Source organism: Xenopus tropicalis, chromosome 2, assembly GCF_000004195.4.
Source record: "Xenopus tropicalis strain Nigerian chromosome 2, UCB_Xtro_10.0, whole genome shotgun sequence".
NCBI lineage: Eukaryota > Metazoa > Chordata > Amphibia > Anura > Pipidae > Xenopus > Xenopus tropicalis.
This window is the reverse complement of record NC_030678.2, coordinates 55119055-55191143: the sequence shown is the minus strand read 5'-3', so window position 1 is coordinate 55191143 and position 72089 is coordinate 55119055. Positions and strand designations below refer to the sequence as shown.

Genomic DNA, 72089 nt, shown 5'->3' with positions numbered 1-72089 from the left:
TTTTGGGCATGAGATAATTAACAAACACTTTTTAACACATAAAACTATGCATTGTGTTAACGACCTTTAGTGAATCAGCCCCTATATGTTTATACAAATGTTAAACATTATTACACATCCTGTATAAATGTATTTTAAAACCGTTCACTTCTGGCACTAGATAAAACAAATATACATAAATAGATACCCATTCACATATAAATGTACTCTTTGGTGAGGAAAAGTCTTCTGCCCAGTTCTGCCTTCAGTTGCAGTGGATGTGGCTACTTTTCTTTTATTGGCACTATAGACTCACATGCAACGACTCCTCCTCATACACGTTTGTTGTGTTAACATGTACCAGTTTTTCCATTTGTTTTCCTCCAGGAGCCAAAGGAACAACTCACTGGCCCTTTTGTCTACCCACATGGTAAGCCATGTTATTCAGTACATGTCTTAACCAAGCCTTTTGTCTCCTGAACAAAATAATGAGCATGGTCACCATTTGGCCAGTGTTCATATTTATGTGCCAGTTCTTTTTACTAAAATGCCCAAATATGAGTAGAGTATGAGTGAAAACCCAAACATAAACTGGCTAGTTTTTGAGAGTTAAGATGAGCCCTCACCAAGTACCAAATAGGGGTGTAATGATGGGTACACACTGCCTGGCTATGTTTGTATTGGCAAACTTACTGATTTCAATTGCTGTTTGTACCCATCTTTATACTGCCTCTTTGGTCCTATACTTGGTGAGGGTTTCACTTAACTCCCACAAAGAGTATAATTATTATTAACATTCACCCTGCTATAGTTCTCTGAATACTCTGGATAGAAAATAAGCATTTACAGCAATAGGCACCCTAGCTGGCCATCATGCTTGGACCCTAAATGCTGCATTGGTCTCCACTGCTGGGGGGGGGGGGGGGGGAGGGATGAACCACATATTGGGAAGCCCCATATTAGTTGCTATTGTGCTAAAAAAGGGTTAAAGTTAACACTATATTAGTGAAATGTTGCTACCATCAACATAATATCAATAAGTGTCATTCATACCATTTAATTAATTGCTCTAGGGCCAATCCTTCTGCAGATCCAAATTTTTCCTGTTTACCAATTTCTCTTTCATTTCTCCCACATTTCCTCAGCACTGTTTTTTTTATTAACAATTTCAGGAGCTCAGCCATGCCAAGATCCATTCAAACCAAGGGACACTTCATGATTTCTTTCCATGGAAAAAATTATCTCAATCTACTTGTTGATACTAGAGTTTTCTAGCTTCTTTATCATGAAAGTCTATGGGAACCTTGCTCAATGCCAGAAATGTTTTGTTCAGGTGTTTTCACGCTCCAGAAACTTTGTGCAACAAATGATAAATACTCGACAACAGATATCCATGTAGTAACGCCACACAACATTTCCCATGTAGAAGATTTGGTTAGAAAGATCAAGAAGAATTCCTGAGTTTTCATTAACCTCTCCCTTAATCTGGATTAGGCATGGGTTTGAAATATACCAGAAACAAAAAGTCTTAATATCTTGCAAGCCAGCATGTTAGTGCAAATACTACAGGTTTTGTAGCAAAAGCCAATAAGCTTTCTGCCTTAGGGTCTAGTTAAATATATAATTTAAAAGAAAAGAGAGATTATATCATAGGCTTTTGGTGCAAACACTGACTAAGCATTTCAACTAGAATGTGTTTACATCGTACATAAGAAATCAGTGCTCCCATTCTATATTCCAATCAATATTTTTTTAAGCTGGTCCAATATGAAAACATAATGGCTTTGCATTTGCATTCTGAAATGGAAAATTCTCCTAACGACAGGTTCTAAAAACAAGTAATGTGTAATTTGTGTGCACAATGAAGCCCTTGTTTGTTTAAGCAGGAGCATCTGGCGCCTTATGTATTATTTGTGTGCTGCAGCCACATGACTCGATCCCACAATGAACATATACAATGAAAAAGAAAACAGGTTTAGTCGCAGGAACAGCACATTCTTGCTCAGTGCTCAGTGGCTCAGACTGACTAAAGTCCTTTGAAAAGTGTTCCTTTAGCATCTCTTCCAGAGTCACATCAACATTTAAATAGGAAATCATTTGCTAGTTTGACCCATGTGCTCTTCTATTTTTAGCCTGCCTGACAGTAATTGGAGGAGATAGCCTTTTTTTATGAGGATCTGAAATAATTTAGATAATTAGTGCACAAGGTGATCACCCCAGAGGTTCCCTCCATTTGTTGCTCAGAACCTGTTGCTGAGATTCTATTTGTTAAGCTTCGTGTAAGGATTACAGCCATGATAATGCAAGGGTGCAATAAACTCTGCTTGGAAACTGATCTGCCATCCAGTATGTGTGTTATCTTTAAGCTTGACTTATGAGGGAACCTTCAAACAGCAGCTTTCACCAGGATGGTTCCACCTGGCCAGTATGTTACTGGTTCTCTGGTTAAAAATGACACTTGATGACAATGTTATTCATGGCTTGGAAGAATAACAGAGATAGGAAGGCTGAGATTTCTTCCAGAAACTATTCATCAGTGACTATTTCTCGTAAACATGAGCCTGTTGGATTCTGTATGGGACTCCCAGCTCTGCTGTCAGTCAGGTCTGTGTATCTTCAGTCTTCCCATGTCTGTGGATCCCAGTGCAAAGGGAAAAGCCAGGAGCTGTAATGGAAATTGGGCACAGGCGTAAGCAATGTTCATGGATTTAAAGATGTACAAAATTTTAGGACCCCCTCAGCATGACAATGTCATTGGTGAATACAAATTTATACTGCACTGTGTGAAAGGTTTTTGCTATATTTAGTGCATTTATTATTCATGGCAGGCAGGAATTTGCAACCTTGAACTGTTGCTGAAGGCTGCCGAGTGGCAGATAGAGGTTACAATTCAAGGACAACAGGTTGGGCATCCCTACCCTACTTACATTGTGTTTTTCTTTTACTTACTTTGGGGTCCCAAGCTTATACTCATAACCAGCCCCCTCCCCTGTGGCCCTGAGAAAGGACCTATCATTGGTTATGGTGGTCCCTTGTATAATGTGCATGTAAATCGTTCAGCTTTGCGTTACAGCTGACCTCTGTGTATCTTTGGGGCTATGTTGGACTTATTTTTAAATTAATGTTAAAGACAGGTATGCTTTATTTGTGCTTTTGATTTAATTTCTATATACATATAGCATTTGTGGGACTTTTTTGTTTCCTAACCTCATATTTTTAAATCCCCTTCCCTCACTGGATTCAGTGCAAAACTACCACAATTACACAATAATGTAGAATTTATTGTTGTGCTTTTGTGTGTGTGTTGTGTTTATTCTTCTGTTGGATTTCACTGATAACCATAAATCACTTAAAGTCTAGTGATAATAATTTGTGTTCTGTTCGTGTCATGAAGTTTAGCCTTATAATGAGAAAATTCACTTGTTTGTAATTTTTGCTTTGTTAGGGCACTGGCACACGGGAAGGTTTGTGTAGATAAATGCAGGCCGGAAATCTGCCCCATCACTCTAAAAATCTTACCGATGTGCCTGGAGCCACTGGGTGAATTGCAGAGCGAAACTGCATAATTTTGTGCTAAAATCCTTTCTGTGTGCCTGTACACAGGCCGACGCAAAGGCTCTAGGCTCAGGCAAATCATGTGTAACGACAGGAAGGAATGTGATCTGCCTTTCACTATTCACATGGGGGGGGGGGGGGATTATTGGCCAGATGTAAGATGTAAGAGGATTGTCCAATGAAAACCCCGCCTGTGCTATTTAAAGGACCAGATTTACAAAATGTGTGCCCCTATACCCAAGCCCTTGTTGCTGCCCATCGTCCAATGCTTTATTTAACATAGGAAAACATTAAACTACTATAAAATTTTGATTGCAGACTTTTTCTTATAAATCTGGACATACTACTGTTTGAACATGGCAGTGGGTGTACACAGAGCAGCCAGCATTTTCACTGAACGATTCACTAATGTCAAAGGATCCAATCTTGGGTTTATCGAGCATGATATAACCATTGATGATACAAGCACTTACAGGTGAATGCTATAGCAAGCAGCGGAGGCAATAGTTTAGCAACCTGACACACCACCTTCTGAGATACTAAAATTCACAGAAACCCAATATTGCCCCTGTGCCATTTCCTGTAGTTGAGACTTGTGAGCTAGAAAAATGTATGTGAGCCCATGTGTACCACAAAATATGCAGGCACATTTAAGACACAGTTGTATGTTTTTATTTTGTGAGACTGGTGAGAGAGGCTTAAGCTAGCCTACATTATAAGATCTGGTTGTTTAGTGATCTTAGGTGGGCAATATCGATATTGGCTGATCCGACCATTTAGCACAAGGGCCAAACAATAACATCAGAGCAAAAGGGATACAGGCTATAGGGGCAAAGACCACATCAATCCTGCCCAATTGGCATCAGCATGTGTATGGCCACCTTAACTCATAGGCATCGAGGCATATGACTAAATGCTGGGTGAGCATGAAAAGTGTTAGGCTGAAATCTAGGATATTAAATAAACTATATTCTTTTTAAGCTTAAACCTTGTTTAAGTTTAATAACTGAAATTTACTTGCTTGGTGAAACCTTCACTCTACTGAGGCGTAAAGGAGGTAAAACGATCATATTGATATTTTAAACAAGAGTGGTTAAGTATGTTAAGAATTTTAAAAATGGTTCCTTATACACTGTAAGTATGCTCTGCAATTGAAGTATATCTGTACTTGACGTTATAATGCAGTTTTCACATTTTTCAATATATTAATAACATATTTGAGAGCAGCCCCACTCTAAGGTTACTAGGATCATGTCTAATAAATGCAAATAACTGGGCTAGATGATATTTATATTAAATATAATCAGTGTAGCCCTTCTATCTGGAATTTTACAATCATCACCGTATCCTATTTAGCACATAATGATATGTATGTACACATAAATAGGATGATCAGTAGCTGTAGGGTTTCATAAACTTCAGCATCTTTATAATTCAAAGCTAAGGTCTATTTATTGCTTCTGTTTTATTTTTGTACAGTCGTTTCTGTAATGTATTATTTCGATGACAACTATTTTAACAAATTAGAACACACTCTAACATATTAAGCTTTTTGTATGATTTGAACATGTAGCCCTAGAGTTTACCTGATATTACCAGAGGTGCAGAGCCTTCTAAGCACAGCATGTAGTACATTTCCCCAATTGGCAATACCCTTAGATGTGGCAAAAGATTTTGCTGCAGATTTACACTTGTGAAACTTAGCTGGAAATGTTAACGGGCTTTACATCCTCAGGCGGTGGACAATTTGCGGTTTTCCCCACAGTGAGTTGCACCTAAAACCACTTTCGTTAAAGGTAGTTGCATCTAAAGGCACTCTGCGCAGTTCCGTATAGTTGCGCTCAGCTGTGATCTTTTGATGCACAGCCCTGTGCGAACATTGGAGCTAGACCCAGACTGTAGCTCCAGGGCTCCGTAGTGCCCTCAGTCAATAGACGCAGCAGACTTGCATCTAAACAATCACGTGCAAACATCATTTGCACACCGAACACTGACTGAGGTAAGCCAACACTTAAATTGATGCCAGGCAGGAAATGCATAGGAAAAGGCACACACAGTTGAGTCGCACTGGACGCATCGTTCAAAAATCAGGGGAAGAGCAATGGCAGCTTTAGAGTGTCTAGTGTCTGGTTTTATACCAGGGATCCCCAACTTTTTTTACTAGTGAGCCACACTCTTTCTTTCTTTCTTTTGGGATGACAAATAAAGGCTGTGATTGGCTATTTGGTAGCCCCATGTGGACTGTTAGGCTGATGCCACACCAGGCGTAGGGCTGAAATTTTCGGCAAGCGTTTTTCCGCTTGCCGAAAAAATCAGCCCTACGCCTGGTGTGGCATCAGCCTTAGCCAGCAGGAGGTTCTGCTTGGAGTAAAACTGTGTCTCTGTGCTTTCAAAACTTGCCTTCAAGCCAGAAATTTCAAAATACCTACTTTAAGGCCACTGGGAGCAACATCCAAGGGGTTGGTGAGCAGCATGTTGCCCACGAGCCACTGGTTGGGGATTACTGTTTTATATAGTAAAACTATATCAGAAATCCCTTTGTACAAAGCACAGTTTAGCTATACAATTTTACACACTGACTGTTTATATGTGTTTGACACATGAGTGTGCAAATGTAAGGCCTATATCTGCACGGACTGCTTAACCATTTGAAATCCGCCAAACATAAAACTTAGAGCACCCCAACTATATGACTATTTTGACTATATGTCCAAACTCTTTACACTAAAGTACAAATATATTCCAAAGATGGCGACTCAGTGGTTGCTAGGTATAGGTATAAGTAAGGCACGGGTGCTTAGGTCATGTCTCTTTACGCAATTGGTTCCACATACACAGAGCAATGGCTGAGAGTTTACTTGTTAGAGAACTCTGGTTAGACTGAATCTTGTGGAACCCGTCAAAAGCATGTTACCCTAGACAGTGTAAAATCATATGGTATATCTAGCTTCTTAATTATGGAGGAGGGTTATATATAACCTTCAACATGGGGAGAGTGGAGCAGTAATATTTAATGAGGATTACAGTAATGAGGATAATCTTCATGTAAAGGGCTGATCCCACCCATCACATAGCCAGCTAAGCCATTTATGCCATATCATAAGTCATTATTTATCTCTTGGAGCATACTCATTCTTCAATACAAGTCACTGATTGAAAAAAAAAAAAAAAAATACAGTGCCATGTTTAACCCCTTGGTATCACAAAATTGGTATCACAAAGACTCTCAAGTCTTTGTGATACCAAGGGGTTAAAGCATGGCAGTTTTTTAATCTAAATAGCAAAGGATAAATCACTTCCTTGTGGAATTCTCGGCAAAGTCGACAGTTTTTCCATTATGATGCAATATTGGCAGTAGTAAAAGCAAATAGCTATTCTTGCATACTTGGCACAATGCTTGTCTGTGCTCTGCTGCCAGTTTGTATAACTACATCTATTCAAAGGAGCCTGTTGTTGACTTAATCATAAAGGTTACAAGAATAAGCACACATTTTATTCTAATTTGTATTTAGTATAATTTCAGTCATTCAGTGGGTGTGAGTTTGGTCACATACAAGAAATTCCTTATTTAATAACATTCAGTAGTGTGGTGCTGTCCCATTCACAGTCAAAAGCCACTCAGAGAAGAGAAAAACAAAAGTTTATAATGTAATGTGATATTATTTTGGCTAAAAAAGTGTAGTAATAGGTATGGGATCTGGAACATAAGCAAGAGCCCACAATGCCCCAAACAAGCTGTGTGGACCTAAAATAAAGCAGTTAAAGAAGTTACTCTGCTCTTGTCCTTGATTCCCTTGATTCTGCATTCTTTGAATACTCAAGGATTCTTTGTTGGATGTTAGTGATGGAACATCCAGGGAACAGTAAAATAGGATGTTCTACTATCAATGCCATAGTGTATCTGCTACATGATATTATTATTATTATTTATTACCATCAAGTACAAGTTACATTATAACAAAGAAAAAGGAAACATAAAAAAAAAGATTTGCTTTAAATGGACTCTATAGGGAAATGGCCTTCCTGTAGTTTGGAACTTTCTGGATATTGGGATCCCATGCCTGCAACTGCAGTTAACTTAACACGGAACTTTGACTTTAGCATAAATTCTGAATTTAAAGGCTCAGGGTGAGCCATTTATAAAAGTGCATATTCTAACTGGAATGTATGACCAACCTTTACACTTCAGTGAACTTCGCAAGGTCCATTGAAGTCTATTGGAATAAAGCAGTGCAATTCTAGTAAACCAGTATGCAAACTGGCAAAGTAAAATTCTATTTAAAATGTACATGACTTTACTTTACCTGTAGTAGCTTTGCCAGACTTTATTGGACTTGCACATAATGCTACAAGGGGAGGCCCATTTATCAAAATTCTGATTTTAGTGGCTGTAGAGTTTTTTAAACCAGAAATAAACTCATTTCCACTAGTACAATGAATGTCTAGTTATTTCTTAAAAGATACAAATATAAAAAGCACAAACAAATTAAAATCTAAACCGAAAAAAGAGTATGAAAACCTCACATTTTTCAAGCTTTTAAAGTTTTCATAAGAATTTTCATCTGCTTACAAACAAAAAAAAAAACCTAGAACCTCAAAAACCACAAATTAAATAAAGATTGTTACAATTTACCTAGGACCCTTTGACTTCAACACAGTGCTGCTTCTGCCATGACGCAAGGTGAGAACTTTGCATCAGGTGGTAGAGAGTGGCTAGTTGGCTGTGCCGACAAAAAGCTGCCTCGGTTACTTTAAAAGGCAAATTTCCATTTTTTTAATGGAAATTCGGCTCTTCTAGTGCAAAAAGCGCAATACCACTAGTGATGACCCACTCCGATGTGGAAGAGGTAAGCGCGGAGTGGGTAAGGGGGCTGCTGAATTTTTATATTTGCATTTTTTGTGATTTTGACGTATAATAAATGGCAAATAATCATATTTTTACACAAAAAAACCACAAATCACTGGGAAAAATTGAACATTAATAAATGGGTTCCAGAATTTGCACTTTCTTTGCATTGTTTTACACAGACATGGGCTAAAAAAACTGTATTTTATATACTGCTTTTAACTGCTTCTAAAATGTGCCCCTTTGTGTGTGTCAGTGTACACACACTGCTTGTGTGCATCTGCCAGAGAGGACAGATTGGACACAAGTTTACATTAAAAAACACTTACACATCTGGCAGATCCACGAACGTCCGAAAAGCGTCCAAATGCGTTTTTTTCGTAATGATCGGTATTTTGCAATTTTTTCGTAAATTGTCGCGACTTTTTCGTAGCCGTTACAACTTGCACGAATTGTCGCGACTTTTTCGTAGCCGTCGTGCCGAGTACGAAAGTTTCGGATTCATTCAAGCTTCAGTATTGTGACTTTCCTTGGGCCAGGTTGGAGCTGCAGAGTGCCATTGAGTCCTATGGGAGGCTTCCAAAATCATGCAAAGTTTAAAAAGTTTGCCCGCCGTTTATGAGCACTCAATACGAAAAAGTCGCGACAATTCGCGCAAGTCGTAACAGCTACGAAAAAGTCATAATGGCGACGAAAAAAATGCAAAAAATACAAAAAGGTCGCAAAATGTTTGTTTCCAATCCGAACTTTTCGGATTCGTGGATTAGTAAATCAGCCCCTTAGTGTCCCAGGAGGAAATTTTGAAAAGAAAGACTTTGTAGTCAAAATAGTTAAGGGCACACGTATATCCGCAAGTGCAGTAAACAAAGTGCAATTTCAAACACAATCATTATGTTTTTTTTCCCACAAAGCAGCATTTTTTCCCCAGAATTGGCTGATGTCCAGCGGCACAACTGAGCTGCAGGGACTGACACAGTGTGCTGAGGGGACCTTGGAACTACCGTACGCAAGTACCTGTGATAAGGTAGATTTATATGCAACTGATTGTGGGGAAAGTACAGGCACTGACCCCATGTCCCGCTAGTCTTTAAATCTATAAGGGCTATGGCAACAGGTGTTTTATTCACGACTGCCATACACCCCTTGCTGCCTGTCGTTACTTCTACAACAATGGATGAAAAGCATTCTATTGGAAAAAGTACCATATTGGACACTTACTGAAACACCAAAACACTCAAGTGGTACCGTGGCCTCTGTCTACCTGTCACCCCTACATGTATAACAGCTGGTGCGCTTTCCTTTTAATATGAGTAGCAGTGATGTCAGGCGAACAGGGGCATTCTGTCTGCAGCTGTTTTCTGTTTGGCATCGGTGGCAGACCAATCCCCTTGTATGGCATAGCCCCAAAGATTTTATATGTGTACAGAGCCCACCAGGTACCCGACTCAAGGGCCCACTGCTGCTCCCCACTTTGGCACGCACGGCTAGTGATGAGCGAATCTTTCCCGTTTCACCGACAAATTTGCAAAACTACAGGCAACCGTGCCTATTTTGCTGCAACCGTGCCCATTTTTGATGCAACCTTTTTTTCCTGCACAACAAATTTTTTTGCGGTGAATTTTCACTGAGGTTTCACTAAACAATTCCCAAAATCCGAAATGCGGAGATTTGCTGCGAATCCAAGCCTGGCGAAAAAATTTGCACATCACTACGGCCATCTTTATTTTTTCACAGCAAGTAAGCAGTGGAGCAGTGGGCAGACAGGTGGCAGAGCCCAAAAGGGTTGGGGCCCAGTGGGTTTTTTTTCGGGTAGCCCAGTGGGCCAGTTCGACCCTGTATGTGTGCTTAAAAGAGACAGCTTTTTTCATAGAGTTTGGGGAATCAGTTGGCCAGAACAGAATGAAGTGAAAAAAAACATTATAGTAAATCATATGTAGAATTTAGAGGGGCCAGAATGGAGCTGCAATTCCTCTATGCCCCTTTTTCATTCCGAGATCTGTGTTTTATCATTTCTTTTTAAGTCTCCTGAGCTTTATAATATTATCATAAACCTGTAGGTAACATCAAATATTGATGGTGCATGTAATAAGATTTTTTAATGTCATTCTCTCTTCTGCCTCTTGGTAGGTGAGGATCAGGTTTACATTAAAGAAAAGGATTTTAATGAAAATGATCAGGGGAGAAAACTTGTTTACTAAGCATTGATTGGTATGGTATACCTAGATGATAAATTGCAATTTTGGATGCAATTCACCCAGTTTTTTTTACCCACAAGGCAGCATTTTGAACACAATTCCAATGTAATTGCCACTACGCTTGTTTGGATTTGCACTCGGCTCAGTTGTGTCCAATAAAACTGTTCTTGTGCATTTTCGTAACGCCATTTCTGGTGCTCAGTTGTGCCTATTGACACCGCCCACAGTGAGAAACTCTGAAAAAAATGCCACCTTCCCGGTGATGGTAGCTCCATGGTTCCTTGCATCAAAAGGCAAACTTACAAGCAATTTATCAGGATAGACTGGTAGGGGAGAAAGGCAATTGTTGGAAATTAAAGGAGCATGTTTATGCACAAGTACCTTTAATAAATACCATCGGTGTGCACAGCCATTGCATCCATTATTGCATGACCTTGGTTGCAACTGTATTCCTAAATAAGCCTTGATGTGGTTCTCCTCTGGGGGTTACATAGAGTAAATGGAAGCATTTGTGGTTTACTTAAATGGATGTGATTCCAATAGGTTTTCATTAACTTTGTCACTGCCCTTTGATAGGGAAGACAAATAATGGAGCCACACATTATGTCATACATTACAAGAATAGCAGGGCGTAGGGAAAGCCGAATCCACAGCTGTTCAGGGCCCACAAATGAGGGCTCAGTAGATCGCTGACTGATTTACTATTTCAGTATATTTTCATGAAGTCCATCTAGCTTAAAGGTTTGGGAGCTCTAATGGTTTTGTTGTGGGACCCACTCATTTCTAGGTGTGGTGAATGGACAAGTTCATCAAGGCTTATTTATTACAGTTGTTGCATGTGCTCCTGCAAGGATAGATGGAACTGCACTGGTATTAAAGGAGAAGTATGCCCATTACCATAAAAAATAGGCATTTTAGAGGTTTTCCAGCTAATTAAAATTGAAGGATCTACAAGGTGCAATTAATAGGAATTTCTTCATTAAGATGTTATGAAGATGATAGGATAGGTAGATGATTATAGGCCCTCCATTCTGGTTTTGACCTTTTAGTAAATCAGCTCTATTTGTTTCCCCTGTTTTGTTTTGATAAGCTATAACAATGCCACAATTATATGACATTATCAGTTGTAACATGCTCTACTATACACACCTACACAATTTCACATGAATTTACACCTGAAACAAGACTGTTCTGAAAATGAGATTATTCATCTTAACACAAGTATGAGCATGTCTCTTTTGTTATAAATTAAAAAAAAACACGACTTTCATTAAGTTTAGGTAATATTGTCATTTTTAGCAAGTTGAAACAGTGTTTTCTCCTATATTCCTGTTCATTCAGAGAAACAGCAAAGGGTACATGAAACAGTACTGTATGGATTTCACAAAATAATTTGTTCTATTATGTTCTGTGGGAAACCCAAAGGGCTAGCCATAACATACCATATGTACCAGTCATAGGGACATGTTAATAAAGCTCACACGATAACAATGTCCATACTTTGGCAGAACAGAACTTTTTAGACTTTTGGTTGATCGAGAGCCAGCATGTCTTCTAGCTCCTCAAAAGTTTATAGGTAACAGTATGTATGTTATCCTTCTGGCACATCTACATAGGTACATAAATAAGTTGGGCTTAAAAAAAATCCATAAAGTTTAACCCCTCCAAATAAACTCCAGTGCACACATATACACACCTATCTATACACTCACATATACAAACTGTATATACCAATATCTATACTACTTGTAGATTTTAGTATGACAATAGCCTTAGATATTATGCTTGTTCAAGAACTAATCCAAGCCCTGGCATTGGCCACAAAGCATTAACAGAATTTGCCATTACCACATCACTAGGAAGGGCATTCCATAACCTCACTGCCCTCACCATTAAAACCCACCTTCACGGCTTCAAATGAAATTTCTTTTTCCCCAGTGAAAAAACCTCAACCTTGACAGTCTCACCTCATAATGTAAATCTTCCATCCCCAGTTTAGTTGCACGTCTCTGCACTCTCTCCAGCTCATTAATATCCCTCTTAAGGACTGGAGCCCAAAACTGCACTGCATACTCAAGGTGAGGCCTTACCAGAGACCTATAAAGAGGTAAATTATGTTTTCATCCTTTGAGTCAATGCCCTTGTTATCTACAAAAATTCCCAGATCCTTCTCTATAAGGGCTGTGACAGACGGGGAGATTAGTCGGCATTGACAAATCTCCCTTGTCACGGGCGTCTAATCTCCCCAAAATGCATCCCACCGGCAAAAATGTAAATCGCCGGTGGGATGGCATACGCGGCGCCACGATTTACATTTTCGGCGGTGGGATGCATTTCTGGGAGATTTGTTGCGCGCCGACTGATCTCCCTGTGTACCACAGCCTTTAAGCATACCCAAACACACTACCATTTAGTGTACCCACTTGCATTTATATTATTTCTACCAAAGTGCATAACTGCCCAGTTCCCCAATTTTACCAACTCCTGCATGGAATAATTAATTTTGCACAATTTTTACTAACAACACTGGCCAAATTAGAAAATGTTCCATTTACCACCACTCTTTGTAATCTATCCTTCAGCCAGTTCTCTATCCAAGTACAAATATTATGTTCCACAAACTCATAGTAATTGTGATTTGCAATGTATTCAAGTATCCTTCCACGAGCTTTCCTACCACTGATGTCAGACTAACAGGCTAACAGACCAACAGGCATGATACAAGAAAAGGAACATCTACTTCTCCTGCTGATGAATTTGCCTTTTTATTAAAAATACTTGATTTTTATTGGTACACTGTACCAACATCACCAAATCATAAACATGTTGAGCCTGCAGGAATTTGGCTTTAATAAGTCAATAAATACCAGTGAAGCCATGGTCTCCTTGCTTCATGCAGGCTACTGTCGAAGGACATGGAAATATATTTTTCTAGGATTTTAGCACCTATGTTTAGTATTAGCCCTTTGGGTCTGTTACTAGAGGATTGTGTATCTTGTGGCAAATCTTATGCGATGGCAGCTTCTCTGACATATAAATGGAGAACTTCTTTTAAAGGTTTTTATGTATACCTTTTCATGAACAACACAAACACATTTACCACATTTTTAAAATAGATCTCACGAGTAGACAGTATAGCAATAAGTAAGTGAAAACAACAGTGCACAGTAACAGGTGTATTTATGCTAGAGGGGAAACAACCATGTGTGGCATGATAGCCTAAGGGATCTTTAATGAGAAATGCTTATATAAATAAAGGATAACAGATGCCATCCAAATATACCTCCAACATGCTATGCAGTGTATTACAGACTTTGTTTATTAATCACATCAGTCTCTGCACCACACAATCCCAGGTAGAGAGGAGAGCACCATAAAGCAGAACTCTGCTAAAAAAAAAAAAAACTCTGCTAAAAAATTGGAACAATGCATACCACCTATCTAGTATAACATTAATTCTACACATTATTAAAACACATTAATCATAGATTAATAAAATTGATAAAGGTAATATCGCCAGCAAAAATCATTACTCTTACCCTTATCCTTATGTAGCTAACACCCTGATGGAAGGGGTTCAAGGCCTGCAAAAAATGTACATATTTATGAGTACATACGGCTAATATAGTTCCAAAAATATTATAAAAATATTATAAAAAATATTATAGAAAAGGTTTCAAACTCCAAGCATCATTGAGGCCATCAGGCATTGGGCAAGCTTAATACTCTCTTGCCCGATGGCCTCATGTGTAGTATTAATGTTATACTAGATAGGTGGTATGCATTGTTCCAATTTTTAATATGTGATATGCAAGGTTGGCAACTATTTATGGTGTAAACATGTATTTATAAATTTTAAGTGTATGGGATTTTCCACAGATGCTCAATTGACACTAATGATGGAACACAGTATTAATTTGTGAAATGAATAGAATGAATAAAAGAGCAAGATATAAAGGAAACTTCGTTTTTTGATGGACACTATTGAACACCAATCAATGGACAAAGGGGGTGGAGTTAAGGTTTAAAATGTTCACTTGGCTAAGTAATGTTTTACACTTGATAAAGGGCGTTACATTGCCCCGAAACATGTTGTGTATTGTGGTTTAAAATAAAGGCTTTTTAGCAGAGTTTTGCTTTATGGTGCTCTCCTCTCTACCTGGCATCGTGTGGATGGGCTCAGCCTTGTGGGGATTGATGCATCAAGCCTGAATGCTAGGCTGTGCGATTGAATACCTATTTGCAGTCCCTGCACCAGTGGGGCTATCAAGCAATCACATACACATAAGACATTTGTGTAAGAATCTAGAATCAAGCAACCGTGGTCTATATTTTTGACGTGTGGCAGGAAGCAATATAAGGCTAAATACAGTAGGTACAATAATGCTGTTTGGCTGTACACATGGATATCCAAGACTATGCTGCATGGGGCTAGTATACATAGGGACCACAGCAGTCCTTTCTGTAAGGACATATTAGTAAGTCTGTTTTAAAACAATAAATTTCCATATTCTTCCAAAATATTTTTTTTACTGCAGATTCAAAAGAAATGTCCCATAAGCATCTTGTGATAAACATGTGGATAGTCCTGCACTTTGCTAAGTAAGAGCTCGGTTGGCTGTGCATCTCTGCACTGAATTGTAAATAGGACCATTTACTGACTTTTGAATGCTCAAGGCCTCATTTACGATAGCAAGTGCAGTGTGCAAAAAAGTGCTAAGTACCTGATGTATGCATTACTGCTATTCAGAAAGGTACTTGGGCCCATACATGCTCCTTTAAACTTCCCCTTTATCAGTGCCCATCTAAACTGCTCAAACTAAATTATGCAACAGTACAAGCCTAGTCCTGCAGGTAAGTCCAGGGTTCCAATAGCAGGTTGTTTCAGGAGCCACAAGTAAATTAACCATTAATGCATATGGAATTGACACCATTCCTACACAAAATCCGGGGAAATAGTGTGAGCTGCAACTTGTGCAAAAAATCTTGCTCATTTGTGTCCATATTATTGCATTATACACATGTTGTCATGCATGCACCTGAATTCAAGGGTAGAAATGCTGAATTGTGGGTAAAAAAACATGGCAATTTGCATTCCTAAATGAGCTCTTCAATAAAGAGCGAAAATGAGCATTATCAAAGCAACTGCATAGCTACATGAACCATAAGACCAATGTCCCACCTACATAAACAACAATTAGAAGCCATTGTGGCCATTGTTTTTATTCACACATTTAAATCTTGTTTCCTACTTCGCACTTTGTTTATCAAGGCTGTCTCTAAAGTCGAAAGTCTTGTGTTAGAAAATATTTTTCAGCAGTGAACTCAGTTAAGCTGCGTAATTCTGTCTCAGCAAATGCTCCTCTGTTCTGCATTACTTGAATAACTGGTTTGCCGAATAGCGTCTGGGTGGAGACACTGGAGTGGAACATGCCTTTACAGGAATTCAAAGTACAATACCTAAGGAACCAGGGAACTGCTGTATATTTAATCTGAATGAGATACTGTGATTTGGGAGTAAGTAAAATGCTGCTTTACCTGGGAGGTTTATTGAACCTGGTGCTCCCCAAACAGCCACACTTCATTGTTCTTTTTTTTTCCCAGACACAGTAGTAAATGTTTTGAATGTTGAAGGTGTGGCTGCCACCATAAGCTCCAGGCCCCACAATTAAATGGAAGAATTTTTATCAAGAATTCTAGCTTTGCTTTAAAGGTAAAGGTCACTTTCAGACTATGTTACTTTGTTTGAAAGGAATCCAATCCATTTCACAGTGGGCTTGATTTATTCTTTGTTTTGGCTTTTGATTTATTAAGCACTGTATCACCTTCTTGCTAGGGTTTGTGACCCCCTTCATGCAAAAGACAAATTCATTTTCAGTCTGAATTTGTTAACTACCCCTCCCCAAGACAGCGAGCTCCCACTTCCAACTTTCCCTTGCCTGCTTGCCCTCACTGTTCCTCTGGGTTGCATTGCTCCAGGGAGATCGTGTACTGATGAACTTGATATACCATCTCTTAACAAAGGTACAATAAGCAGTCTGGTGGAGAAAGTTGGGAGAGGGGGTACAGTAATATAATCTTAATGAAAATAACAGACGAACATGAGGAACTCAGGTAACATATAAACATTGGTTGCTACGTGGTTGCTAACCCAAGCTTCAAGTCTTTTAGCAGATGATGCCCCCTTTACTCCAGAGAGGAAATACAAAGCAAAATATAGCAAAAGCCAAAATAAAATAAACAAAGTATTTTGAAAGTGTTCTATAATTTGCAAAATCCTCCCAAAACTTGTCATATCCTTACAACTAGCACAATTGTTTCTACTTTCAAGTTGCCAGGTTTCTAACCATGAATCTTTTAAATAAGCCTTAGATGACCTACAGTTTGGCAAAAGTTTTTCTGAATATGGAAAATCAAGGAATCAGTTTTATTCCTTATTATTAGTCACTCTAACCTTTGTATGTACCTGCAGATTTATCACTAGTACAGGGCAATACCGGTACACTGCCCTAATACAGGTTTCTACTATTTTATCTGCCACATGTAGTTTCCCCTTGTTAGCCACAAGCTTCTGCTAGCCTCTTTAGTATATGCCTTAAATTTGGATTATTGGAATTTTTTATTTAGGTGCTGGAAGTATTACCCTTCTTTTAACATAAACTATACATATACATATATATATATATATACAGGTATAGGACCCATTATCCAGAATGCTCGGGACCAAGGGTACTCCGGATAAGGGGTCTTTCTGTAATTTGGATCTCAATACCTTAAGGGGCTGATTTACTAACCCACGAACGGGTCGAAATGAGTCCGATTGCGTTTTTTTCGTAAAGATCGGTATTTTGCGATTTTTTCGGCGTCTTTACGAATTTTTCGTTACCAATACGATTTTTGCGTAAAAACGCGAGTTTTTCGTAGCCATTACGAAAGTTGCGTAAAATCTTGCGATTTTTCGTAGCGTTAAAACTTGCGCAAAAAGTTGCGCTTTTTTCGTAGCGTTAAAACTTACGCGAAACTTCGCACCTTTTAAGTTTTAACGCTACGAAAAAGGCGCAACTTTTCGCGTAAGTTTTAACACTACGGAAAAATCGCAAGATTTTACGCAACTTTCGTAAAGGCTACGAAAAACTCGCGTTTTTACGCAAAAATCGTATTGGTAACGAAAAATTCGTAAAGACGCCGAAAAAATCGCAAAACATACGAAAAAGTCGCAAAATGTTCGTTTTCAAGTCGGAACTTTTCCAATTTGGGTCGGATTCGTGGGTTAGTAAATCAGCCCCTAAGTCTACTAAAAAATCAATAAAACATTAATTAAACCCAATAGGACTGTTTTGCATCCAATAAGAATTAATTATATCTTAGTTGGAATCAATTACAAGGTTCTGTTTTATTTCTACATAGAAAAAGGAAATCAGTTTTAAAATTCTGAATTATTTGATTAAAATGGAGTCTATGGGAGACAGGCATTCCGTAATTCGGAGCTTTCTGGATAATGGGTTTCCGGATAAGGGGTCCGATACCTGTATATATATATTTATAAAGCTGTTTGTTGGGTGATGGACTTGCCAATACCAGAGTTAACATGTGTCTCTCTTATCTTACCTTAGGACCAAGGAAGATGAGAAATATTTCTGTGGACCTGCAGCACTTCCCAATGGACTTCAGCTTTGCTATGGGCAGATGGGAGAGTGCTATCAATGATACCTATGGCCAGAAAATGCTGCAGGGAACTGATTGCAAACAATGAGCATATGCCAAAGAATATGACCTATGGCCAGTGCTGTACTCCAATCACATGGGTGAAATTTGGGGGGGGGGGGCCCTAATCTAAATCTTTGTACCAATATACTATTGGTGCAAGTCATCCTGTATCTTAAAAAAAAATAGCCCAAGTTACTTTATAATAATGGTGTTTTGAACATAAACTAAATGAGAAAGTTACATATTATGTTCTGAGCAATTACCCTTTATGTTGTGGGTAATGAGTAAAGGCACATGATTCACAGCTAAGGAACATACCTGCGTTCAGTGACCGAGTTCCTTCCTCCTTCATTCACCACTTAAAATAGTCATTTTTATTACGTTTATTAAAATACAAATGATGTTTCCTACAACATGTAAGAGATTTGACATTGCATTACATTTATTATGTATCTAAAGAGACATGTAAGGAATGTGTTCACAAGACTTTCAGCTGAATGCACCCGTCATTTATTCCTTGTCTTAATTTTCATTTATAAAACGCAAGCAAGCACAAAATGTTCTAATATACTATTCGAGACTTAATGTCCTGCTTAGAAGTACAATCTTTTGAGAAAGCAGACATATATCAGAATCCTGGCACAGGATACACATCAATGATGGTAGAAAGGACACTAAAACGAGGCAGGTGGATTAAGTGTGTCCTTGGTCCCGAACTATGCCCTCAAAGGGGGCCCTCTGGGCTGTCCCTGTCCCACCCATGCTTTGGACCTGTGCTGCCTCGTTCTAAAAGAATATTACATTCAGTTATTGGAATTTGGAGCTGAGCCACCTAGAAACTATAGAGCCTGCACAACCTACTGTATAGACCCTATAGCAATCCACCACTGGAAGGAGAAACAAGATCTGGATCTATAGCCTCACAGCCTCATGCTATTCTCTACTGCTTCTATTGCCCTTTGCTGCTGGGGGTGAAATCCTGCTGTTTCCTCCCATAACAAACCTGAAGTCCTCCAGGGCCAGCATACAAGTTGGTGGTAGAGGATACCCCAAGGAGCATCCTGCCTGCTCTGTTTTCTAGTGTTGGTTAGACAGGATCATTGTTGAAGACATTAACCATTTTCTAGCTCTGAGCAGCACCAAATAAACCCTTATGAAGTGTTTATTGAGCTCTGTTAATTTATGTATGGATTTTGTAAAAAAAGAAGAGGAGAAATATCTCCTTAACCCAGCTATTAATAGGTCACTCTTTAGGTGCCTCTTTAGTGAAAGTAGATGTTGATAAAAATAAAGGACTCTTTTTAGTGGGTCTGATTAGAGCAGTTTTAGCTTGATAGTAACCAACCCATCTAACCACTACCCTCAAGCTGTAGTTTAATGTGTTCTTTAATCACTAAAGAAATTACTTTTGATGAAAGCTTATATTAAAAGTCAGTACTGATTTGAAGTTTAGACAGCCATCTACAGTGTCACTAGTCAAAGAGGGACATTCCGCCTTCTCTTATTCTGACAGACACATTATACCCTCACAAGAAATCTGAGCCATCCCCTTGTCACCGGCGAAATTGTTAGCACATAATACTAAGCCTCTCCCTTGACAAGGCTCCGATTTCATATAAAAATAGTAATGTAAACAAGAAAAAAGGAAAATATTAAGTTTCTGGCCTAAAGCCATTGCTGCTGTGTAATTAAGGGTTGCATTTTATCTCATAACAATAATTACAATAAACTTAAAGCGGTGCCTACTGGCTGATACAGGTTAGTACTAACTTACAAACTAACAAGAGCATGTAATATGCAATACACTGATCTGAGTGCTTTAGGGACTTCACAGTGTTGGTCAAACACATACAGGTATGGGACACGTTATCCAGAATGCTTGGGACCTGGGGTTTTTCAGATAAGGGGTCTTTCTGTAATTTGGATCTCCTAACTTAAGTCTACTAAATTAATTATTTAAACAGTAAACCGAATAGGATTGTTTCGCCTGCAGTAAGGGTTAATTATATCTTAGTTGGGATCAAGTACATGGTACTGTTTTATTATTACAGAGAAAAAGGAAATCATTTTTAAAAATGTGAATTATTTAATTACAAAGGAGTGTATGGGAGATGGCCTTTCCGTAATTCGGAGCTTTCCGCATAATGGGTTTCCAGATAAGGAGTCCGATACCTGTATTACTCAAATCTTGCTGAATTACAACTTCTAGCCTAGTCCCACATACTATCAGAAAGATTTAAAGCAAGCTGAGAACTGTAAAGTTGGACATAATCATACAAAACATAGATTCATACAATTTTCAGTGTGTGGGCTTAGAATTACTGTCCTGATAATTTTCGTACCATGGCGATCGGTTGTTTAGTCGATCAGACAGGTTAAAAAAATTATATCGAATAACGATAAAATCTGCGCATGTATTGTGTATCTGACGATATCCTTGGGGGACCTACAATGGAAATCACTTTCGCACAATTGATGTCTGCCAACTATTTCATGTTCAGAACATCCTCTGCTTTATCCTACAATTTCACTCTGAATGTTAGTTTTAGATCATTGCATTTAAACGTACGATCAGTATCTGAACGTTTGTCAGAAGAAGACTAAAGGTGGCCATACACGCACCGATATTATCGTACAAAACCTCATTTCGTACGATAATCGGTGCGTGTATGGTATGTCAGCGAGTCGACCGATATCGCAGGAAGCTGCTGATATCGGCCGACTCGCCGATCGGACCAGTTGGAAAATTTTGATCGGGCGCCATAGAAGGCGCCTGACCAAAATTCTCCCTTCAGCGCTGAATCGGCAGAAGGAGGTTGGAATTCTATTGTTTCTACCTCCTTATCTGCCGATTCAGCCCTGAATGGTGTGTGGCGGATCTGACGATGTTTCGTGTGACCGATGGTTGTACGAAACATCGTCAGATCGCCACGTGTATGGCCAGCTTAAATCTGAGTGTGTGTGGCCACCTTATTCCTGCAAGATGATCAGGAAGGGCTCCTAAAGCAACACTGCTTGATAAATCTTTTTTTTTTCTGGTGAGAATCCTGCTTGCCCCGCATACACCTGGATCTATTGTGTTTAATATATAATACTCTTATTAATTTAGGAGAAACACATTTTCACCTTTAAAAAGATCATATTTCTGCAAGCTCCGCCAAATGCAAGGCCAATGTATTGGGTTCACACACACACTGTTTGAAAATTACTTTACTGGCCTGGCTGTGGTGTGTGGGCCCTCTGGGAACCACTATTGTGAAAAATAGTAACCCACGGCATGCTGGAAACTGTAGTTTTCTCAGGTTATTTTTGATATTTTGTCTCAGACAGGTGTCTTGGAAATTGGCACACCTCACAATTTTTGCATTCATTTCTCCATAATCCTAATACTTTTGTAATACCAAGCTACAGAGAAGTTTTTTCTTTTGTTAAAGGACAGGGAAAAAGTCACAGGGGGGTGTATTAATTGTTATGCACCCCCAAGTGATCCAGTCACTTACCCCAAGCTGGAGCTTCTCTTTCCTTCTCAAAAAATGCAACAGACCAATATACTGTTTGAGAAGAACTTGACACAATTTAAACTTTTGCCCAGGCCAATGATAGGATAATAATGAAGGCTATGCAGACCATTCAGGAAAGTATAGTATCAAAGTGGCATTTTCTTACTTGCTTGGTAGACATCTGACCAATTTTGAGGCAGATATTGATCAGACAGGCCACGAGGAAGGCCAGATCAAGTGAGCTTGGTCTTTAGGTGCCATGTCTGCTACTCTTATTGTTCCACGTATGGCCAGCTTTACTTTAAAAAGTTTGGAAAACAAGCTTTCTACACAGTGTGGAAAGCTTCACAGAAATCCACACATTGTAAGGTATCTTATTTCCAAAACAAATCTGAAGCCATAGCCAGAAGTACTTAACCTAGGGATACCCCCATACACAAAGCTTACAGTGTTAAGGAAGCTTAAAATGCAGTTAATTTCTAGTACAATATTCAACACCCGCACTATACAACACAAGATGAAAGCAAATCTAGTTAGCAACCATATACATCATATAGAACATGGAAACAGCTTCAACTTTTACTAAAACAGCCCATCTACTTTGCATATCCTCCTTCCCAAGGCTATTGCTTTACATTTCAAGTTTCAAGTTTTATTGTCATATACAAATAACATTGAAGCATCATTACCGTAATGAAATTCTTTTGGCCCATGTTCCCCCCAACTTTACATAGACAAAAAAGAAAAAAAAATAAATTAAATATAATAAAAGTGTGCAATAAAGGTACAAGTATTTACAATAAAAAATGCAATGAAGTATTTGAGATTATGCAGTGAGGATTTAAAGAATTTAAAGTGGCTTTGCTTAAAGGAGAAGGAAAGGCAAAGTCACTTGGGGGTGCCAAAATGTTAGGTACCCCCAAGTGACTTAAATCGCCTACCTTGTACCCCGGGCTGGTGTCCCTGTTAGGAGAGAACAGTACCAGCCCGGGGTAGCTGTAGTGAGCGCTTCCTTCTTCCTACTCGCGCTGCAGCCAATTGTCCCGGACAATCGCATGCGCAGTAGAGTGAAACGCCGACTTCTCTGTTAAAGTTCGGCTTTTCACTCTACTGCGCAGACAGGAAGAAGGAAGCGCTGCAGCTACGCCGGGCTGGTACTGTTCTCTCCTAACAGGAGCACCAGCCCGGGGTAAAAGGTAGGCGATTGAAGTCACTTGGGGGTGCCTAACATTTTGGCACCCCCAAGTGACTTTGCCTTTCCTTCTCCTTTAAAGTGACATTGTGAAGAATCCAGTAGTTGTGGTGAGTGTGTGTTGGTGTGTGCAGAAGGTCAGCAGTTCAGAAGCCTGATGGCTTGTGGGTAGAAACTGTCTCTGTATCTGCTGGTGCGGGATTGGATGCTCCTGTACCGCCTGCCTGATGGTAGGAGCGTGAAAAGTCTGTGGCTGGGGTGGCTGGGGTCAGAGAGGATCCGCTGCATCTTCCTCCTACAGCGCTGTCTGTACAGGTCCTGCATGGCTGGCAGTTCAGTTCTGGTGATGCGCTGTGCTGATCTCACCACCCTCTGCAGAGCTTTGTGGTCCAAAGTATTAAATATACAAAGTCAGTAGAGAGGTTTGTGCTCTTCCATGTTTTTTGTGTAATGTTTCCCTCAACTTGCCCTACACATTCTAAATAGAAATGTTGTGCTACGTTAAAGGGGTGTGTGGAAGATGGGTGGACAAACAATAATAAAAAATGGTCCCATGATACTGGCATGTTTAAACTTTATAACGTTTATTAAAAACAAACAATAAACAGATTGGTGCTCATTAACATGGCAAGGGGAGGGTGGTAAATAGTGCTCAGCTATGGCTTAACCAAATGTTTCTGGATCACAAGTATTTATTGTTTCAGAACACTACTAAACATTATATATTTGTGGCAGTATCCCTTTAAAACACAGAAGGACTATAACATTAAGCATGCCAGACATGGTGGCTATCTTGCCCTCCAAGAATCCTCATAAGGCACACTGAGTCAGCGGCAAAGTGCTCCTGGTATTTTCTTTTGAACGCTGCCAACTATGATGCTGTATCTGTAACACAGGACACTGACACTTCTACAGCAGTGAGAAAAGGATTATATTGAAATGAATTGTGCATTAAGGCTTATGGCACAAATGGCAGTTTGGGGTAAGATTTGGTGGTAAGCTGCATCTGTGTTTCCTCTTTTCCTTTAAAGACCAGTTAATCATGTGCACACCCCCTTACATTCTATTTTGCCATTTTGTAGCAATGATTTTTCAAACATCAACATGAAACATCCACTACATTTAATAGATTTGTAATCACAGTAACAGTTCAGCAATGGTTGGAACATTTTGAGTGGCTTCTCCTTCTTCTGCAACTTTAGCTCCTATCTCATGTAACGTGGCTAAACAAACTGCTGCATGCAAATGATAAACAAAATGTATTATCTGATTGCATATACATGAGCAGAGACTTAAACTGGCCATACACATTAGAATTTTCTCTCCCTAACGACCAATTTCAGTGCTTTTTCATACTTTTTTTCAAACAGTCGTTCCAGGATAAGCTTGGTCCTCTGATAATGAAAAGATCTTTTAAAAATCTTAACGTGCATAGCCAGCTTTATTTCAGTTCCCCAGACACACAGAATACTGGTGCTAATGCAGAACTTACCAGCCCCTTGTGAGCAATTATTAATTGGCACTAAGAACTGCTTTACCTCTCTCAAAAGGAGACTAAAATATTTTGTGTATAAATATGTATATAGACCCAATCAATATCAAGCAAAATAAACTCATTTAGCAACCATATGGTACGTTCTTGTGAGTCCCCCATTTACCTTAAGCAGGGGGTGCTAATTAAACGTTGTCTGTACTTTGCAATGGAAAGTAATCTTTCATTTATGAGGAAACAATCCCAATGATTTTCAGATGATAGCTAGAATCTCCATTTGCCTAAAGCAGGGGGTGCAAGCTTGGTTCCGGAGTCAGACCTGTGTGACCTTACACTGTCCTACAACAAACAGAAAGCCATTTTACAATGCGCAAAGTCATTTTAAGTGATAAATTAATATTGGAAGATGGATAGATTACTTTCAGCAGAATTTCATTTGTGCTCAGCAAGTGCTGATAAATCCTCCATCCCTCCCCTCTCTCTCTTTCCCTCTTATCAGTACTGGTTCACTGATAACAAGTGGATGGGCAGAGACAATAACAACTTGTCTAAAGGCAACATTCTCACAATAACTCCAGCATGGCCCATGGGTAAATAGTACTCTGGGCTAACAAAGAACATTTAAAAAAAAAAGGCGATAAGTTCATGGTAAACACTGGTCTTAGCTGGCAAACAAGATTCCCTCAAGGAATCTGTGTGCTTTTGTCTATCCACTTAGAGCCATGTGTAAGTGACATGTGTATCAGTGTTGCTGCTAGCAACCTCCCTTAGTTCACGTCAGTGCTTTACTGGAAAATATCTAGTAGAATTATCAGTCTAAAAATAGGCAATGGATGGCCCATTCATAAAATACAAACATTAATTTCTGACAAGCAGAAGATGTGTGGAACAAACCCAGTTTTAAAATGAAAAAAAAACAAAAAAACTCAGAAATGTATTAAATAAGGGAAATCCAACAAGAGAGGGAGGGATCCCAATAAGTGTGTATTTGCTACTGCACATGAGCCAAAAGTGTGTCTAGGCCGATGGGCCTATGGAATGTGTTGATAATAAATGTAAGAATAACTATTTAGAGAGAAAAGCACTTGATGCCAGATTTATTAAACCTGCATCAGCTGCTACTTTGTGTAGTAGAAAGGAAAATTAAAACAACAGTAACTGTTCACTTTATGTTCCAGGGATGGTTTAGTCAGTATAGCATTTATTGCACCATCTCTGTGTCTGAAGCTGCTTTTTATCTAAAGTACTTTGTGTTTAAAGTTCCCTGTATTAGGAAGGAGCAAATAGAAAGCTTTGCCATCCCATATATTGCCCATTACCTGCCCTATGTGCAGTGAAGCAAGTCATGCAAAGCACAGGAAAAAAGCCCTTTGTTCCCAGTCAATGTGTGTCTCTGTTCCATTGACTTTGTTTTAAACTTTATAATGCCTAAGTCAATACTGCATCTCCAGTCTAATCCAGTACAAGCTACAAAAGACACTGCTACAAAGATTGATTATACTGGTTCTTGGTTCAACACCAATTTGATACTTTCTTTTTTTTTATATGTCTTCTATATAATATTTCCCAGTACATGCAGCTGGGATGCAGAAAAGCAGAAAAGATAAGAGAATAATTGTTGCAGACATTGTTTCATTTGAAATATTATGCACTTTTTTCATTTATCTCTGTTGGATCCCAGTTGATTTGTCCAGACTGAATATATTACCTTGTTGGTGGGCGCATGGTGCATTGCCAGATGAGGAGGCAAAAGGAACCACAGCTCCTCTTTATTTCCTGCAGATACAATGGATTGGACCAGCCACCTAAAAAAAGCACCAGAACAAAGGGACAATAGAATGTGGTGATCCATATGTATGGCTGGTTGTACATTATCCATCTGTTCAGCCAATAGTTCATTATGTAACCCTTAATACATAATACACAAAAGCCATGAATATCCTGTAAATTATATCCTTAAATAAAGCTTAGTGATGTCATCAGTTATAATTGGTGCTTAGTGATGTCATCAGATATTCAGTGCTCAGTAATGTAATTTTTGTCTCATAACTCATTGAAATTGTGTATTATAATAAAGTACCCCCAGCTGTAAAATATGAGGATATTAGAAGTCACCTTGGAGTTCCATGTTCCTGTATAAAAGCACTCACCCTTTAGCCTCGTGCCTTTTCATGGTCATGGAACTCCTTGATGACTTAGTCCATGACCATATAAAGGCACAAGGCTGAAGGGTGAGTGCTTTTATACAGGTCATGGAACTCCAAGGTGACTTCTAATATCCTCATATTTTATAACAGTGGGTACATTATTCAGTATATATTATTGGCCCTTTAAGTGACGGATCATGTGGCAATGATCAGTTTCAGAAACACTTCACAGTTAATGAAAATGAAGACAATGCTGTGATTATAATGTACAGGCATATATATATACGTGTGTGTGTGTATATATAAAGACAGTCAGTACTGCTGCCTTTTGCAACCTGTACTGAAAGGAAATACAATACGGATGCTGAAACGGCTATCTCTGTGTTCAAGGAGGCAATTTTCAACAAGGCTGCCATAGAGAAAAAGAACAGAAGCCTGCATTGTTTCTTTCCAAGAGCCATAGTTATGGTAAGCATTCCATTTTAGTTTGGCACATTAGCAATTCTATTTGATCAGTATAATCACTACATTTCTGTAATAAAGGAAGCACAGAATCTGTGATTGGTTTATGAGTAGCCTAATGTAAGTCACAAAACAACCCAAAATATGCATTTTGGGCATTCCCACTAAATGTGTCCAGGTATCACAGTTATGTGGGTCTCTACACATAACTTTACTAACCCCAAGAAATTATTTTGCTAAGCTATAAACCTGTCACATATTCAGGGCACTACAAACTCATGGAAAGCAGAGATATTCTGCATTATTCATACCTGGTGGGGCTAAAGGTGCCACAGAGGAACATTGGACTGCAAGAGTGTTAACAATTAACCCACCATAAATGGCAAGTAGAAGTTAAAAATTAACAAAGCATGCTAGTACTTACAAATTTAATTATTTCCCAGGTAAGTGACAGTGAAAATCTCACTGCTGTATGGTTCCCATTGACTAAACTTGAAGGACACTATTTGGAGCAAGGGTATCTCTACGCACATGGGATGTAGGCTCACTGAGGAGAGAGAGTTTTTTCCCATATGCTTTAAAAAGTACCCAACCCTAGAAGGTGCATAAATAGCAACATGCTGAGCGCTTTACTCCTTAGTAAAGGTCTGCCCTTCACAGTAGGATTTTAATCTATTCCCCTAAATCTGAGAATAGTCATTTAAATAGTAATTTAAAGCTGGCCATACACGTGGCGATCTCACGATGTTTCGTACGACCGTCGGTCGCACGAAACATCGTCAGATCCGCCACACACCATTCAGGGCTGAATCGGCAGGTAAGGAGGTAGAAACAATAGGATTTCTACCTCCTTCTGCCGATTCAGCTCTGAAGGGAGAATTTTGGTCAGGCGCCTTCTATGGCGCCCGATCAAAATTTTCTAACCTGGCCGATCGGCGAGTCGACCGATATCAGCAGCTTCCTGCGATATCGGTCGGCTCGCTGACATGCCATACACGCACCGATTATCGTACGAAACGAGGTTTCGTACGATAATATCGGTGCGTGTATGGCCACCTTAACTCCCAAATTTTACGGTGACTCTCTTTACTCTACTCAAGTAGCAGAATGACTAGGTTCACTCCTGGAACTGGCAAGCTGTGAATTCTGAGGGACTCCTGTAAGGTGCCATAAATAGTCACTATTTAGTGTGCTGGTGGGGGTCTCCTTGGGCCTCTGTGTACTTGTAATGCCAGGGCCTACTCTGAATTCCTGGACTTATATAAGACATATTAAAGACTAAGAAGAACCCGACATATGCTGCTGTATAGTAATGATTCCATGGAATAAGCTGACTGAAATCATCATATTTTAAATAACACACAATGACCTCTATGGAGTTCTTAGACAGTCTGGGGTCATAAAAGTACTTGTCAAATCTGACTAGCAGGTACCCAGCTTCATAGCCCTGACCTATGACAGCAACAATGCGAGATTTGTACAAGGCATTGCAGGGGTAATGTAATAAATGTTCTTCTGTGTCAGACTGGCCCACCAGGATACCAGGAAAACTCCCAGTGTGCCCAGGGGTCACTGGGCCCTCCTGCTTCATTGTCATTCCCTATTTCTGAATGGGAAGAAAAAGAAATAAATGGAAGGATAGATGCTAGCATGTAAATAAAAGAGACTAGGAGAATAAAGAGGTCAAGTGAGGAAAGGAGGAAAAATAGTTTGGAAAGCAGGGCCTAGGGTCTAAGGTTTTCTGGTGGGCCCCTGGGTTCCCAGTCTGACACCGATGTTCTTTGCTTCTTCTCTGGTAACCCATAGCAACCAATTAGCAGTTAGCATTTCTGGGATCAGCTTTTTAAATACTTGAGACTTTTTATTACTTTAGCACATAACTGCTTTTACTCAATGAAAAAGATAGGGTGGATATGGCGCTGTTGCTCATCTCTGCTTGCTTGCCCAATCACCCTTATTTTAGTGCAGCTGTGGCTGCATTGTACATTTCCAGGATTTACAGCAAAACATACTGCATTCTTTTGTAACTCAACAACACAATGTCACTTCCTGCCCACTGCCGGTACACTCAGAAAGAGTAAGTACCGGTAGGGGATCCCTTATACCGGAAACCCGATATCCAGAAAGCTTCGAAATTACGGAAATCCTGTCTCCCATAGACTCCATTTTAATCAAATAATTTAGATTTTGAAAATTGATTTCTTTTTTCTCTGTAGAAAATAAAACAGTGCTTTGTATTTGATCCCAACTAAGATATAATTAATCCTTACTGGATGTAAAATAATCCTATTGGGTTTAATTAATGATTTATTGATTTCTAAGTAGACTTAAGGTACGAAGATTCAAAAAACGGAAAGACCCCTTATCCGGAATACCGTTGGTCCCGAGCATTCTGGATAACAGGTCCTATACCTGTACCTGAAAACTTGTATGTGCAGTATGTTGCAGAGTGGCACAGGGCTCCTACAAGTTGGCACTCCAAGTCTGTGTGACAGGCCTTTGGACTTCTGGGACATCTAAATGTTATGAGGCAGAAGGCCTAAAGTGTATTTGGGTGAACTACAAAAATGCAGGTCTGTAAACACCACATTTTATCTTATAAAGAAATGTGTTCAGACCCACACACATGAACAAGTGTCTGGGCAAACAAATACACACATTTTCAATGAAAATAATGCCTAAACAACTTAGCTTCCCCTACAATGCAGAGCTAAATAAGTTAACCGATGAGAGCACATCTAGTCCCACAGGTCTCTATCTCCCTCTACCTGTAATAGCAGTGCAGGCAAGGGCTTTGATTAATTATTGTAATGTGTCAGCATGTTTCACATTATTGTACCAAGGACAACATGTCAAAGTGAATATTAAAGACTGTAAAGCTTTGGCACGTGGAGTGCTCTGTCCCTTCTGCATTTCCTGGGAAAAGTAGCAGTGAAGGTCACACAATTGACACTGAACATTCCCTATTGACTACAATGAACTGACTACAATTAAGGGTGGCGCGAGGCTAACATAACATTTATTACCCTAAAATGCAGATAAGAGAATATATCATTCTATGCAACTTTTAAGGACAATATATGTTAATTTTAAAAGGCTTTCAAACGTATTTGCTGATGTTATTGCTGTTGCAGTATCTTTGTTCCTTTGTATTCTCTGCACTGCTGAAACCATGAAACAATAGCAGAAGCCAAGTGATAGATCTGTGTAGTAGTGAAAGATCTGTATAGAAGTACACAAGGCATTTTCACTGTTGCCATCATTGAGGTGCTATACAACTAAATTGTTGCCCCCCCCACCTTTGTGACCATAACATCAGGTCTATTTATAAATGCTATTAAAACCTAGACATGTCCTTGTCTGTCTAGGAGCAGAAGCCCCTGTTGCCATGTGGTGGGCCAGTATCAATAGCCTCACTCTGGAGTGTGGACCCTATATAATGCTGTATAGGATTTATAATTCGGATTGCTTGAAACATGGGGGTTTTCTGGATAAGGAATTTTCTGTAAAATGGATCTTCATACCTTAAATCTGCTAAAAAACATTTCCACATTAAATAATCCCAATCCAAACAGAATGTCATTGTATGCGGTAGTTATAACCAAGGGCCCTAGCTCAATACTGCTTCAGGCAAATATGCCTCCTCTGCCAACTTTATACTCAGCAGAGTTATAGTGGCATCTGTGAAACTCAGACTTGTCTGTCAAACTTCCAGTTGGCAAGTCAAATTTTATCACTTTAGAGAATGTATTTTCACTGGTCAAGTCCCACAAAAGTGACCTTTACATTACTCCAGCCAACACTTGGAATTGCAGGCTTGTGTGTGGCCATTGACCATAAAGAATACCCATGCTCCTGTCAGATACAGTGGGAAACTCTGCAGTAATTGTTCCAATGTACATGTTCAAAGGACATGCTACCTTAAAAAGCCAATAGTTCAATTTGTTTGGTCTATTCATGCAGTGTCTTTACTAATATTATAGGATTTTCATGGATGTAATAGCACTACTAGGCCTCATCCTTGTTCAAGGATAAAAAGGTATTGTATTGTATTAATTTATTACACAGTGTTTTAGAAGGCTTAAACACAAATGCGGTATAGTTATTATATAACAGACATGAAAATAATATACTTACTTTTTCCTTAATATGTCCACCTTGAGGTGGGTGAGATTTGACTTATTTGACAGACCACTAGAGCAAGATCCACATCAACGAGCTGATGTGGCCATTGCTCCGATTTTTAAACCTGTCCAAGCAATATCTCCCCAATTTTCACCCAGATATCAGTTGGGTAGGCCCATTGGAGTGCCCCATACACAAGCAGATAAGATGCTGCCTCCAACTAAAGGAGCTGAATTGGCAGCTAGAATCTGGCCATGTATGGCCACCTTTACAATATATTAGGGAAAAGAAAACACAAACAAAATGGGGAGGGGCCAGTGCATTGGTCAAGGGATGGTTAATCATTGCCACCACCTTCTTTACTAAATGTATAAAACCTTATGTGGGTGCAATTTGAGGTAACAGCACAAGTCATTTCCATGGGCAAGCTCATTTTTAGGGTTTCAAGGTGAGCATCAGAAAAGGAAATAGATATTCTTACATGTGTGTTCTGTAACTCAACAGAAATGTGTTATACTGTGAAATGAATGTTAATAACTAAAAGAAGGTAGACATCATATATTACAGATAAATGGCTTTATTTATGTATTTCTGTAAGGTTTTCTCCAGCTATGATTTTCTATTAATGAATTAGGTCAGCTAAGCAACACTCCTTACATAAACACATTTATCTCTCGTAGACAAGTTGATTAGTCAAATGAAGTAGGACAGCCTTATCTGTTGACATTTTTAGCTTCCTCTCCATTAAAAATATGTCCAGTAGATTGGCAATAGGTATCCAGGGTCTGTAACTGCTCTACTAAACCACACCGCATTATTATGCTTATATAACTCTGACATATTCCCCAGTACTTTACAGAAATGAATCATAATTGGCATCAGTCCTTGTCCCAATATAGCTTACAATCTAAGGTCCCACATAATGGTCATTTTTATCACTACCTAATTAACCAGCCCTTATGTTTTTGGTATGATGAAAGAAATCGCCATACCCAGAGGAAACCCACAAAAGAATGGGGAGAGCATGCAATCAAAGCTAAAATTGATTATATAAATTGCTTTAATAAATATACATTAAACCTTGTAAAGATGGGTTGGTCTGCCTGGGTATTAGTAAAATAGTGCTCCTAGTGCCCACACACAGAACACATTTTACTTACTATGTTTATTATACTGCAATATAGCTATGGACTGTAGCTGTGATGCTGAAGATGCAGTGGCTATGTCTCAGCAATTCTGTGTTCTGTTCTGTTCATCACTGATCCCTCTTAAGTCAGCAGAAGAATAAACCCTGTGTGGCAGGTCACCCTAACTTTTATTATGACCTAGATGTTGATATTGTAAGGCCTTTTGCTGCTGGTCTCCATTTTTGTGCTTTCTGATTAGTTCACCTTTTTACACTCCCTCTCTCCAGTATGGGATTTAAAATGCCTGTTTGTCGTTGCCATTTATATATGGTGACAGATACTGAAACTAAATGTTTAATGTTATTCATATCTTTCTATCCAGTACTTTGTCTTTCAGACTTTAAATCAAACAATTGGCTGGTTGCTAGGGTGGACAGCTACCAGCATTTTAGCAAGTAAAAAATCCACAGCATGTGGCCCTTACTGCCATTTCAGACAGGGACTCCTTAATATTATAAGTGGGGGGAAGTGCCTTAGGGCTCTGGCACACGGGGAGATTAGTCGCCTGCGACAAAACTCCCTATTCGCGGGCGACTAATCTCCCCGGATTGCCATCCCACCGGCGAAAATGTAAATCGCCAGTGGGATGGCAAACGCGGCGGTGCGGTTTCACAGAAATCGCGCAAGTTGCCTCGAGAGGAAACTTGCACGATTTCACTGTGGAATTCCCTCCCAGTATCAGTCATACTGGCTGATACATTAGATAGCTTCAAGAAAGGGGTTGGAAATACTGGGTTATGAGAGATAGCTCTTAGTACAAGTGAGGGAATACAGGGTTATGGGAGATAGCTCTTACTACAAGTTAATCCAGGGACTGGTCCGATTGCCATCTTGGTGTCAGGAAGGAATTTTTCCCCTCTGCACCAAATTAGAGAGGCTTCAGATGGTTTTTTTTGCCTTCCTCTGGATCAACTAGCAGTTATACAGATTATATATAGGCATTATGGTTGAACTTGATGGACATATGTCTTTTTTCAAACTAACTTACTATGTTACTATGTACAGTCATAAGGCTACAAGCCTAGGAAACCTTTTTGCCAAGTACAGGACATTGAAACATTTTTTCCATGTTTCCAATAAAGCTTGCATTTTTTCCAGCAGCTTATTTCCAGTAAGAATTTCTCTCCAGTAAATTGGGGCTGTATCATGAACTAATCTGCATTTAAGGTAGTACAATCACTAACCATACATGCAGCCCTGCTGAGCCACATCCCAAGAGACATCTTGGGACCCTAGAGACAGTTTTACAGACAGTATTTTGACATGAAGAAGACAAAGGCTGAACCCAATATTTAAAAATTGCTGGCCTTGGTTTTCCAGCTGAATCACATCCAAACAAAACTTCCCACCAAACTGTTTCAGCTTTGTTTGCATACACTTGAGACATTATACATCAGCACTGCCGTGCATTGGATCTTAAGATTGTTTACATTTCACATTGTGGCCAAAAATGTAATATGTACACAGGCCACATGTCTGTGGATTAAAGTATTGTGGGTAAATTCCTAAAGCCTGAGGGGCTGATGTGTAATGCAAGTGCTAGTGCCCCTGCGCAGTGGCATTATAGCACCCAATCAGCAATTAAGTTAAATAAATGAAAGCATAGCTCTAATTGGTTGCTACAAGCAACTGCACTTTAGCACCTTGCTGGTAAATCAGCCCTACTGATTATTTCTCATATTTGCACAAAAAAACATGATTTCTAACAGGGGCTTAGCAACAGCAGACACATCAGTCTGGATTATAAACTCTCACTGTTCTGTAGTGAACTAAAGAAAGAAATGTTTGCTGTTTTGTCTGAATATATACCTAGTATGATATCTTATATAAATCTGTAAATATATGTTATCCTTGTGCTATCAAGCTCTCCCCTAATATTATCGCTATTTTTGTTAGACTAAATCTACTACACATTCAAGAGATATTAAAGATATTGTACTGTATCCCAAACAAAACTGAAAGTGACAGGTAAGCTAAATGGTATAATTTAGCACTTTGTATCTCTATCACTGGGAGGGAGAGAAGAAATGCAAGCTATTATCAGCATTGTGTCTAGAACAAGAACACTGCATAGAACACTGGATCAGCAAGAAAAGACGAGAATAACAGGCAGTCACATTACAGACAAATCGCTAGCTTCAATGCTATTTAGGGCATTTTTTTCTGATTTGTCAAGCTTCCAGTGGTTTGTGTTTTGCTTTGAGTGTATTCTATGGAGTGCCAGAATCTGCTCCAGGCTCAAAGTGACTTGAAAAATACACAAAAACCAGATTAACAAACAAAATCATAACTATTTTTTGTAGTTTTTATAGGATTGCTGTTTCATACAGAAGTTCTTTTAATTCAGTTACACAAAACCAGTGATAGTAGAGTACAGGGATCACATGTAACAGAGGAGGCACTCTTATACTTCATAATACAGTGAAGACACATGGAGCTACTAGTCGTGGCTACTAAAGGTGGCCATACACGTGGCGATCCGACGATGTTTCGTGCGACCATCGGTCGCACGAAACATCGTAAGATCCGCCACACACCATTCAGGACTGAATCGGCAGGTAAGGAGGTAGAAACAATAGGATTTCTACCTCCTTCTGCCGATTCAGCTCTGAAGGGAGAATTTTGGTCAGGCGCCTTCTATGGCGCCCGATCAAAATTTTCAAACTTGTCCGATCGGCGAGTCGTCCGATATCGGCAGCTTCCTGCGATATCGGTCGACTCGCCGACATGCCATACACGCACCGATTATTGTACGAAACGAGGTTTCGTACGATAATATCGGTGCGTGTATGGCCACCTTAAAACAGACAATGCTGATCATTTACTGATAACTGTCTGTATGTGTGTTTTAGCAGAAGCAATTTTCAGAACTGTATATGGAAAGGTGCCTCTCAAGGAAACATTGGGCGACTTTGGAAAACCAAAACAGCGCTTATGTCATCCCACTGGCGATTTACATTCTTGCCAGGATGGCATTTTGGGGGACTAATCTCCCCGTGTGCCACTGCTCTTATACCTCAGTCAGGCCCAGACTGACAATCTGTAGATTCTGGCAAATGCCAGATGGGCTGATGAAACATGCTAAAGTAGACACTGAGTATTGGACCTCTGTGGGACTGTTTGGCCCTTTGTGTTCTTAAAATACCAGGGTCAGTTTTGAATCTCAGTCCAGACCTAATATCAGTCACAGTAAAAGGGGCCAATAAAAATAGGCAGTAGCAAGTTATGTATGGCATTTTAGCCTCAATAACAGTGAATACGGTCCAGCATAGAAACATTTATAGCTTTGTGTGTAACTTTATATAGAATCTTCAGGAAGTGTATAATAGTTTCTGTTGCTGTTGGATAAAGCTGTGTGCGTGTGGTATTCTACAACTCTTCTTGCATTAGTCTCTAGCTTCTAGCAATCATAAAGCAGACTAAGTGCCATAATTATTATAGTGTGTAAGCCTACATCACCGGTTGCCCACAGGAACCAATAAGCAATTAGATTAGAAAACAAAAACAAAGATCTGATTGGTTGCTATGGCCAACATCACTGGTGATGTTGGCTTACACACTATAATAAATATGCCCCTATGTGTGAGGCTAGGTTGTTATTGCTATAACTTTCACTATTCCATCCATCATTTATCCTTTTTATCTTCCTATCTGTCAAAATGTAGAGCTGTAGAACAAAGAGTTACATACAAAATAAATATAAAAAACCTGATCCCAGAATATCAGTACCTACATTGTGCTAAAAGTTTAAACTTTCCCATCACTCATTCATGTAATTTGCTCCCAAAGCATAAGATAGAGTTACATTGGCTGTCCCTGCCCCTAAAGTGACAAATAAAATTGGGTGGTGCTGGAATATTACATTTCCCTGGCATTCAAACAGAGAGTGCTTCCAGTCATTAAAATATGTGGGGCATACTTTAACATGCCTTAACTGCTTTAATGAATTGGCTATTTCCATTCCACTCATTGCAAAGCCATAAAAAATACACATAGTGAGAATTTTCCAGAAGCTTTACATAGCTACAATGCATTTACCCAATGAGTTTTCAACACACTGTTCTTTGTTTATGTAGGGCAACACATTTCCTTGGGGACTTATTCTTTATTTGTAGTGCTGATAAATATTATGGTTCAGACTGAACTGTATGGAAGACTGACAGAGGTCAGTGAAATTGGGTGCAACCTAAAATAGGTGCTGCCTGACTTGCATATCCCGTTTTTGAACTATATAAGTAAAAGTAAATGTAATATTAAAAAAAACATCTTACCCTAGGAAAGTTATACATTGATTACAATGTATTAATTTTAGAGATTTAATTGTTTTAAAGTTATTAGTAACTGTCACTACTACTAACAACAGAATCTGTTTGTCCTTGCTATTCTTTATTCTGCCAGTTCTCACTACTGAACCGATGTAGCAAAAGCCATCTCATTAACAGACCTATGGCATATAAGGCATTATAGGAAGGTAAGTATTAGCTGAGGCTAAAACTTCAGTAAGTCCGAATATAGCAAGGGATAGATAGACATTGATTTTAATAGCAATTACATTTACAACACATGATTGAAAATTTGTAATAAATACATTTTTAAAGTTACCTTTTACCGTTGTACCTAGATCCTATTAAGAACCCCATGCAGGGTTAAAATTCATGCGACATGATGCTGGAAACATATAGCTAGGTTAAGAACAAAGGACGTCATTTATCAATAGTCACTATTTTTGAAAGCACTGCACTTTCAAGGCACTGCTGAAATCCCAGCAGTAATTCTCAGAACAGGTGCATGTTAATATTTTTCTTAGCTAATAGCCAGGTTGCATCAGAGTAATATATGTGTTGGCAAACAAACTTCCTATTATGAAAATAAAATGCATATGGATACATTTTGACTGATGATCCGATATTAAATGTTCTGCCGTATGGGTCTGACTTCTAACTTAACAAAAGCTTATTTTATGGTTTCTCAAGAACATTTGGTTAATGCATGCTATTACTGTTTGAATATTATTGAATATCCCATCACAGAGAGGGCTTTCTAGCTATGGGATGGAAGTTTAGAGTCTACATTTATCAAAGAGAGAAAAAAAACCCTCCTCAAAAATCTCCAAAGCTGACTCACATACAAACATATAACACATGACAAACATATAGCAATGAACAGGGATTTGGAGTGGAATTTAGATAATTGAACGCAGAATTCTTTACCCTCTTTTTCATAACTATACGTATTAAAACTAAAGAAAAATGAGTACAGATAGACTGCCACATTGAAATAAACAAATGCATTCCTGGCTATTTGTTGGGAGTATTGGGTGCAGCTCTTTCATGATTTATCTTGGGATCCCATGGTGGGTGTACAAGTAACCACTGAGGGTACAAAAGAATTCTGGATGCTTTTTCTAATTTGTTATCTATAGTTTTGGGTCTATATCCCTGGTTAATAAAATTTTGCATACGTTTGTTGGATGTTTCTTTGTGTTGTTTCAGAAAGTGACAGCTAAATCTTATGTCCTGACTAGAAACTATGGATTTCGTGTGTGTTTGGGGTGGAAGCCAACCTTCCTGAGGTACGAGAGATGGTCAGTTGGTTTGGAAGTTTGTCTAGAATTGTTTTTATTGTAGACAGCTGTGCTGATCTGTGTCTCAGAATAGCAGGGCTTCAGTTTTATGAAATAGTAGAATTTTAGCCTCAACAGTAGCCCATATTATTACTATATCATAGATAATTATTTTGATTATTACCTTAAACTGTTATAGTTGACTCTGGGGTCCTCATGCAGTTACATGTAGTGTAACAGATTTGATCATTCTCTGTGTGCTTCCTGTACATAGTCAACAGGATAGATGCAATTACATTTTAATTGCATTATATGTATTTCAGTGGCATTGTCAATACTAATATTATTACCAATCAATAGCTTTGTGCACGCTTGCAATAATTATATATATATATAGCAAGCACGCATGCGATTTTTCATACGAAGAGTAAAGCCCCAACCTAGAAAATGTTGAAATATGTATGGGTTAAGGAAACCACATAGAGCAAATAGTAAAAAAAGAAATCATTAGTGGACAATATAACCACATAGAAATATTCTTCTCATTCCAAACTGAAGACCAAAAAAAAATTTGTTCAAGTTGAGCCACGATTGTGGGTAATAAATAAAATTCAATGCAACAGTAACATTGTGAAAAGTTGTACCTCTCTAAAGTTAAATAAATGAGAGAGAGATGTCAATAATCATGTATGGTTTTATGCATAACAGATCTTGCCAGACTAATTTAGTCGCCTTTTATGAGGAGGTGAGTAGGAACCTCGATGCTGGAATGGCAGTTGATGTCATCTACTTGGACTTTGCTAAAGCGTTTGATACAGTACCTCACAGAAGGTTAATGATCAAATTGAGGAATATTGGCCTAGAACATAATATTTGTAATTGGATAGAGAACTGGCTGAAGGATAGAGTACAAAGAGTGGTGGTAAATGGAACATTTTCTAATTGGACCAGTGTGGTTAGTGGAGTACCGCAGGGGTCAGTCCTTGGTCCTTTGCTTTTTAACTTGTTTATTAATGACCTGGAGGTGGGCATAGAGAGTACTGTTTCTATTTTTGCTGATGACACTAAATTGTGCAAAACTATAAGTTCCATGCAGGATGCTGCCGCTTTGCAGAGCGATTTGACAAAATTGGAAAACTGGGCAGCAAACTGGAAAATGAGGTTCAATGTTGATAAGTGCAAAGTTATGCATTTTGGTAGAAATAATATAAACGCGAACTATCTACTGAATGGTAGTGTGTTGGGGGCATCCTTAATGGAGAAGGATCTAGGGGTTTTTGTAGATAACAAGTTGTCTAATTCCAGGCAGTGTCAAGCAAATAAAGTGCTGTCTTGTATAAAAAAGGGCATTGACTCAAGGGATGAGAACATAATTTTGCCCCTTTATAGGTCCCTGGTAAGGCCTCACCTTGAGTATGCAGTGCAGTTTTGGGCTCCAGTCCTTAAGAAGGATATTAATGAGCTGGAGAGAGTGCAGAGACAGGCAACTAAACTGGTTAAGGGGATGGAAGATTTAAACTATGAGGTGAGACTGTCGAGGTTGGGGTTGTTTTCTCTGGAAAAGAGGCGCTTGCGAGGGGACATGATTACTCTGTACAAGTACGTTAGAGGGGATTATAGGCAGATAGGGGATGTTCTTTTTTCCCATAAAAACAATCAATGCACCAGAGGTCACCCCTTTAGATTAGAGGAACAGAGCTTCCATTTGAAGCAGCGTAGGTGGTTTTTCACGGTGAGGGCAGTGAGGTTGTGGAATGCCCTTCCTAGTGATGTGGTAATGGCAGATTCTGTTAATGCCTTTAAGAGGGGCCTAGATGAGTTCTTGAACAATCAGAATATCCAAGGCTATTGTGATACTAATATCTACAGTTAGTACTAGTGGTTGTATTTATAGTTTATGTATGTGAGTGTATAGATTGGTAGGTGTGGGTTGTGTGTGCTGGGTTTACTTGGATGGGTTGAACTTGATGGACTCTGGTCTTTTTTCAACCCTATGTAACTATGTACTCAACTGAAATGGTTTTCTTAATACATTGAGCATAAGGAGTAGATGAAGTTTTACTACAGAATAAAATAAGAGAGGAAAGTGAATGTGAGCACACACTGTATTGGCTGTTGACCCAAATGAATGTTATCTGAATGTTTGGCCTACTGGTCAGTTTTTGGGATACCAATATCAGTGTATGGCAACCTTTAGGGCAATGACACAAGTGGCGTTTATTCTCCCTCTTTTGCTTGTGGCTACAAAACACCAGTTTATTCCTTCTAGTTTATAACAATATATCAAGTCTGTGCCTATGAGGCAAAAACATGGTACAGTTTCTACCCATGTCTGTACTTTGGACCCTGCACTAAATCAGCTCTGAAGAGTTAATTCCACTGCCCTTAAACCCAGTTCTAGAATAGGCACAGATTAATAATATCCATTAGGGTTTAGATTGTACGCATGAGAGATTGAACACCGTGCACCTAAGGACCTTTATTCTGATTTAGTAACATATGCAAAGGTAACTAGACTACAGCGTGTTACAGTGCCATGGGGTAATGTAATAAAATTTATTAATGGAAAAATGTTAAATGCAAAAAATGATTCCTGTTAAATGTGAAGAGTTTATCATTATATATTTATAGCTTGTACTAGTGTGCAATGTATTAAATATGCCACATTTAAGCAGGTCCTAAAATATACTCAAAGAAAATTGCCAAAGTAGTCATTGTCTTATTAAGAATATTACAGTGCAAAATAATTGTTGTTCTAATTTGTTCAAAATAAATGTCTTTTTTTTTTAAATCTCCCTTTTTTTCCCAGACGGTTTGTCAGTCAAAACTTAATTGACAAGCTCTGAGTCACATACAAAGATCAACTATCTAGTGCATTGATGCATACTTTATTTATCATTTGTTTATGAATTCCATCCACAGCTATAGAAATATCAGAAAATGAAGCTGGGCAGGGATTGATGTATAATCTCTCTAAAGAGCTGCAGAATATGTGGCTGCTCTATGAATAATAACAATCCTTTCTTGCCTTTATGAATACATTATAAGATGCAACACCCTGTTCTCACAGTCTGTATTATGGTGCTATGAGTTATAATGATAAGAAATGTCATTTGTAGAGTTGGCATCAGATGATGTGATTTTGCAATTTTTAAGCTTTTTCTTAAAGTGGACCTGTCACCCAGGCATAAAAAACTGTATAATAAAAGCCCATTTCAAATTAAAAAGTACACCCAAACTCATTTTTTTATTAACACATCCAAACCGATTATAAAAGCATTTAAAAATCCCAACTGTCAATCATATATTGCCTGCCCCACCTTTATGCCTCAGGCATAGGGGTGGGGCAGACAGTTACTTTCACTTTCAATTCAGAACTTCTTAGATATCACTGCACTCCTCACATCCCCCCTCCCTCCTCACCATCCTATTTTGTAACCAGTGCAGGTACATGGGTATCAGGTCCCCCCATACTGGCACATTAACAAGATTTTGGCAGGATTCAAAGCTTGCCTTAATAACAGTGTCCACAAAATGGCCCCTGCCTGCTTGTTGCAATTGTGAATTCCATGGCTGAAGAAAATAAGATAAAAATAATTTATATAGTGTAAGTAAAGTTTATTTTGCTTGAAAAACACAATAGAAAATAATCTGGAATTGTTTCTTAAGGTGACAGGTCCCCTTTAAAATGTATGTATGACAGATTCAAACAGCTGGCAAGAAGAGCTGTGCTTAGGATATTATATATACTGAACACTGTAAAAAATATGTCACTATAGGCTATAGCAGGGATCCCCAACCTTTTATGACCGTGAGCCACATTTAAATGGAAAAAGTGTTTTAAAGGACAAGGAAAGTCAAAATCTATTAAGCACACTATGAAATAGTACTACTATTGCTATTTAAAAACGCTATATTTTTGGCTTCCCTAATGAAAGATTTACAAAGATACACCTGCTACATTTGACATACTTGTTTCAGTGTTTCAGTTTCATCTTTTTCTCTCACTGTCTCTACTGCGCATGCGCCCCCAACATCCTTATACTTATGTGTATCCAACTCATCAGCACCCCCCTCGTGTCACACACCGCCCACTCCAATCCGCTCCTTTTGTCAGCACCACCCCCCGCTCCGCTTGTCTGCACAACTCACCCCGCCCCACTGCGTCCTCTTGTCAGCATCCCACGCACGCGGCTTGCCTCTCCCCCCACCAGCACCTGCCTGCCGGCTGTCTCATTTTGTTATGTGTATCTGTATCTTTACCAGCCGCCCCCCCTGTTACACACCGCCCGCTCCGGTCTGCTCCTTTTGTCAGCAACCCCCCCCCGCTCGATCGCGTCCTCTCTCCCCCCCCCCCGGCGCTCCGCTCGCTCGCGTCCTCTCGTCTGCACAACTCCAACCACCCCCGCATCCTCTTGCCAGCATCCCACGTTCCCCGCTTGCCTCTCCCCCCACCAGCACCTCTTGTGCTGTTGTCAGCATCCCACGCTGTCCGCTTGCCTCTCCCCCCACCAGCACCTGCCGACGAATGTCTCGTCTTGTTCTGTCCCAAGCTGCCGCTGCATACACTATTTATAAGGGCTGCAGTCGACATGGCAACCGGACACTGGGGGGAGTGCTCCTGCTGGTGCGCATGCGCCACCTACAGTCCTGGTCCCATGGTCAGTGCAGGAGTGAGGCATTATGGGCATCTTCTCTACCCAGCTCAGCATTTTTTCTACCTGTTTGGCTTCAGATCTTCTGAACAGGAGAAATATGGGGAGACTTAAGGGCACTATTGAGACAACTGAAGGTATGCCTGCAGCTTGAGATTAACTCTTTACTTGACTTTCCTTCTCCTTTAAGAGCTTTAATTGGCTACTTAATATCCCATATGTGGACTGGCAGCCACAGAAGGCTCTATTTGGCATTATACTTGGTTTTTATGCAACCAAAACTTGCCTCCTTGCCAGAAATTCAAAAATGAGGACCTACTTTGGGGCCACTGGGAGCAACATCCAAGGGGTTGGGGAGCAACATGTTGCTCATGAGCCATTGGTTGGAGATCACTGGGCTACAGAGTCATATGTAAGACTTTTGCTCCCAGTGGGGCCCTATGATTCCCATGAGGAGCAAGCAGTTGCTGGAGTTGGACAGAGGGTAGGCTGCTAGGCACACAAACACACTGATTAATCTGGCTACACATAGGCAACCCACAGCTAACCAATGTGATTAATACAGATTAAACTGGGACAACATTTGTACATGTGTGACTCTGAAATCAAAACATATTATCAGGTAAATCCATTTGTCTGATGATCCTATAGACACCTATAAGCAATACAATGGCTGAATTATCCCCACCCACTGTGTGATTCTGTAATTCAGATGGTAAAAGACCTGATTTACAGGGCACTTACCCATAGCAAACAATTTATTTCATTTTCCAAACCTGTAGTAGACCAAGCTACATGCTGAGTAGTTATTACTGGCACCTAACACGTATATTTCTGTGTTCAGCTCTGCTAGATTATTTTTATATTTACCTTAAATGTGCCACCTGTACTGTTTTTCAGCAGGCACTGGGTTCTTTTCCATTTTTCCAATTTCACTTGAAAAAACAGGAAGCAAATACACATTTGACTGCCAAATGTTGCAGTAATTCATTCTGTAGAATTTAAAAAGGATGACTTGGCCAAGACGGCAGAAAATTGCAGAGTATAAAAATGAAATCCACAATACTTGTGAAATATTTATGTCTTTCATATAAGTGCTGGCAGTGTCCTCACTAGAACTCTCTATCACTATTTAGAATGTGGATGTAATTATACATACACACATGCACCCTGTGACTAGAAACAGTGGCTTTGTCCTGCAAATCAAAAAAAAACAAACTGTAAAAGACATTTAAAAAAATGCACTCAAGCTTCCATTCAAGACACTATCTTAAAATAAATGTACATATCATAGTGTCTCTACCTTAAAATTCAAACAAAGGATATAATTTCAGCTTTTTCCCTAAGCCGTGACACAACATACTTGGCACCATCTATGGAACATCTGGAAAACAGATGTTAAAATGAATAAAAAAGACAGCGCAGCAGCATTGTTGTGCAGAGAGCCCCAGACTAAAGACAACATGATGTTGCTGCTTGCTTTATTGCTGCACTTAGTGGCTCTAACCTGGGCACAACATGATTACTATTACTCTCAGCACGATTATTCCCAGGATGATGGGTGGGTGAATCTTTTTAGACAGGGATTTAATTTCCAGTGCCCACATGGGCAGGTAGTAGTCGCTATACGCAGTGCATTTAGCAAAAAAGAAGGCTCGGACAGGCAGTGGAACTACGGATGTATGCCAACGCCTCATGAGCTTGGGGAACCAACTGAATGCTGGTGGGAAGAAATTAACAGAGCTGGAATGGAATGGTAAGAAATCATCTACATTTTATGTATAATTACACAACTGTTTTGTATTTGCATTTCAAAAAACATCCACAGAAAAGAAATACAGGTATGGGATCCATTATCCAGAAACCTATTATCCAGAAAGCTCAGAACTATGGGAACACCATCTCCCATAGAGTCCATAAGCAAATTATTCTAATTTTTGTAACAATTTCCTTTTTCTCTGTAATAATAAAACAACACCTTGTACTTGATTCCAACTAAAATATAATTAATCCTTAATGGAGGCAAAACGATCCTATTGGGTTTATTTAACGTTGAAATTAGTTTTTTAAGTATGGTGATCAAAATTACAGAAAGGCCCAAGGTCCCAAGCATTATGTTCATATACCTGTATTAACATTATTATAAAAGTCGCTAACACAGTATATTTAGTAAAAATATATATATATACAATGAAAGGGAAGCTGCCCCCTAAGAAATTTTAAATCCTTTCAAATCCTCTATCATATTAGTTGAGCAAAATAAACTTTATTTAGACTGTATAAATAATTTACATTTTTGTTTCCTTCAGTCTTGGAATTCAGAGCAAGCAGGCAGGCAGGCACTATTTTGTTTTGTATCACCCCAAAATCTTGCACCATATGGGTTACATCTAGGAAGTGCTGACTGGCAAATGAAAGTAATTGCAATTACAAATCTGAGCTGTCAATCATTTATTGCCTGTCCTGCCTCTATGCCTAGAGGCGGGGCAGGCAACATGGTTGACAGCTCAGATTCGTAAGTACATTTATTACTGGTATGGATGATTTAATAAAAAAAAAAAAAAAAGAAAAGAATTTTAGTTTTATGCTTAATTTACAAAGGACTTTTATTACACAGCTTTTTATGTGCGGGTGGCAGGTCCCCTTTAATCTAGATATGGTTAGTTTTAAAAATAAAGAACATATTGATACTTACAAGTTATGTAAACAGATGGCACAGAAATAAACCAGCGCCAGGAAAAACTCTGCATCTAGTTTCTAGACTAACTTTCCTTCGAATGAAGGGAGAGTGGATGCTATTATGAAGCAGCTTTAGATTTAGTCACTTGGCTTCTATTTTTATGCTTTGTTCCTAGCAATACAAGGCTGATTTACTGTAATAATAATACCCTCCCCCATATAGTCTCAATAGCAGGGCCTGAAAAATCAGAGATCTTTCCTTTTGATTTAAAAACACTGATTAATGGCATAGCCAGCATGATAATTGTCATTAAATCTCTATAAATCAAATTACTTGAGAGTGTTAATTACAATATAGCACCACATATGTTTTTATCGCTGATTTTGATGTTTTCCTGCTCTGAGATAAAGAACATCTCTGCAAACAATTGCAGTCACTGTTTATTTAATCCTAGGTTACACAAGCTGTGTCCTCTGTTACAAATGACAGTTCTAATTTGTATTAATCCCTACTTGATTGCAGCTGGATCAATCACTGGCTTGGTATTTTCTATTGATCAACATGTGCTCAGGCTGTGTAATGAGATCAGCCAGCAACTCTACTCCTAATATAATTAAAGAAGGGAATTATTTTGTGGAACATGTGCAATAAATGTTACCTGATAACTGATTTAGATTGGGGATATCCCTTCACTTCCTGTTGTCAATATACAGAAAATTGTTATAGCCATTTAAACCGAGGAAAATACGTAAATACACTTGACATTCTGTTACAAAAGAAAATATGCTACAAAACTTCATTTAATAATTAATTACTTAAAAATATCTACTGCTAATGTGGTTTTAACCAATTACAAATAGTTCTCATTGGTGTTATATTATATTATATTGTCACTATACATATCTGTTTCAGTTTTTGTAGAATATAGGCCTGTTTCACTGGTTCACTGGACAAAAAAAAAAAAGATTTTTGACCTTTCAGCCCAACAATAAGCAAACATGTCTGGGAGTGTAGATGTAATTACTGGAATATATTTTGACCCATCAAACCAATTTTTTGGAAGACACCTTGCAAAATGGAAAAACTCTGCTGATTGTTGTTCAAAACAAATGTACACCCACATTGTTTGTTTAAGTTCCAGGAGTGTTTCTGCCCGTCAATCAGCAGATCGAAGCAGAAGAGGGGGATGATTGTGACATTAGCTTCATATATTATGATGGGAATTTTCCTTAGAAAGCCCAACCGGAAATAGAATTGTTTTGAAATGACTGTGTGGATGTGTATGCACAGTCCCTTTGTTGTCGTTTGATACAAAAAGAAATCTGAATCAAAATCTAAAGTTCAAATGTATGCCACAACTAATACACATCCACATGCCCACTCCATGCACACACTTTACTTGTGTATCACGCATCACTTACTTCTGCAGTCTCAGCGTTCTTTTGGGCCACTGAGTGAGCTCTTGGCAGGAACGAGCAGTTTGCACAGCACAAGGACTATCCCTTTTTATATAAACCATTAAAAGCAAAACAAATATTTTTAATATCCACTATTTTAATGATGTCAGTGGTGTCAAGGCACACAATGACAATGTCTAATTTTGTGAGACTGCAACCATGGTTGAAGTCACAAATAAGCCCTTTAGTCTGTTTCAGCACCTCTTTCCCTGTTTTTATTGTTAAACTTTGCCTACTTCACAAGGGGCCAAGACATTTGGCTAATTTTTCCATCAAATCCATGATATTAATATTTGGGGACATTTTACTGACAAAAAAATCCACTAAATGTTATTAAAAATGATTAATAGAATGAACAGAAATGGCAGAAGTGCTCGGAAGAGCACTCTAAGCAAGTTACTATTCACCATTGACTAATAGATTAGTTTAGTAAATGTTTGATAAAAAGTACACTGTTCTTTTTGGCAGTAAAATACATACATTGCACATTTTGTTACACAGGCTTCTAAATTTGACTTTTAACACAGTACATTATTACTTATAAACTGCATATCAGATTTAAGTACTTAATTTCAAATCTTCTGCTGATGTGTGAAACTGAATTCTTCTTCATATTTTCCCATTTTCTTCAGACCAGTAAGCAGGACACTGTATTGTTTGACTTTTCTGGCCAGTATGTTAAATCATTTTTATGCTTCCCTGCATCTGCCTGTCTGGTATCTACACAGATTTGATGACTAAACTCCTTACAAAGAAAACATAATAAAAGTATGTACAGGAGACCAAAACTTAAAGTTTTTAGTCTAAAACAATGAAATTGTAAAAAACAGAACTAAAAAAAAACTATTAAACTAACAAAAGAAATAATAACCAGCAACCTTATTCTGATTTTTTTAGCACTGAAAGTAGCAGAAAAACCCCCACCAATTTTTCAACATTTACTATGCATAAAAATGGCTAAAAATCCCAACTCACCAGCTAAAATTTGCAGAAATCATGTAGAAGTCAATGGCAGGTTTCCCTTCCCTGGAAGATCCTACTTTTGCTTCAAAACTTTAGAAAGATTCTGCAACTTTTTTTAATTCAGTAAATTTAAGACATTTGTGAAAACAAGTTTATTTGAAAATGTTTTATTAAAAATTAGAAATGTTAGCATTTTAGTAAATCTGCTAAAAACTGTCTGCAATCTTCCTACTAACAATACTGACTGCATAAATTAGATAAAGATTATGAGCTGGATTTACTAAGTGCTTGAATACATTTTTACTTTAACAGAAAATTAGTTTTTTTTATACAGATATAGGATCAGTTATCCAGAATGTCCAGGAACTGTTTTTTTAGGACAGTGATCCCCAACCAGTGGCTCGTGAGCAACATGTTGCTCCCCAACCCCTTAGATGTTGCTCCCAGTGGCCTCAAAACAGGTGCTCATTTTTAAATTTCTGGTAAGGGGGCAAGTTTTGGTTGCATAAAAACCAAGTATAATGCCTAACAGAGCCTCCTGTAGGCTGCCAGTCCACATAGGGGCTATTAAGTAACCAATTATAGCTCTTATTTGCACCCCCAGGAACATTTTTTCATGCTTGTGTTGCTCCCCAACACTTTTTCCATTTGAATGTGGCTCACGGGTATAAAAGGTTGGGGATCCCTGTTTTAGGATAAGGGATTTTTCTGAAATTTGGGTTAAAAATCATTTAAGCATTAAAAAATAAAAATATTGGGATTACCCAATAATACAGGTATTGGCTTTCTAATTAGTTCTTGAGCAGTCAGCTGACTTGTGGCTGGGCCAGGACTAATACTGTACCTGCATACTTACAAATCATTTTATTGCAAACTCTATGGGAGATGGCCATGCCATAATGTGGAGGTTTCCAGCTAAGGGATGCCATAACTGTACACATTATCTTCCTTTATGTGTTTATCTAAACACACAGAAAGAACAGATACTCTGTATGCATCTTCTGCATGTCTCTTTGTCCTTGCCAAATCTAAATAACAAGGCAGACAAAAGCTGGCCATACACGGGCAGATCCCCTCGCTTGGCGATGCCACCTACGGGTGGCAATATCGGGGAGGCATGTAGGCGAATTCGATCGTTTGGCACGCGGCAATGGGGCAGTCGGTTTGGGGACCGCATCAACGAGCCGATGCGGTCCCCGATCCAACTGGATTTTCTAACCTGGCCGATCGATATCTGGCCAATTTCAGGCCAGATATCGGTCGGCCAGGCCCCTCGGTTCTGCCCCTACAAGGCCGATAAGCTGCCGATATCGGCCCATGCACCAAGGTCCTACCAGAGATCAAAAATTGTGGTAATGTCCCTTAAAGTATTCAAAGAGTAGACATGCTCAGCCAACTGTTTTTTTCTGACATCAAATTCTGTTTCTACATGTGGAGTTTCTCACAGACAGCAGAAATATGCTCTTCTTGATCTAAAGAAAGACAAACCATAACAGTGCTTCCAAACCATGGATGTAATTATTCTGTTTAGAAAGTTTCAAATCCTATTGTAGACATGATTTAATGAAACATAGGCTCTCAGGAATTTACAAACTGCTCCTTTCAACTATAACTGGCAATCTTCCATGTTACAAAAAATATTTAAACGAGGACCACAGGGATTAAATGGAGAATCTCCATACAACACTCTAGAAAATCAAAGCTAACATATCTGATCTAATAAGTGTCTTTTCAAACTACATCATCTTGCACAGTATGGATCTAAATCATAACAGAACTGTTATCATACAAATGAATGCCATTAAACTTTAGCCAAGTGTTGGATGTGGCTAGGCTTTACCAAGAAATGCAACTGGACAACGGCAATAACGTGGAGGCCATCTGTGAAGTTGCACACAGATGTTTTACAGCAGTGCAATGAAGAAGAATCAGGGAACCAAAATTAAGAGAGACTTTCCATTCCCACAATTGTCCTTAAAGAAATTAGGCACTTGGTTTGGGACTACCTGGATTGAGATGGACTGGGGTTTCGATCAATTTGAATTACTAAAAGCATGGTAGAAATATAACAAAGAATGGGAATAACAGAAGGCCTGCAATATGTAAAAACTTTTTCAGCAATAACCTTATAGGTCTCATTCCCAATACCCCACACAGTGTGAAAAGAGCTCTTGCACTTTGTGCCCCCCAGGGTCATACAAGGTAGTAAATCAGACTGGAAAAAAAAAAATAACAGTGAGGAGTTGCACACAGGCTAGTACAACCCACTGCGCTCTAACCAAGATCTTAGCATTCCTTTATATAACGCTCTTTATATAAAGAGACCTTATCTTTGACAATGCACCTTTAGCTTCTAAAAATATATGATATTATATGATGGTTAGTGGTATTAATACCCACAATGGTATAAAATAAATGTAACGGGCATGCTTCGCAAGCACTTATTTTCATGAAATTCTATGTTCACTAGCTTTGAGTACCTCACAAATATATGCGACAATATAATAAAAAACCCTAAAAGAAATAATATGCAATGACACAAGTATGTTTTTTGTAGTACATTTTATGTAATGTTGCAAACTTGTGGAATTAATTTGCCAGTAGAAAAAAATTGTGTGTTTTGTAGTTTGTAGCAGTAAGAGCAGGAAATACGATTACATTATCTTAACTGAATTTTTCCATTGCTATTGCTCAGAGAAAGAAATAATAAATGTTTCAAATATTTAGTATTTGGATGATCAGCTTGACTACCCTAAGCTTGATATTTTTTACATTTGCTCATGGAACTCTAATCCCTTAAATGCATTCAGTATTGACAAAAATAGTACATAAATAGGCTACATCCTCCAGGGCCTTTGCTACCCATAATGGATACAAACTAGCATGTTAATATAGGATGTAATTACTTTACCAGGCAGTAAAATGTCCTGTAGTAGAAAAACAGAACACAATTCAGGTAAACAGCTCTGCTTAGTCAGGCATAAAACACAACATGATGTAAAATACAGTTTAATTTCTATGCCATAATAGTGAAAAACTAATATTTAATATTCATATTCTTAATTATAATATTATTATAGACCTAATATAGGGTAGCAGTAGGCTGAAAGCCTATTTGCAGCTTTGAAGTTTAATATTTCCTCCAGGTATAGAAATCCATGGCAACCAATTAAAAATGAGCATTTTGGGGTCTACTGTTTTAATAATTAATGTGGACATTGTTGTTATAATTTACTATACCTGAAGCAAACCTTTAACTTGTTATTGTATAAATCTCCCCTATATGCCTCTACATGACCGGTTTCATTTGTTTGGCAAGGTCTCCAAACAAGCAGATCTGGGCCCAGTTTGACCACCCCCATTTGGGCCAAATCAGGCTGATCCACTGGGGCTTATACAGGCCCATCAGATGAGGATCACGTCAAGGTGCCAATGTACTCTGAAGGAACTTCATACTTCAAACTTGCCAGACTGATATCTGCCCAACTTTCAGGCAAATAATCTAGAAGCCAGAAGTAGCTTTGTGATAATAACAAAGGTAGCCAGAGAAACTAATTGTGGATATAGACTACAATAATTAGTGCCATTTTCACTAGTTACTGCAGCTGAAAAGTATATTTTCATAATAATAAGCTAGCTAGCTAGCTGGGAATGATGTGTGATGGGGTTGGGTGTTTGCCACTTAAAGCCTAATGGGATGTAGGAACTGTTGATGTTGGCTTGAACTGGACAAAATGTTTAGTGGACCTTGTCCAGAATTCAGCCTTTTGGTCTATGGGACACTAGTTAGCTCACTGGCGTGCTCCCTAAATAAAGTTACATATCTGCTTATATATTTTATTCACTTTATTGTTTCATCTTAGCATTTGCAATGACAAACCTATTTACTATTTAATGTGATTGAATGTATTTATCTCATTCTTTAAAGTATGTTTCTCTATCAGTTTTCAGATAAAGAGTTATGTTGGGTTATTATATTATTTAAAAAATCCATAAAGAATTATCTGGGAGATAATTTAGGGGTCAGAAAGTAATCCAACTAATAAAGCACTTAAACCAAGGCTGTACATTTAGTGGCATGTGGGCCGGAAGTGGCTCTTCTGTGGTCCCTGCAATAAAAGTGTTTTATGTTGCTGTTTTGAGATTTTCTCCTGCTTCAGTAAGACACTTACCCCCAAATATAATGTAAATAGATATCCACAGATTTCATGTATCACTAATGAGGGTGCAGCACAACAGGGGTTTTGTTTGTATGCATGAATACAAAAGGACCAAGGGATGTTTCATTGTTCCAAAGCTAATACACACAGCTTGATGCACATTCCTATTAACATAACACATTCAGAAGCCAGATTGTTTTCTGACCTGCTTTCTATGGTTTAGTTAAACTATGTGGCAAAAAGTATAAACACTCTTATTCTTGGAACTTACCACTCGAACCACAGTCTTTATTTATTTACACAGGCACCAATACATCATACAGTGATATTTTTGACATTCCCATGCTTCCTACTTTATGGCAACAGTTTGGGGAAGGCTCTTTCCTGTGTTAGCATGATTATTCCCCTATGCACAAAGCGAGGTCTGTACAAATGGCTTTGGTGAGATCGGAGTGGGTGAAATTGGTCTGCCCCCAGCCTTGACATCAACACAAGTGAACACTGGTGAGCCAGGTTTGACTGCCCAACATCTGTGTCCAACCTTAACAATGCTCTTGAGTTTGACTGGAAGCAAAGCCAACCAAGAAAGTTACAAAATATAGTGGAAAGCCTAGCACCAAAGGGTGTGCCAAAATCACATTAAAGGAACAGTAACACCAAAAAAATGAAAGTGTATAAAAGTAATTACAATATAATGTACTGTTGCCCTGCATTGCTACAACTGGCATGTTTGCCTCAGAAAGACTACTATAGTTTATATAAGTAAGCTGCTATGTAGCCATGGGGGCAGCCATTCAAAGGAGAAAAGGCACAGGTTACATAGCAGATAACTAGTAGATAAGCCCCATATCTGCTATGTAACCTGTGCCTTTTCTCCTTTTTTTCCAGCTTGAATGGCTGCCCCGTTGCTACACAGCAGCTTATTTATATAGTAGCTTTTCTGTAGCAAAAACACCAGTTTTTTGCAGAGCAACAGCACATTATATTTTAATTACTTTAAAACACTTTAATGTTTTGATGTTACTGTTCCTTTAATACCCTTCCTCTTGGAATAAGACGTTGGAGAGACAGAATCACATACTGGGCATATAGTAAATGCTGCACTGATGTATATCTTATTTGTACTGATGGTTTAACATACAGTATACAGAAAAGTTTATTGATAGCTAAGGGGTCCGTTTACTAGTGCGTAAAAATTAGTCGCACAATTTATAGACAGAATAAACGCCAAATATGTTATCGCCAGTTTACTAAATGGCGACAAATATAATATTCCGATTATTCTGGTGCAAAAATATATCATGGCCAGTTATTGCACTCGCCAGAAAATACGCTACGTACTAATTAACGCAAAGTTACCATTCAGCAAAATGGCCTAAAGACAAAATTGTCACCAGAATATTCGCAACACGCTAAAATTAATGCCAATGTAAATTGGAACATTTGCGTAATAAACGCGAATGAACGCAGTGATTTTCCCACACATTACTGCTTAATAAACTTTGAAGCAACGAATATTCTGGCGCAAGAATATTTGCCACGATAACCGGCGGAAACTCAAGACAATTTTAACGCACTTTAGTAAACGGACCCCTAAGTGTGTAAGCAAGAAATGTATTGCACATTAACACAGACCATGAATGTGACTGAACTTTTTATACACTGAAATATAATAAATTATAATAGTAAATTTTGCATTTGTATGGTTCGTTTATGTGCTCTGAAAGTGAGAGAAAGCAGTCATATGGGAGGAACAATGCTAGAGAAACATACTATTAGCATAAGAGTGATCACCAAAATAGGGGACATGTGAAAAGATCTTTTTTGGTGTACTTTTTAGAATTCATGGCTCATCCACATTTATTACTAAGCATTCTGCGTATAAGGATCTATATTGCAAGTTTAAGTAGAATACACTATATGGGTATAAGTGTGCAATACACCAGTAGAATCAGGTTTCCCCAGCCTGAACCTGTTTTCACAAGTGGGTTGAGTCGATGACTTGCAGTTAGCAAATAGGACATACTGTACATGCTGTTACTGATGCCACATTCACACAGGAGGATGCTCATTTTCACCCGTATCGGCACAACGGGTAGTGGTAAAATTCTAGAGGACCGCTGCATTGTGAGTTTAAAACATATTATTTGCATCCACAAATTGCACTTGGCACTGCATTCATAAATGCACAATTATATGTTCCATCTTTCATTAGTATGCCACATATCATTATTATGTTGGGTTGAAAACCCCAACGACCCCCGACTTCAGCTTATTCTTCCGCTTTTTCTTATTATTATTCTTAGCGCCCCCCATTTTCTAAACGCTACTTCTCCTACAGTTTTAAGGGTACAACACCCAAACTCTCCACAATTCTTCGCCCTATAGCGGAGCAGGTTGCTTGTGCTTTTCTAAGCGATCCGGCCCCCTGTCTTTTTGTGGCGCCGCTCCGAACCCCCCAATTTTCCCATTGACTTTGACAGGGAAGATTTTCAAACTGCTGCCACACTTACAGCTTTGAAGCTACACCTCCCAAACTTGAATAACATAATCATGGGGTCACCCCAAATGAAACAGCAACATTTGTTGGATGACCCAAAGTGGGAGGAGGCAACAACAGCCAATCAGATTTTAACTATTGACTATCAATGAGCAATTCAACCTGCTGCCATTCTCACAGTATTAACACCAGGGTCACTAGGGGACTGCATTTTTAGGTTTTAAAGAGTGGGTGGAGTCACTAACAGCCAATCAGACTTCACCTATTGAATTGTTTTGGTTTAAATTTAAAATGCTGCCTTTCTTACACTATTTATGTCAGGGTTCCCAAACTTTGCACAGTCAGTCACTGGCTCACTACTTATTCAGGGTTAGCAAAAAGTGGGTGGAGCCACCAACAACCAATCCATTTCCACCCATTAAATTTCATTGGTTTATATTTAAACTGAAGCCATTTTGTAAGTATTAATTCCAGGGTTGTTAAACTTTCCAAAGTTAGTCACTGGATATTTGCCGTTCAAAGTTAGAAAAAGTGGGTGAGCCACCAACAGCCAATCAAATTTCACCTATTTACTTTCAATGATGAAGTGTAAAATGCTGTCAGTCCCACAATTTTTATGCCTGAGTCCCCAAACTTTGTAAAGTTGGTCACTGGGGGACTGCAGTTTAAAAATAGGGAAAGTGGGTTGGGCCACTAACAGCCATTGAATTTTATTTTTTTTTGGTTTAAATTTAAAATGCTGCAATACTCACACTATTTATGCCAGGGTGGCCACTCTTTGTCACTGGGTGACTTCGATTCAAGGTTAGAAAAAGTGGGCACACCCACCAACCAAAATTTACCTATTGACTTTTATTGGTTTAAATTTAAACTGCTGCCGTTCTGTAACTATTAATCCTAGGGTCCCTAAACTTTGCAGAGTTAGTCACTGGGTAACTGCAGTTCCAGGTTAGAAAAGTGGGTGGGGCCACTAACCGCCAATCAGATGTCACTCATTGACATTCAGTGGGGAAATTTAAATTGCTGCCATTCAGACACTATTAAAACCAGGGTCCCCAAGCTTTGCACAGTGGTTTTTACTGTATAACTGTGGTCCAAGGTTAGAAAAATTGGGTGGAGTCAACAACAGATCAGATTTCATTCAGTAACTTACACATTTTTCAACCCAACATGAAGTTTGTTCTCAAACTTCTTATTCCAGTTTCATTCTGAAAGTTTTATTTATTGTCAACTGAAAGTCCTTTAATGTTGGTTCTGATTTTATGCTGTTTTCAAAATATGTATGTTTAACTTTTGTTTTAATGTTTTAAATTGCATGGTTAGTTTCTTATAAACTGCCAAGCGAGAGATTAAGAAAGGTGACCTGATCCCACTCTCATAAATAAATCCCCCTCATATTTACATGTCGAAGATAAATATAAAACTCTCAGGCTTACAGAATTGGCCAGTAGGCTACTCTGTAAATTAGCTCACATCTCAGCAAATGGAAACAAGCTTGGAATGTGTTAATATGACGTTATTTACCGACTATCAAATTGCAGTAAATCTCACCCTGATGCTGCAGGCAGCCATCAGTGTGTAAGTCACATAAAATGTTCCGCCCATGACTGATAGCTCTAGAGAAACAGCTACTGACAAGAAAATAGAAATTGTACCTCGAATCACAAGTACTTTGTAACTACAAAGCCAAAAATAACATTCACTTGTGTTATGGCAAAGATAACCCAAAAGAAAAACCCAACACAAATATACAGACATACACAAACAGTGATATTAAAAGAACAAGATAGCCAAGAATTTAACTGTTTAGATTCAATTGCAGTATTAAAGATAAAATGAGGGTACCAATTATATGTAATTGTATAAGAACAAATGTCAGCATTCTACTTCTGAAAGCATATACCTGTAATGTTCTTTACTATGGAAATTTTGCAATAAAAAAGATGAAATGAGATATTTTCTCAAGTAAAATTTGCTTAGTCAATTCCTCATTATGTGCAAGGCTGGTGGCACACAGGGTGATTAGTCAACCGCAATAAACCTTTCCTACCACAGGAGTCTAAACTCCCTGAAGTGCCATCACACCGGTGAATCACCAGTGGGACGGCATACACCGGTTTGGTTTCAGAAGCTGCTTCAGGTTTCCTTGTGTGGCAACTTCAGGTGACTTTGGGAAACCAAAGTAACTTGTATTCCATCCCACTGACGATTCACATTCGTGCCAGTGGGAAGGCATTTTGGGGAGATTAGTTGCTTGTAGTAGTGAAGATTTATTGTGGGCAAACAGTTTCATCATGTCCTGCCAGCCTAAAATGTTTCTATTAAAAAATCTCCTTGTGCCAACCAAATAATACTAGAACTTGAGGATCATTTGCCATTATTTCGAATAATGCCCCTGTGGTATTTTAAGGGAATTAAAGGGGTGGTTCACCTTTAAGATAACTTTTATTATGTTATAGAATGTACTGTTCCTAGCAACTTTGCATTTGGCCTTCATTATTTATTTTTTATAGTTATCGAATTATTTGCCTTTGTTGTCTACATCTTTCCAGCTTTTGCATGGGGATCACTGACCACGCTAGCTAAAACCTTTTCCTCTTTGAAGCTACAATTTTATTTTTATTGTACTTTTTTTCCTTATCTTTCTTTTTAGCCCCTTGTCTGTTCATAGTCCAGTCTCTCATTCCCACCACTGCCTAGTTGCTAAGGTAAACAAGACCTTAGCAACCAGATAGCTGCTGAAATTCCAAACTGGAGAGCTGCTAAACAAAAAGCTGCATATGTCTACATCATATAAAATGTTGATTTCAAGGGCAACAAATCTTTTAACTATAATGTTTGTGTAATATGCAGCAGCTCTTCCAATATACCACAAATTTGTTTGGAATTGAAACCAGTATAACAGCTTTGTTTGTTCTTTCCCTCTCTGCTTAAGGTTTTCTTATGTGACTCTCTGCATCTATTATTAAATGTTATCCAGCTCCAGAATAACACGTAATGTTCTCTTTGCAACTCACTGCTTCTGATCATTTGCTGTTTCAGAACAACAGCTGCATTTTCCCTTGCAACTCCCTGCACCTGATCATATACTGTTCCAGAACAGCTGCATTTTCCCTTGCAACTCCCTGCACCTGATCATATACTGTTCCAGAACAGCTGCATTTTCCCTTGCAACTCCCTACACCTGATCATATACTGTTCCAGAACAGCTGCATTTTTCCTTGCAACTCCCTGCACCTGATCATATACTGTTCCAGAACAGCTGCATTTTCCCTTGCAACTCCCTGCACCTGATCATATACTGTTCCAGAACAGCTGCATTTTTCCTTGCAACTCCCTGCACCTGATCATATACTGTTCCAGAACAGCTGCATTTTCCCTTGCAACTCCCTGCACCTGATCATATACTGTTCCAGAACAGCTGCATTTTCCCTTGCAACTCCCTACACCCGATCATATACTGTTCCAGAACAGCTGCATTTTTCCTTGCAACTTCCTGCACCTGATCATATACTGTTCCAGAACAGCTGCATTTTCCCTTGCAACTCCCTGCACCTGATCATATACTGTTCCAGAACAGCTGCATTTTCCCTTGCAACTCCCTGCACCTGATCATATACTGTTCCAGAACAGCTGCATTTTCCCTTGCAACTCCCTACACCTGATCATATACTGTTCCAGAACAGCTGCATTTTTCCTTGCAACTTCCTGCACCTGATCATATACTGTTCCAGAACAGCTGCATTTTCCCTTGCAACTCCCTGCACCTGATCATATACTGTTCCAGAACAGCTGCATTTTCCCTTGCAACTCCCTACACCTGATCATTTACTGTTCCAGAACAGCTGCATTTTCCCTTGCAACTCCCTACACCTGATCATTTACTGTTCCAGAACAGCTGCATTTTCCCTTGCAACTCCCTGCACCTGATCATATACTGTTCCAGAACAGCTGCATTTTCCCTTGCAACTCCCTACACCTGATCATATACTGTTCCAGAACAGCTGCATTTTTCCTTGCAACTCCCTGCACCTGATCATATACTGTTCCAGAACCGCTGCATTTTTCCCTTGCAACTTCCTACACCTGATCATATACTGTTCCAGAACAGCTGCAGCTTTGTTTTCCCTGTAACTCCCTGCACTTGATCATAGCAGTGTAAACTAACAGAATATAAGTTGAGAAAAAAGCCACATTTGTCAATCTGGAATTGGATAACAGTACATACTAATGTCCACTGTTTGTATATTTTGTATAATTTAATAAAGTACGAGTTCGAATCACAAAATGGGAAAAATCGGATTAAATACGATAATTTCTGATCACAAATTTCACGAAAATGCTTCCGAAAGAATCGTATTAGTCATGATAATATCGTATTGGCAATCCGAAAGTCACAAAATTTTCGTATCTGAATGATCGTAAACGGCGGGAAAACCTTTCTGACTTTTATCCTTCTGTGCATGTTTTTGGAAGCCTCCCATAGGACTCAATGGCACTCTGCAGCTCCAACCTGGCCCAAGGAAAGTCTCCCATAGGGCTCAATGGCACTCTGCAGCTCCAACCCGGCCCAAGGAAAGTCTCCCATAGGGCTCAATGGCACTCTGCAGCTCCAACCTGGCCCAAGGAAAGTCTCCCATAGGGCTCAATGGCACTCTGCAGCTCCAACCTGGCCCAAGGAAAGTCACGATACCGAAGCTTGAATGAATCCAAAACTTTCATACTCCGTGCGACAATATGATTTTGTACGAAAAAGTTGTGCAAAGTACAAAAAAAGTTGTGCAAATATACGAAAAAGTCACAGCAAATACGCAGTGCGAATAAATATGAATTTTTTGTATTTCGTACCTGTCGTACTTTAATAAATCAGCCCCATAGTGTGTATCAATGTATTATGGACTATAATTTAGGTCCATTGTACTTTTGTGAAGGATACATATAACACAAAAAAACTATTTTCTATTTAGGAGTACCCAATGGCACCAAAGTATATTTTTATGAAAATGGTTTATTTAGATGAAGCAGGATTTTACATATCAGCTGTTTTATGCAACATATTTTTATTGAGACTTACATTGTTTGGGGGTATAGTTTTCCTATAGCTAAGATTTGCCTCCATTGACATGCCCTATATCCCCACCCTATTACAACCCCACCATTTTCACCTCCAGATATTCATGCCCCTTGGGCCACACTGTTGTGATTTCCTTAGTGATCTGGATGGTAGGTATAACACTGTTAGTTTCTGGGTGTAGAGGATCATTAAAATCCTATATTTCACAAATACACTGAACTTCAGGGTTGGTGGAAACAGGGGGCATTTTACTGTTTTAATAAACATAACATTGTATAAAACTGAAGGGCGTGTAACTAAATGTAAAAATGCCATTTACAGACTTTTTTCTCTCCAGAGTTAGGGGATAGGAATGGATCCTTCTCCGACCTATTCATGGTATGGTGGGATGCCTGATAATTCCATGTTATTTGATCTGTTTTATTAAATCTTTTCCAAAATGTTCCTATTTCTTTAATGTTTCCCTCTGACAGGTTAACATATATAAATATATATTTATTCTTTCACAGGATTTGCTCAATGAATCTTTCAAAGGCTTGTTTTGAAAGATTTATCTAGCAAATCCTGTGAGAGCCATTCTTCTGCATTATGTTGAAAGTCCAACATATCAAGACATAACCATAATAGTTCTACTTTTTAGGCAGATAACAAGCAGTCATTAACTCCTACATGTACAGTATACACACTTTTCATTCATTTTTCTATAACTTTTAAAACAAACATGTACAATAGAAACAGAAACTTAAACCACATGTGTATCCAGTATGAGCTAAACAGTGGGAACACATGTGGCTTAAACAAACAGGAGGCTTCCAGATTCACTTCAATAGAAGTCTCATAAGATAACGCAAATGTTTTTCACACTGAATTTAATATTATCCATTCTAGCAAAGCTGACACCACAAAGGCCCTGCAAACAGTCTGCATACTACAAGGAATTCCATCAATGGAGTTTACGAGCATAGCTAAACTGCTATAAACAAGATGGTGGCAGAGAAGACATTCCTCTGTTTTAAGTATTTTAAGATATATCTTTTAGGTTGTGCAAAAACCCTGTTTCAGCGACATTTCACCATGTCCGGTACTTCCATCCTTCTCATGTAAAATTGAAATATACAGCTGAGTTTTTATATCCAATTTAATTAATCAAAATGGTGTTCCTCTATGGATTCACTGATTGGCAACTCAAGAGCTAATTAATGTTATGTTTCCCAGTGGGTCTGTATGGGAATGAAAATCAACACTTTCAGTTTCTTAGGACAACTGGTACCATCTAGTGGAAAAATGGAAAAACAACATGACGATTGTCTTGATAAATGCTTTAGATCAGTGCTGTCCAACTTCTGTGGCACCGAGGGCCGGAATTTTTCCGGCCTCCGTGGTGGAGGGCTGATAATGGAAGCTAGTTTTGACCACTCCCCTTTTTAAAACCACACCCACTTGAAACCACACCCATGTTATCACATGGCCATAGCAATATTAATGGTGGTAGTACAGCAAAAACCTGCCATACTCTGCCTTCCCTACCCTGCCTGTGTGTGCCATACTCTGCCTGCCCTACCCTGCCTGTGTGTGCCATACTCTGCCTGCCCTACCCTGCCTGTGTGTGCCATACTCTGCCTGCCCTACCCTGCCTGTGTGTACCATACTCTGCCTGCCCTACCCTGCCTGCGTGTGTCATACTCTGCCTTCCCTACCCTGCCTGCGTGTGCCATAATCTGCCTGCCCTACCCTGCCTGTGTGTATGGCACACACAGGCAGCATACGGTAGGCAGAGTATGGCACACACAGGCAGCCTACAGTGACACAAAGCTGGCACTGCTCCTACAGTTTGCACAATAACTATATATTAAAAAACTTTTTCATTGCAGTACCACCACAGTATATGTTCTCTTTATAGTGTTTAGGGTTTATTTGTGGGTTTCTACTGCTCCTACAGTCTGAGGTGTGAACAGTTGAACAATGTGGTCTGAGGTGTGAACACTTCAGGGGGTGAACATTGCAGAGATTAAAAGGTGTGAACAACACAGGGGATTACATTTTTAAACAATACAGGGGGATTACAGCCTTAATCTGAGGTGTTAACCATGCAGGGGGCCAATACTGATACCAGTTAAAGCTTACACAAAGGTAAGCCTTCAAAGCAGCCAGACAGGTGGGGGGCCACACAGAGGGGGGTCGCGGGCCGCATGCCGCCAGTTGGACAGCACTGCTTTAGATGATAAAAGGGACACCTATAGATACCAAGTTGTGAGACTTCATTTTCTATCATAATATTCTGTATTGTATTATACTGTATTTAATGGAATGAAGCAGTTGTAATTTTTCAGGATTCATTGAGGTCTGGCATGGTGCCAAGAGACTGGCGGATTGCTAATGTGGTGCCGTAATTTAAAAAGGGATCCCGTTCTCAGCCTGAAAACTATAGGCCTGTTAGTCTGACATCAGTAGTAGGAAAACTTTTGGAAGGGGTAATAAGGGATAGGATACTTGAATACATTGCAGTTCACAATACTATTAGTTTGTGCTAGCATGGTTTTATGCGTAACAGATCTTGCCAGACTAATTTAGTCGCCTTTTATGAGGAGGTGAGCAGGAACCTTGATGCTGGAATGGCAGTTGATGTCATCTACTTGGACTGCTAAAGCGTTTGATACAGTACCTCACAGAAGGTTAATGATCAAATTAAGGAATATTGGCCTAGAACAGTGCTGTCCAACTGGCGGCCCGCGGGCCGCATGCGGCCCGCGACCCCCCTCTGTGTGGCCCCCCACCTGTCTGGCTGCTTTGATGGCTTACCTTTGAGTAAGCATTAAATGGTATCAGTACTGAGATTAACTGGCCCCCTGCATGGTTCTCACCTCAGATTCAGGCTGTAATACCTCTGTATTGTTTAAAAATGTAATCCCCTGTGTTTTTCACACCTTTTAATACCTGTATTGTTCACCCCCTGCAGTGTTCACACCTCAGGCTCAGACTGTAATCACTCCCATTGTTCACTTCTTCACACCTCAGACATAGGTACTGTAGGCAGAGTATGGCACATACAGCCAGCATAGGGCAGGTAGAGTATGGCACACACAGGCAGCATAGATCAGGGAGGGTATGGCACACACAGGAAGGGTAGGGCAGGCAGAGTATGGCAGGCAGAGTATGGCACACACAGTCAGGGTAGGGCAGGCAGAGTATGGCACACACAGGCAGGGTAGGGCAGGCAGAGTATGGCACACACAGGCAGCATAGGGCAGGCAGAGTATGGCACACACAGGAAGGGAAGGGCAGGCAGAGTATGGCACACACAGTCAGGGTAGGACAGGCAGAGTATGGCACACACAGGAAGGGTAGGGCAGGCAGAGTATGGCACGCTGGCAGGGTAGGGAAGGCAGAGTATGGCACACACAGGCAGGGTAGGGCAGGCAGAGTATAGCACACACAGTCAGGGAAGGGCAGGCAGAGTATGGCACACACAGTCAGGGTAGGACAGGCAGAGTATGGCACACACAGGAAGGGTAGGGCAGGCAGAGTATGGCACGCTGGCAGGGTAGGGAAGGCAGAGTATGGCACACACAGGCAGGGTAGGGCAGGCAGAGTATGGCACACACAGACAGCATAGGACAGGCAGAGTGCTGCCTGTGTGTGCCATACTCTGCTTGCCCTATGCTGCTTGTGGGAGCAGGGGTTTGTTGTGGGAGTTTGTTAGCAGTTGGAAATAGCCATTAAATGGTCCCTAAGGTGTGTAATTATGTACTGGGGGTTGCTCTGCTATCCACAGGGGAGGAGGAGGCATGTGGAATTTAAGGGTATATCTTAATATGACATAATTCTTTCACATATGAATGATGGTTGTTATCCCCACAGTAAGGACCAAGCATTTGGGATTTTGCTGTGCTACCACCATTGTGATAAAATAGGTGTGGTTTGAAGTGGGTGTGGTTTCAAAAAGGGGAGTGGTCAAAACTGGCTTCAATTAGCGGCCCTCCACCATGTATGCTAGAGAAATTCCGGCCCTCGGCACCGTAGAAGTTGGACAGCACTGGCCTAGAACATAATATTTGTAATTGGATAGAGAACTGGCTGAAGGATAGAGTACAAAGAGTGGTTGTAAATGGAACATTTTCTAATTGGACCAGTGTGGTTAGTGGAGTACCGCAGGGGTCAGTCCTTGGGCCTTTGCTTTTTAACTTGTTTATTAATGACCTGGAGGTGGGCATAGACAGTACTGTTTCTATTTTTGCTGATGACACTAAATTGTGCAAAACTATAAGTTCCATGCAGGATGCTGCTGCTTTGCAGAGCGATTTGACAAAATTAGATAACTGGGCAGCAAACTGGAAAATGAGGTTCAATGTTGATAAGTGCAAAGTTATGCACTTTGGTAGAAATAATATAAACGCAAACTATCTACTGAATGGTAGTGTGTTGGGGGTTTCCTTAATGGAGAAGGATCTAGGGGTTTTTGTTGATAACAAGTTGTCTAATGCCAGGCAGTGTCATTCTGTGGCTACTAAAGCAAATAAAGTGCTGTCTTGTATAAAAAAGGGAATTGACTCAAGGGATGAGAACATAATTTTGCCCCTTTATAGGTCCCTGGTAAGGCCTCACCTTGAGTATGCAGTGCAGTTTTGGGCTCCAGTCCTTAAGAAGGATATTAATGAGCTGGAGAAAGTGCAAAGACGTGCAACTAAACTGGTTAAGGGGATGGAAGATTTAAGCTATGAGGTGAGACTGTCGAGGTTGGGGTTGTTTTCTCTGGAAAAGAGGCGCTTGCGAGGGGACATGATTACTCTGTACAAGTACATTAGAGGGGATTATAGGCAGTTGGGGGATGTTCTTTTTTCCCATAAAAACAATCAACGCACCAGAGGTCACCCCTTTAGATTAGAGGAAAGGAGCTTCCATTTGAAGCAGTGTAGGGGGTTTTTCACGGTGAGGGCAGTGAGGTTATGGAATGCCCTTCCTAGTGATGTGGTAATGGCAGATTCTGTTAATGCCTTTAAGAGGGGCCTGGATGAGTTCTTGATCAATCAGAATATCCAAGGCTATTGTGATACTAATATCTACAGTTAGTACTAGTGGTTGTATTTATAGTTTATGTATGTGAGTGTATAGATTGGTAGGTGTGGGTTGGGTGTGCTGGGTTTACTTGGATGGGTTGAACTTGATGGACACTGGTCTTTTTTCAACCCTATGTAACTATATGTAACTATGTAATTTAGGTAAAGCAGACTGGCTGTGTATGGATTTAAAATCTCAGTTAAAAATCCATTGTGTCCTTAACAGTATAAATATTTTAGAATTTCATACTGTGTGTTTGGACTTTTCATGCAGTTTGTATTTGTTTTGCAGGTATCAAACTTGTTCAAACAATGGTCTTGTAGCAGGATTCCAGAGCCAGTACTTTGAGGCAGTGTTGGATCGAGAATGGCAATTTTACTGCTGCCGCTACAATAAAAGATGTTCGTATGGTTGCTGGTAAGCTAAAAATGGGGTAAGGCCGAGATCTAGATAATGGCATATTTCCAGGGAAACTGTTGGTATCCACGTGATCTACCTTAATGGTATAATCATGGTTATAACACTGCTACAAAGAGTGGACAAGAATGGTGGCTATACAATGGTTGACCCTTTCAGCAATCCAGCCGATCAGCAAACAGCAGCAATCCAGCCAATCAGCAGTGAAAACCATATGACTGCATAGATAAAGATGGGCAAATCCTGTTGTACCATAGACCTGCCCATGTATGGGCACCCCCAATGGGCCTACCCGATCAATTTCTCGATCGGCATGTTTGATTTTCCGTCGGATCGGGGACTGCATAGGCTCAATGATTGGTCCAACGGCGCCTATGCCCGCCACTGTAATTCAATCGTTTAGCCGCAATTAGCCTGATATCACCCACCTTATGTGGGTATATCGGGAGAAGATCCGCTTGTTTGGTGACCACACCAAATGAGAGGATCCTACCATGTTTGCCCACCTTCAGAAAAATGGGAACAGAGAAGCTCCTATTTGCCTTCTCATCTGCTGATGCACAATGCACTCACTGAAAAAGTGTGAAATTAAATTTTCACAGTAGATGCATCAACAATGATTTGAGGGATCACAGAATTATCTGTACAAATGGCCCCCAAACTGACAAATATGCCCAGACAGTACCATCTAAATCTTTTAATTTTTCTGACCAAATCTAGGCATGATAAGTGAGTTCTGGCTATAGAAACAAATATACATCTGGGCGGTTGATTACATTCCAAAAGAAGCATCAACTCCTAGAAAATCAAGAAATAGGACAGTTGGCAGCTATGACATGTTCTCTACATTGCATATAAACATGTTACTGCTATGCAAATTTACAAGTCCATATAAGAGGTTTTTTTTCTTCTTCATTTAAGTTATTTATTCACATAATCTTCATTTCATCCTCCGGTCTGTCATTCACAGCCCAACCTAGTTGCTGGAGTAAGCGCACCACCAGTATCATAATGATGGTTTAATTACAAACCACAAACTGACTATATGTGAAAGTATACCTGTAAATTACTTTTTACATATCACATTACAGCAGTTTGGTTTATTCCAGCAAAATAAAAACAGCAGAAAAAAAGCAGAAAGCAATACTAGGGAGGCCATTTATTAAAGGCCTGATTTTTTTCTTTTTAAAAAAGTTGCGACTATGAGACAAAACGGCTAAAAATCTGATTCTGACAATTCATCAGCTAAAGCTAGTCAAAAACATGTAGAAGTCAATGACAGATATCCCTGGATCCTTCTTTGCTTTGACACTTTAGAGGTTTTAAAATTTTTGACGCTGGTTTTTTGAGTGACAGTTCAAAAAACTAGAGGTTTCAGTGCAACAATATGAAAAAGTTGCAGTTTTGCAACTTTTCTGCAACTTTGTACAGCACAGTTTTTCAGTTGACATTTCTGAAAATTAATTTATTCGAATTTTTAAAAAGAAAAAAATTACAAAAGTTAGTTCTAGTAAATCTGCCCCTAGGAGTAGAAAAACCAAAAGAACTGTAGAATATGCGAGTTCCTTGATGTATGAAGTCAACATTAATCTGGTAGCAATATGCCACAATCCTATACAGGGCCTCGTTTACTATTGCACAAACACATCAGGGCATTAGGCAGGCAGCAAGCAGAAGGTCCCATTTAACAATATACTGCCCAGAGCTCCCTAGCACGTACTGTAAATATAATGTAATGGCCAATTATTTGTCTTCCTTTTCTTGTAGGACGCTACAAAATCTGATCCCCACTGCTGTAATATAAATCAGATCAGATAAAGGTACAGATTCAGTTTGGTGAGAAAATGTTATCTCGTGGTTTATCACAGGAAAACATATGGACGTGATTCAATTGAAGGAGAAAAAACTTTTCTTCTTATTCAATTTTATTTTTTTCCCTACACTTTAATGGAGTTTTCACATGATAAAAATGGAGGTGTTTTTTCCTGAATTGAATTGCATCTCAAATTTAATCTCATCCATGAGTTATTATGTGATAAACCTTTTCTCACTGAACTAAATTGTTTCCTTCCAGCAGGCATGTTGCGTCAAATTGCAAATCTTCCATGTAGGTTACACATCAAAATTTTATATCAGTCCAATAGTATTTTGACCCTACAAGCTTGGAGGATGCGGTATGTCAATCCTACAAAATCTCCCCTTTAACTTTGCTTTTAGGGAACAACCTGTGGGGGCAAGGCGCAAAGTACAAAAGAAACAGAATGCATTCAGCCTGTTTTCTTGTACCCTGCACCTTGATTAAGGCCAAAGGTCCAGTAGAGCAATAATGCTATAATGACTCCATAGTAAAGCTTCTCTGGCAATGTTAGCAGCATTATATCCCAAGCACCAAGAATCCTCCTCATGGAGTCATTCCATCAGTTTCCCTGTTTTAGGTCGAGCTCCTGGTCAGTTCCCCATCATGCAGTCTGGCTTTTTACCTCTGTGGCACTTATTGAGATGAAAGCCTTTCCCCATATCAAATGCCTTACAAAACATAAATAAAACAAGACATCATTTTATAGTGCCCTCCTAAAGAGACCCTATAACATAGAAATACACAAATTACTACAGTATCTTTGAAGAAATATCTTGTATTTGATGTGGAAGGTTGACTTTGTGACTATTATGCTTAAATATGCAGAATAAAAGTTTAAGTGGAACATAGCTATTATTGCTAAACAAATACTCTAATATCTGATTTTAGGTTGACAACAGAATACCCAAGCCATTATGGGGAAGAAGCAGAGTTTATCCTTTATTCATATGGATATTATGTCCGAGGAGCAACCACCACTTTCTCTGGCGTTGATAGGTTTGAATTATTATTACTTATTTTGTTGCAACAATAGTAATCTTTTGTTAAAGGACAGAAAGTATGCATTCAACGCATTTAATAATGCTGCTAATCACAAATTCAATTGATTCCAATGAATACAGAAGTGTCAGACAAATATAAGCAGGAAAGTTATTTTTACAGCTATGCAGCTAGTAATTGGGTCATTAGCCAGATCAACAACTAAATGGCTATCAGCTTTCATTGTACAGGTATAGAATCCGTTTTCCAGAAACCAGTTATCGAGAAAGCTCCAAATTACAGAAAGCCATCTCTCATAGACTCCATAATAATCAAATAATTCACATTTTAACAAATTATTTCCTTTTTCCATGTAAAAATAACCCAATACAGGTATGGGACCCATTATCCAGAATGCTCGGGACATGGGGTTTTCCAGATAAGGGGTCTTTCCGTAATTTGGATCTCCTACCTAAAGTCTGCTAAAAACATTATTTAAACAATAATTAAACCAAATAGGATTGTTTTTCCCCCAATAAGGATTAATTATATCTTAGTTGGGATCAAGTACAAGGTATTGTTTTATTACTACAGAGAAAAAGGAAATCATTTTTTGATTAAAATGGAGTCTATGGGAAATGGCCTTTCCATAATTCAGAACATTCTGGATAATGGGTTTCTGTATAAAGGGTCAGATACCTGTACCTGGTACTTGATCACAACTAAGATATAATTAAACCTTATTGGAGGCAAAACAATTAGAGTAGATTCATTTAATGTTTAAATCATTTTTTGTAGACTTATCCTATGGAAATCCAAATTATGGAAGAATCTATAATCTAGAAAACCCTAGGTCCAGAGCATTCTGGATAACAGGTCCCATACCTGTAAAATAGTATTGTAATTTTGTAAGTAACTCACAGGATATACATGGAACCAATAGAAAGTAAATAATAGTTTAAGACCATATTTAAAACAGGTGCCTTTACAATACACACAGGGACAGATTTATCAAAACGTGTATTTTCTCATGTTTTTTTCCCAGTGATTGTGGATTTTTTACCTTGAGCTCAAAAACTGAGAAATCTGCCCCATAAGCATTCACATGAACTGTATAATTTAGAACACTACTATTTTGTCCAAATATGGCTCTACACCATTTATAAGACAGAAAAAAGGCAACTTTAACTTATTTGATTGGTATTTTCTGTTAACTTAATAGTTCTTAGGGATAAGTTTAGCCAACACAGATGCATTTGAGCACATTGTGAATCCTATACTTATAACAGGGAATGGAGGTTAGAGGCATTTTGGCTGCACCTGCATTGAACACATATGGATATTATATATGGATACACATATGGACATATGGATACCCATGCTTGATGCAGGTGCTAAATGTTGCCTGGATCTTGTTATGGCCTTGGTAATGGGATGCTCATATACAGTACCTTGGTGATGGGATGCTCATATACATTGGTGATCCAGTCTTATATACATTCTTGCTCCAGGACACTATGGGGCAGACTTATTCAAGTGAAAAAAAGAACTTACCATGGAAAAATGAATCCACTTTCTGTTCATTTCTATGGCATTTTTTTAAAAGCATGTTTATCAAATGGTGCACTCTAGATTTTACTCACTGATAACTAATCTAAAAATCCCATAGAAATAAACAGAGTGGGTGAATTCTTCTGTGATGAGTTTTAATTTTCAAATTGAAAAATCTGCCCCCATGAAAATAAGTATGTATAGCAGAAAAAAATGTTCAAAATATTTAAATAAGTGATGTTGTGTTAAATATTCTTTTATTTTTGTTTCAAGGGATCGTCAGTGGAAATATATAGTGTGCAGAATGACAGACTTCAACTGTGAATTTGAAAACTTCTAAATGTATGAACCAATCACTGCAGATGATGAATCCAGCTTTCATTTCTTCATGTCTCTTCAAATTAACTTTAGCTTAAATAAAATGTCTTTTTGTTTGATTACTTTTAGTATTTCATTTAAATCAGTGTTACCATTAGAGCATAAACCTTTGAATTATGTAGCAAATTATATATATTTAAAATGGTCCAGATATACATGGCATTTGTTGAATTGACATTTGTGTACTATACAAGCCTGAGTACTGATGCTGTTCCTTTTTTCTACCATAAAAAGATATAAATGACTTTAATGATTACTGTAAAAGAAGTATATTAAAACAAAAGCCAAACAGCAAACATATACATATATCGAATGCACAAATATAACTCAATTATATGCTTTGCCCAAAACCCGTATTTCAACAATCATATGTGTCACTTTCCATTTGTTTTTACCTTAACACTTTAATTCAGCGTCTGAGATTATATTCTTAATATCCTTAAATTAGCTGCACAGAATGCCATTTTATAAATATAATCTGACCTTATATAAACTGTTTAACATGATAGTGAACAGCCCTATAAAGTGAGATGATAAATACCAAAATTCTAAATGCAAAAAGTACCCAAAGTACCCATGACTAAAAAATATTGGGCGAACACATTAATTTCTGATTTTGTGTATATAAAATAATTAAGGAATTCAACATCATAAATTCATATATTTTACAGCTTACATGCAACAAAACATGTTGAGGCACTTGTTGACAACAAGCAGAAAACAAATTGCATTCTGAGGTATAAGTGGATAAATAAATACATAAAAAGAGATGTTTTAGCAACTTTACGGAATTACTACAGGTACTTCTCAAATTTTCACTGTTTAAATTATTCAAAGTACTGTAATCAAAAATGTATATCTGAACACTGCAACATTTGAAATTACTTTATCAATATATAGATTTTTTTTGCAAGATTTCTTTTAAACAAAAGTAATTTGTATTTCCTTCTTGGGAAAAAATTAACATATATGAACACATTGTACATTAAAAATGTTTTATTCAAGCTGCATTATGCATGACAAAATATTATATGAAGTCCTAGTGATTTTAAATCATGAGAAATTAAATAAAATTATCTTTGTTATTTTACAGTGTCATATGTGATGTGGCCGCTTATACAAAATGCTACATTGGGCTAATCTGATCGTTTGGGCTTCAGGTCAACGATCAGATCCTAAAGGTGCCCATACACTATAAGATCCGCTCGCTTGGCGATGTCGCCAAGCGAGCGGATCTTCACCCGATATCCCCACCTACGGGTGGGTGATATCGGGTCGCAAGGGACCAGGCAGCTTTGTTCTGCCCATACACGGGCCGATTAGCTGCCGATATCGGGAGCTATAGTCGGCCCGTGTATGGGGACCATAACCAGGCTTATCACACGTTAGTTGAGTACTGCATCAATGGCCAAATGGCCCCATAGATGTTTACCCACTTTTAAGCCTGATATCTGTCTGACAGGCTGGCAGTTATTGGCCAATAGGCAACTAACTCCTCCTAATGAAAAGGGCAGATTATTTCAGATTGTCTGGCTAACTTTACTGTACAAGAGCTTAGATGTACAGTACAGCTGACCTGTGACTAGGGTTGCCAACTGTACGGTTTTGACCCAGACAGCCCAGTTTCCAGAAGGGCTGTCCGGGTCAAAACTTCCTCCCCGGTTTCCCAAATTAGGAAAACCAGGCAGGACTCACGAACACTGATGCCACGATCAGCCAATCGCTGTGTCATAGCCTGGCCCCTGTGACATCACGGCCCTGCCTCTTCCACCCACTCCCCCGTGATGTCACACCTGTGACTGAAATCATTTAAGTCTTCAAAACTACCCCAAGTAAGACTGAACTGCACTGGATTCTAGGTGACCATAAAAATTTCAATCAGAATCAGTTATGTAACATTCGTATTGATTGGGCTTCCAGATTCAAAGTGAAAGAACTGGCAGATCATCCCATAAATACACAAGTAAGGGCTCATACAGATGGGCGTTTCACCCTGCGTTCCACTGCAAGGGAACGCAGGACAAAACGCAGCATGCTGCTTTCCATCTGTGTTAAGCGCTTACATGCACCTGTGTGACTACAGCTCATTGGGAAGAATGGGCTGCATCTGTTCCTGCGTTCCCCTGTGGTGGAACGCACAAAGGATCCACTGCAGGGGAATACAGGGAACAGATGCTCGTGAGTAGGAGCCCTAAAGCTAATTCACTGAGGTTGCCAAAATGTTAGGCCCCCAGTGAAATAAATCACTGTTTTTCCCCAGGCCAGTGTTCCTGCACGTACCCATGGAAAAAACTAAACACTGCACTGGGATTTTATTTACCTTTTCCCCATGGTCTCAGGCACCCCTTGTGCAGATTTTTGTTCACACATGCTCAATAATGTAAAACCAGCTAGTTTTACCCTAGTGTGCATG

General features: G+C 39.0%; 1 protein-coding gene and 1 long non-coding RNA gene across 2 annotated transcripts; both read left to right on the top strand.

Annotated features, from left to right (window-relative positions):
* The first annotated feature begins 14954 nt into the window (after window positions 1–14954).
* On the top strand, window positions 14955–19445 carry LOC105948450. The gene is made up of 2 exons (XR_004221278.1): window positions 14955–16092; window positions 18189–19445. It is a non-coding gene; the product is annotated as an uncharacterized LOC105948450 (long non-coding RNA).
* Window positions 19446–44057: 24612 nt separating this feature from the next.
* Window positions 44058–70761, top strand: dpt (dermatopontin). The gene is made up of 4 exons (NM_001030428.1): window positions 44058–44361; window positions 64786–64911; window positions 67658–67765; window positions 69572–70761. Exons 1-4 carry the CDS (start codon window positions 44069–44071, stop codon window positions 69636–69638), a joined length of 594 nt encoding a protein of 197 aa, NP_001025599.1. The 5' UTR covers window positions 44058–44068; the 3' UTR covers window positions 69639–70761.
* Window positions 70762–72089: the final 1328 nt, after the last annotated feature.

Excerpts from the sequence above, each read along its gene's own strand:
- dpt (NM_001030428.1), top strand. The coding sequence starts at position 44,069 with ATGATGTTGCTGCTTGCTTTATTGCTGCACTTAGTGGCTCTAACCTGG. Across the intron at positions 64,912-67,657 it reads AGATGTTCGTATGGTTGCTG|GTTGACAACAGAATACCCAA; the intron begins GTAAGCTAAAAA and ends ATCTGATTTTAG. Across the intron at positions 67,766-69,571 it reads ACTTTCTCTGGCGTTGATAG|GGATCGTCAGTGGAAATATA; the intron begins GTTTGAATTATT and ends TTTTGTTTCAAG.